Source organism: Schistocerca nitens, chromosome 5, assembly GCF_023898315.1.
Source record: "Schistocerca nitens isolate TAMUIC-IGC-003100 chromosome 5, iqSchNite1.1, whole genome shotgun sequence".
Classification (NCBI taxonomy): Eukaryota; Metazoa; Arthropoda; class Insecta; order Orthoptera; family Acrididae; genus Schistocerca; species Schistocerca nitens.
In genome coordinates this window covers 786,654,014-786,726,102 of record NC_064618.1, presented here as the reverse complement: position 1 = coordinate 786,726,102, position 72,089 = coordinate 786,654,014, and the positions used below count along the sequence as shown (strand labels likewise).

General features: G+C 42.7%; 4 non-coding genes across 4 annotated transcripts; 1 reads left to right on the top strand and 3 right to left on the bottom strand.

Moving 5' to 3' along the window:
- Positions 1–48,226: 48,226 nt before the first annotated feature.
- On the bottom strand, positions 48,227–48,301 carry Trnas-aga (transfer RNA serine (anticodon AGA)). The gene has a single exon. It is a non-coding gene; the product is annotated as a tRNA-Ser (tRNA).
- Positions 48,302–50,634: 2,333 nt separating this feature from the next.
- Positions 50,635–50,709, bottom strand: Trnas-cga (transfer RNA serine (anticodon CGA)). The gene has a single exon. It is a non-coding gene; the product is annotated as a tRNA-Ser (tRNA).
- Positions 50,710–51,838: 1,129 nt separating this feature from the next.
- On the bottom strand, positions 51,839–51,913 carry Trnas-gga (transfer RNA serine (anticodon GGA)). The gene has a single exon. It is a non-coding gene; the product is annotated as a tRNA-Ser (tRNA).
- A 314-nt stretch (positions 51,914–52,227) lies between these two features.
- Positions 52,228–52,302, top strand: Trnas-aga (transfer RNA serine (anticodon AGA)). The gene has a single exon. It is a non-coding gene; the product is annotated as a tRNA-Ser (tRNA).
- Positions 52,303–72,089: the final 19,787 nt, after the last annotated feature.

Genomic DNA, 72,089 nt, shown 5'->3' with positions numbered 1-72,089 from the left:
TAAAGTAGATTCGGGACCACCGGTGCACATTTATTTCCGTTCATTTATATCTAACAACATTTATGTTTGTTAAAATTCTCGATTCAAAATTGCCACGGAGATATTTTTGCTAACATGGCGGCAGACAGACGGCAGTCAATTTGTCTATTGTTATTCTCGGTTCCTTTTATATCGAGTTAATATATTCAGATAAAAGTAATCCTTTTGTTCTCTATTCTTTAGCATTTAAAATTATTCCCAATGCAAAATGTTTCATATTTTTTATACCAGCTACTAGTAAACTCCACTGTAATTTACTAGCGCTAATGGCTGCGCTACTAATTGTAGAGCTCAAAATTAACACTTAAAAACATTAATTAGATTGGATTACAATTGAAACAAATACAAATCCACGTCTAGACAATAGCGACTCTATTTTGTCAAATAATAATTAACAACATAAAATGGTTCAAATGGCTCTGAGCACTATGGGACGTAACATCTATGGTCATCAGTCCCCTAGAACTCAGAACTACTTAAACCTAACTAACCTAAGGACATCACACAACACCCAGTCACCACGAGGCAGAGAAAATCCCTGACCCCGCCGGGTATCGAACCCGGGAACCCGGGCGCGGGAAGCGAGAACACTACCGCACGACCACGAGCTGCGGACCATTAACAATATAGCTACAGGCTTTCTCTTTACAGACCTCACACGTCTCACATCCGAACAGTTCATCGGTTAGCGCAGGAAGAACAACTGAACCAAGAAAGGTTATAATTGTCGTTGTCTACGAATGTACTTCTCTGATAATAGTTTCAATTCACACAAAAATTAAATAATCACAGAAATAATTAAATAATTATTGTCATTTTTACACGATACAGTCTTTTTTATACGTAGTATCGATTATATTTGTTGAAGTTTGTTCACTTAGTTCATTTTAACAACTTGTGGATAGAACGTAGTGTCGTGGATATTACACCCACAACGCCAGCAGGCAACATTCACCCTCGAGGTGATCATGGTCATAATCTCTTGGTTCATCAATATTTGTCTGTGCAACGCTTTTGTAAAACATAACATCGTCACATAAATGTAACTTATTACTTCTGCTTGAAAGAAATGACCGATGCAGTAACTAAAAGTTTGCTTCTCGAGGCGTATTACGCGCGATTTCTTTCAGCCTGAATCCGTGTCCATACTCTGCAAAACTTTTCTTCAAAATCTATCAACACAGTGGCAGAGGACGAGCTGTTCGCTAAATCTGTGAGAAACGGCGAAATTCCAGCTTATTCCCGCCGAAAACTGTATGCAGAAATGTTTTTTATGTTGACTACATTCTGATGCAATAGATGAAAATATTAGCTGTTTATACTTATTGCATTACACTTTGCTGATGATTCGCTTTTGAGAACATGCACCAAACAGCTGCTCATATTTTATCGAGAACAGTTACGCTGTACAGGGTGGTCAGAAACAGTGTAGAAAGGCTGTAAGAGTTTTGTGGAGTATGTAGAGCAGAGAAATAAGTTTAAGGAAAGAATTAGATACATTGCGCCGTTTCCTAGTCAATTAGCTTTGACGTCAGCCAGTCAAGTCGCCACACACGCAAATTCCAGCAGTGTGGCAGAGACGGAACTGCCAAACCTGTTCCTTTTTTGGTTTCCTAAAGCCTAAAAAGAGAGCGATCGAAAAATAGGGCATGGGACGGGAGTAAGGATCGAACCCGAACCAACGTCTGAACAGTCCGGTGCGCTATCATCTACGCTATGAGAACAACTGGCACTAATGGCATCTGGCAGGCTGCTTGAAACTGTGTGCGCAAAGGCCTGATTGACTAACTTCAGTGCTAATTAAATCGGAAGCGGCGTAGCGTTTCGCATTGTTTACTTAACAATTATTTCTTAGCACAACCTATCTTGCAACACCCTTACGCGCTGTTTAGTTTCTGACCGCCTTGTACAATCTAGTAGTGTCTTCAAAGTAAACAAAAGCTATATATTTGAGAGACCAGGAGCCAATTCCTAGCAGAATAATGCTGAATCCGTTGGAATTCGATCACTCGATAAATAGTGCAATTCTCAAGGCTGCCAATTCAACTAAGTACCTGGGTGTTAAAATTACGAACAACTTCAGTTGGAAAGACCACATAGATAATATTGTGGGGAAGGCGAGCCAAAGGTTGCGTTTCATTGGCAGGACACTTAGAAGATGGAAGTCCACTAAAGAGACAGCTTACACTACACTCGTTCGTCCTCTGTTAGAATATTGCTGCGCGATGTGGGATGCTTACCAGGTGGAATTGACGGAGGACATTAAAAGGGTGCAAAAAAGGGCAGCTCGTTTTGTATTATCACGTAGTAGGGGAGAGAGTGTGGCAGATATGATACGCGAATTGGGATGGAAGTCATTACAGCAAAGACGTTTTTCGTCGCGGCGAGATCTACTGTATTTACGAAATTTCAGTCACCAACTTTCTCTTCCGAATGCGAAAATATTTTGTTGAGCCCAACCTACATAGGTAGGAATGATCATCTAAATAAAATAAGAGAAATCAGAGCTCGAACAGAAAGGTTTAGGTGTTCGTTTTTCCCGCGCGCTGTTCGGGAGTGGAATGGTAGAGAGATAGTATGATTGTGGTTCGATGAACCCTCTGTCAAGCACTAAAATGTGAATTGCAGAGTAGTCATGTAGATGTAGATGTAGATGAACGATGAGAGAACAGAAAGCGTAAACTCCTTCAACTTCTTAGATAATACCTTTTCAGCCGGCCGCGGTGGTCTCGCGGTTCTAGGCGCGCAGTCGGGAACCGTGCGACTACTACGGTCGCAGGTTCGAATCCTGCCTCGGGCATGGATGTATGTGATGTCCTTAGGTTAGTAAGGTTTAAGTAGTTCTAAGTTCTATGGGCTAATGACCACAGCAGTTGAGTCCCATAGTGCGCAGAGCCATTTGAACCATTTGAATACCATTTCAGTCAGAACAGAAACAGGCGCCAAAAAGAATAACAGAAAGATTTGATTACAATAATGAACAATGTTTGGAACCAACAGAAATAAATTAAGTATGGAAATTCTTCTTAAATTCTGTTAAGCGGTGTGAGTAACGAGCATCACACATGGAAGTGAATCGTGGACTGCACCAAAAAGAAATAAACAAAAAATACGAGCATCGGAGATGAGATTCCTAAGAGGAAAGGAAATCTGTCAGGAAGTTTCACACCGATGTAATATTCGTGGTCTGTTCCCTCTAACAGTGGAATGCTCAATGCCAATAAACCCAATGTCATCAAATAAGCAGCAAGAAACATGCTCCTGCAACTACAGTCACAGTAATAATAACTCCTCCTTCTTGGCTGACAACTGAGTTAGGTCAAACGATGAACAACAGCGATGTTGGCCACACCGTTTCAAAGTCAGATCAAAAGCTGGAACGCTATGAGAAACACAGAAAGCTGCAAAACATAGGGAAACACTACGTTCGTTACCTTAACCTCGGACATTCTCTTCCCGTACTGTTCGATGATACGACACTCTCGTTCTAAGAAAGAATTTTTGTACGCTGGGTGTTGCAAAGACAAATATCAGGAACCACTTTTAAGGTCTCAGCTGACGAACTCAATGAATTTTCCTCGTCACCAATCAGCCTCCATGCTGTAAATAATTTCTGCTAGACCCCCGGACTACAGAACTTACCACGACACTTTACAGCTAAAACAAGTTAAAATAATTACAACTGGGCAGTGGCGCCATTGAGTTAGTAGACTGTTCTGTCCGGCTCCACTGGCTCAGGTCTTAAATCGAATGCGCCCCATTGCTAATATACAGGGTGAGTCACCTAACATTACCGCTGGATATATTTCGCAAACCACATCAAATACTGACGAATAGATTCCACAGACCGAACGTGAGGAGAGGGGCTAGTGTAATTGATTAATACAAACCATAAAAAAAATGCACGGAAGTATGTTTTTTAACACAAACCTACGTTTTTTAAAATGGAACCCCGTTAGTTTTGTTAGCACATCTGAACATATAAACAAATACGTAGTCAGTGCCGTTTGTTGCATTGTAAAATGTTAATTACATCCGGAGATATTGTAACCTAAAGTTGACGCTTGAGTACCACTCCTCCGCTGTTCGATCGTGTGTATCGGAGAGCACCGAATTACGTAGGGATCCAAAGGGAACGGTGATGGACCTTAGTTACAGAAGAGACTGGAACAGCACATTACGTCCACATGCTAACACCTTTTCATTGGTCTTTTTCACTGACGGACATGTTCATTACCATGAGGGGTGAGGTACACGTACACAACCGTTTTCAATTACGGAGTGGAATAGAGTGTGTCCCGACATGTCAGGCCAATAGATGTTCAATGTGGTGGCCATCATTTGCTGCACACGATTGCAATCACTGGCGTAATGAATGTCGTACACGCCGCAGTACATCTGGTGTAATGTCGCCGCAGGCTGCCACAATACGTTGTTTCATATCCTCTGGGGTTGTAGGCACATCACGGTACACATTATCCTTAAACGTACCCCACAGAAGGCAGTCCAGAGGTGTAAGATCAGGAGAACGGGCTGGTCAATTTATGCGTCCTCCACGTCCTATGAAACGCCCGTCGAACATCCTGTCAAGGGTCAGCCTAGTGTTAATTGCGGAATGTGCAGGTGCACCATCATGCTGATACCACATACGTCGACGCGTTTCCATTGGGACATTTTCGAGCAGCGTTGGCAGATCATTCTGTAGAAACTCGATGTATGTTGCAGCTGTTTGGGCCCCTGAAATGAAGTGAGGACCATTGAGGTGGTCGCCAATGACTCCGCACCATACATTTACAGTCCACGGTCGCTGTCGCTCTACCTGTCTGAGCCAGCGAGGATTGTCGACGGACCAGTAATGAATGTTCTGTAGATTCACTGCCCCGTGGTTTGTGAAACCCGCTTCATCGGTAAACAGGTAGAACTGCAACGCATTCTCTGTTAATGCCCATTGACAGAATTGCACTCGATGATTAAAGTCATCACCATGTAATTGCTGATGTAGTGACACATGAAACGGGTGAAAGCGGTGACGATGCAGTATGCGCATGACACTACTTTGACTCAGTCCACCTGCTCTCGCAATGTACCGTGTACTCATGTGCGGGTTCATGGCAACAGCAGCTAACACACGAACTGCACCCACTACTCCTGTGACGGACCTGTTACGGACCCGTTTGCGTGCTACGACCGTACCTGTTGCATACAGTTGGCGGTAGAAGTTTTGCAATGTGCGGCACGTTGGATGCTCTCTGTACGGGTACCGTTCTGCATACACCCTGCAGGCTTCAGCTGCATTTCGTCGACACTCGCCATAGATGAGTATCATCTCCGCCTTTTCAGAGTTCGAATACACCATGGTCACAGTTCCTACAACACTACACTATCACAGACGTCTGGTAACACGGTGTACTACAGTTGGTCTGCTTGCGGAGACGAATGCAGAATAACAATAGCAGCAAGCGCTACATGCGGGCACTGCGACAGCTAGACCAAACCACAACAGTGCACTACAGCCACACTCGTAAACACGGTCGTCATCGTAAACATGTCCCTGCAGATGCTGCTCGCCGACCGTGGTCCGTGTTTGTTACAACACGCAATTGAACGTCGGAGATTTCAAGCGTCAACTTTAGGTTACAATATCTCCGGATGTAATTAACATTTTACAATGCAACAATCGGCACTGATTACGTATTTGTTTATATGTTCAGATGTGCTATCAAAACTAACGTGGTTCCATTTAAAAAAACGTAGGTTTGTGTTAAAAAACATACTTCCGTGCATTTTTGTATGGTTTGTATTAAACAATTACACTAGCCCCTCTCCTCACGTTTGGTCTGTGGAATCGGTTCGTCAGTATTTGATGTGGTTTACGAAATATATCCAGCGGTAACGTTAGGTGACTCACCCTGTATATGAGGAAGAGTTGGTATCTGTGGGTTGTGCCCTTATAAGGTCTTTGCTTGCCGATATACATATGGGGTTCGCTGGCATAGAGCGAAGATACCAGAGTACTTCACCGGGATCAGCGTCGACTACAAGCAGCAGGCCGACATCCCGTCGGTTGGTTGGCAACATTCGTGTCGGACGACAACTCGTGGTCTGGCTGCCCTCTTCTACTTGGCTTTCATCGGCACCACTCAGCAACCGCTGCGACGCACCGCGGATCCATGGAACTGCTTGTTGATGAATGGGAGTAACATCCTGTAATCATCGTGGTGATTTGTTTCATTGTCTACCTGCCCTCCTCATTATTTTCTGGTTTGTTCCCGACCCTTAGAGTTTTACTCGGTTGGCTCTTTGGTCGTAAATATGGGCCGTAGTGTTGCACTAAGACACTAGTTGTCGTTTGAAAATTTGCCCCACTATTATATTGCCTTTACTTTCTGGATTGTACCCGATCATTAATGTTCTAATTAATCAGCTCCTGGTCGTAAATACAGCCGGAATAATTGTACTAAGCCGGCCGAAGTGGCCGTGCGGTTAAAGGCGCTGCAGTCTGGAACCGCAAGACCGCTACGGTCGCAGGTTCGAATCCTGCCTCGGGCATGGATGTTTGTGATGTCCTTAGGTTAGTTAGGTTTAACTAGTTCTAAGTTCTAGGGGACTAATGACCTCAGCAGTTGAGTCCCATAGTGCTCAGAGCCATTTGAACCATTTAATTGTACTAAGGTACAGGTTGCCTTTAGACAAAGAGGGACCTTTTGGTTAGATATAGACGTTAACCGGTTCAGTTCTTTGATTGTAATTGCATTTCTTATTCATTAGTTATAATCTGAACAACCTGCTGTTCTAAGCTGTTCTTTGCTGTCTTTGAAAGACGGGGGTCATTATTGGTGAATTTTAGCTGTATCTTGTCGTTCCGCCGAGTGAGTTCTCTTGTAATAAGTGTTCACAAGGAATGTTTTAAGACGTTCCTTCAGAGCGGTCTTTATAACTAACAATCAGTTTAACTTTGAAAATATTAACAGTCAACTGTCACCAGGGCCTTAGTCAAGATAAAATTGCCAGAAGGGACGGGTTTGGATCCAGTCGCACCTTCGATGCCGATTGAAATTAGGAGGTTGGTTGCTTTGAAGCAAGTCTTATCACTGTCATATTGTTTCCTTATCTGTTTAACCTTTAACCACAGGTGCGCATCTTAACCCTGAACCTTTAGACATACAGCTTCCAAATTAAAAGTTACGTCATCTGTTTTGAGTAATTGAATCACTCCTGTCACCAGTGGTGCTTATATAGTTTTCATGTCTTGCAGGAGGGCATTTAATAAGACAGGGTGTGTCCAGCGTGGTAGTAAACACTGCTGTTGCACCCGATAATGGGCGGGATGCAGGTCTGGCCGTCTTGTAATCATTGTCATATTGTTTGCTGTTTTGCAATATAGCGCTTGAGATTTCTTTCGTAAAAGCTTATTCAACTTAAGGTTTAAGGTCAAAAGAATTTTGCAATTTTGTTCATTTGTTAAAGGAAATTTTATGGTTATTTACTGTTAAATATAGATGTTGTGTGAAAATAAAGTTATTCCACGTTTTCCTTAATTCCGTAAGTACCACGTCTCAACAACAAGAAAAGTGAGAATGAGAATCTACTCAGAAGCGATAGAAAGAGAAAGTATCAGTATAACCATGATCAAGAATGTTGCAGATAGCCTACTACCTTTCTTAACAGATGTATGTAGTTTCTCTCGTTAATCGAATATGTCCCTTCCGCCATCCTCCCCGCCCTAAGAAATAAAATCCACTGTCGCACTATGATTACAGACCAATCAGTATCTTAACATCTTACGGAATAAATTTAAAGTCATGAAAATCTATTGTCTGTACTCAATTAACGGAATACTTATAAAAACTCAACTCTTCGTCAAATTACAGTCCATTTTTCGTAAACACCGCTGGACTAATTAAGGTAACTGATGACGTGAAATATGCCATGGACACCAGTGACACCAGAATATCGACACCACTAAACTTCAGCAAAGCATTTTATACCACCATCTTTCACACACTGTTGGCAACAAATGCGACAGCTAAAAATTTTCAAATGATCCGCTGAAGTGGATCGAAAGCTGCTAGAAAAGCTTGTTGCCTGCTGAAATGAAAAATCGTCCTGCGGGCATGTTCATTCAGAAGTATCAGAAGGGTCAGTTTTGACCTCCCTATTGTTATCCTTGTTCTTAATGACCGCCGTCTGTTCTGTCGTCCTACCAACACCCTTGCCATGCCAACGACCTCAAGCTTCACTAAAGTGGCAGATACACGACGATTTGTCTTCAGGGTCAGGTAGCCACAAATCCTGAGAATGCACCTTAATGAGAGAAACTTCCAAGTAATTTTAAGAACTCTAACTGAAATTAATTATTTGTATCACGCAAACAAATGCCTTCTATTTCCATCGACTTTATTACTGTCCACGTCAGAGATTAGGTACCTGTAATTTCATCTTAACTGCAAATCAAAGTCTCACCTATCTACACTCCTGGAAATTGAAATAAGAACACCGTGAATTCATTGTCCCAGGAAGGGGAAACTTTATTGACACATTCCTGGGGTCAGATACATCACATGACCACACTGACAGAACCACAGGCACATAGACACAGGCAACAGAGCATGCACAATGTCGGCACTAGTACAGTGTATATCCACCTTTCGCAGCAATGCAGGCTGCTATTCTCCCATGGAGACGATCGTAGAGATGCTGGATGTAGTCCTGTGGAACGGCTTGCCATGCCATTTCCACCTGGCGCCTCAGTTGGACCAGCGTTCGTGCTGGACGTGCAGACCGCGTGAGACGACGCTTCATCCAGTCCCAAACATGCTCAATGGGGGACAGATCCGGAGATCTTGCTGGCCAGGGTAGTTGACTTACACCTTCTTGAGCACGTTGGGTGGCACGGGATACATGCGGACGTGCATTGTCCTGTTGGAACAGCAAGTTCCCTTGCCGGTCTAGGAATGGTAGAACGATGGGTTCGATGACGGTTTGGATGTATCGTGCACTATTCAGTGTCCCCTCGACGATCACCAGTGGTGTACGGCCAGTGTAGGAGATCGCTCCCCACACCATGATGCCGGGTGTTGGCCCTGTGTGCCTCGGTCGTATGCAGTCCTGATTGTGGCGCTCACCTGCACGGCGCCAAACACGCATACGACCATCATTGGCACCAAGGCAGAAGCGACTCTCATCGCTGAAGACGACACGTCTCCATTCGTCCCTCCATTCACGCCCGTCGCGACACCACTGGAGGCGGGCTGCACGATGTTGGGGCGTGAGCGGAAGACGGCCTAACGGTGTGCGGGACCGTAGCCCAGCTTCATGGAGACGGTTGCGAATGGTCCTCGCCGATACCCCAGGAGCAACAGTGTCCCTAATTTGCTGGGAAGTGGCGGTGCGGTCCCCTACGGCACTGCGTAGGATCCTACGGTCTTGGCGTGCATCCGTGCGTCGCTGCGGTCCGGTCCCAGGTCGACGGGCACGTGCACCTTCCGCCGACCACTGGCGACAACATCGATGTACTGTGGAGACCTCACGCCCCACGTGTTGAGCAATTCGGCGGTACGTCCACCCGGCCTCCCGCATGCCCACTATACGCCCTCGCTCAAAGTCCGTCAACTGCACATACGGTTCACGTCCACGCTGTCGCGGCATGCTACCAGTGTTAAAGACTGCGATGGAGCTCCGTATGCCACGGCAAACTGGCTGACACTGACGGCGGCGGTGCACAAATGCTGCGCAGCTAGCGCCATTCGACGGCCAACACCGCGGTTCCTGGTGTGTCCGCTGTGCCGTGCGTGTGATCATTGCTTGTACAGCCCTCTCGCAGTGTCCGGAGCAAGTATGGTGGGTTTGACACACCGGTGTCAATGTGTTCTTTTTTCCATTTCCAGGAGTGTATATGGCGCAAGGCAATTAACCGGTCACTTTTTGGGAACTGCGTAGTCTTCTTCCATGGCGATGCAGAAATTTGAAATTTAGTTCAAGATGCTTACAATCTTCCTCAGTAATAGCGATGCTTCAAACAGTAAGGTGCCAACTTGCGGAGAAAACGCCAGAGCTCAGAAGTTCATATGACGTGATAGGTGTGTTCGTGATGTGATGTTGGCAACAAATTGCACCATAATCCTGCCAAACTCCACCGTAGACGTGTCACACAGTGGAAGGCTCCTCTCACCCCTTCTTACATTGCTCCCCTTCTCTTGTCGCCTGCGCGACGGAGATCACAAACGCGTCACACAGCGTTGAAATCACGCGGTTTTCTTATGGGTGGCGGAGGAAAACATTTCAGACAAACCATCCCTCAGAGCCGATACGAAGAGGCCTCCGGGGGTGGCACATAGGGTGTAATTAAACCACCCCATTCATTGGGGCTTTGATTCCCACACATTTCGAGGTCGAAAATAACAGTTCGCCACACGGCGAGCAGAAGTATGACGTTCTTGACTACCTTTGAAACTGCTGACACTCCCCTTCTCTGAGGACATAGTGAGTTTGCAACCGCAGTGAACGTGATTGCATTCATGTGGGAGTTCGGCACGATCGTAATTTTTGTGCTGCTGTGCAGAGTGGAACCCTAGAAACCGTTCACGACCATTCTACGGAATCTGAACGTGATCTGAAGCAGCAAAAGGTGTTCATGCTTATTTCACTGTTCATATATCCTACTTCCTGTGTCGTGTTCAAGGAGGGGAGCTAAATTGACATGTTCATGAATAAAACAGCAATGAGACTATCCAGTTCAGCAACACCCTCGGTGCCACACGCACACCCTTGTTGACCACATCAAAATGATGTGTCTGTACAGAGAGAGCCATCCACTGATTCCTAGGTGCCGGCATGACAGGCATCCCACTCAACACCCCTTAGATTTCGCATTTAACCAGCAGATGCTAGTTAAGCGCTGTAGTACCACTCAGCAAAGTGTCAAGGCTGTGGTTGTCCATAAAACGAACGAACAAAATTCAAACTCCTCTGCAATTGCTCTGCAGCTCTGTACCAACCTACACTGCATATCACGCACGATTCAGACCCATATCGCATTTAAGAAAACGCTGGATCATTCCGTCAATCTCAAAACTTATTCCTCAAAAAATTAAAGTATATGGACAGTTTTCCTCTGTCAGATTGTAAAGAAAATGCTCCCATCTTCTCGCAGTTACTTTTCTTTCTGTATTCGATTTTTGTCATTTTTCTCTTTCCTTCTTTCCGATTATATCTGTTCATGTCCATTGAGTCCGCAATTCGTGGTTTTGAGATAGCGTTCTTGCTTATCGCGCGCGGGTTCCCGGGTTCGATTCCCGGCGGGCTCAGGAGTTTTTCCTGCCTCGAAATGACTGGTGGGTGTTGTCTCGTTTTCATCATCATCCCCTGCCTTCAGATGAGTGGGCGTTGTGTCGTCTTCACCCATCATCATTCATCCCCACTACGGCCGGAGGAAGCCAATGACAAACCAACTCCGCTAGGACCCTGCCTAGTACGGCGGTGTGGGTTTCCCGCATCGTCCCCTACGCTCCTCGGAGCATGGGACCTAGAGATGGGCAAACTGAAACACGTAACTGTTTCGAAACAAATGAAACAGTACAATGTAATGTTTCGGTACGCTGTTTCGGAACAGTGAAACAGTTTGTGTTTCGTAATCTAATAAACGTACACATTTTATAATCTTGAATGTCTACTGTGTAAGAATGTCCATATAAGCACAAATGAGGTGCGAGAGCGATAATCATATCGCAGAAAGTATGAAACTATCCTTTAGGCGTCTTGGCAGTTTCGTATTTCCTGAAGCAAATGCGCTGCTTTCGTGTCGTGTGACTTTCATACTTTTCAATTGGCTGAGGACAGGCATAGCTGAAGACAGAAGAACCACCACAAACGGAACTGGAGGTGGGAGCAAACTGCAGAAACAACAGATATGCTACTGGGATTCCCACATTCCGTTAGTATGGGTAATATACCCATCCTGCTAATTTCCATGCACGCAAGGGAATCATTGTGGGTAATAGGCACAGTGACTATAGACTCACAAATAACGCTAAATAATTCGAATAAATAACAAAATATAATAGAAAAAATTTTGCCTTTCAAGGTGTTTCAAACCGTTACTATAAATTCACCATGCTTCCCAGCCCTTCCCGTTCACCATTACACTATCAGTGATATGTCAAACAGATTGCTTGCAATGACACCTACATCAAATTTATGTATATGTCTAATAACTGTCTACGCCTTTTTTTATTCAAAATGTTGTAGGCTTACTTGCGTTTCTTAATATGATTACTGCACATGAACAGAGAAGCGTATGTTATAAAAAAGTGCAATTTAACTTAATGATTTTCACATATTCATTATTTTGAATGTGAATAGTATTCGTTGTTTTATTGTTTAGTTAATGTTTGTAAAGGACATATTACTCCATTTCGAAACAGGACAGTCAGCTAGAAACGAAGTTTTATTTTCGGATATCTTAAGCTTCATGCTATTGCTTGTCAAAAAGATTTAGACACTCTTGAAAGTGTTTCATGAAGTGGTATGTTGTGTTTCAGTACCTGTGCCAAGCCCGAATCTCGTCACACACAGAGCGGAATGAAACATCACTGTTTCGATACAATCAGTCCGTTCCAAGTACAGGTGGACTGAAACAGCCTTATTTTGAAACAACGATACACTTTCTGTGTCTGGCTCGAGATCGAATCTGGTCCGGTTATCCGAGACAGGGGCGGAATGAAACACCACTGTTTCGAAACAGTGAACCACAGCCGTTCCGGAACACTGAAACAGTTCCACGTATCGATACACTGTATCGAAACATAGAAACAGTGGCCAAGTCTAATGGGACCTCATCATCATCAAATTTGTCGTTGTAGTTCTTCTTTCCATGAACGACTGTAAACAGTGTTTCCTTTCTACTGGTTCTGCTATTGTTTCCACTATTTATGTAATACGTATTTCTCACTTTGTAGGCTTCCACAGCCAGTGTCATTTTGAATAAAACAATTCTGGCTATTAAGCCACGTCATTGCAGAACGCTAAAGCAACGAAGTTCTTGACTTTTCGACTGACTCACTGCGATCCTCCTCAAGCTGGGTAACTGCTGGATACTGGTGAATGTTTTTCCCCATATACTTTCTTTTTCGGTTATCTGTCGGCTGCCAATATCACATATCTGGGATGTCACTGGAAACCTGGAGAAAGTTTACTATGGAAGAAGATCACTGTATAACGGGTTATTGCCTGTACTATTCTGACGTCCAATTGGAAAGTGACTCTAATAGAGGTTTGTTAGGAAAAGCATATCCTGTAGCAGTCGAAACAGCGTATTCTGTAGTAGATGTAAGACCTGTTACAAGATACACGTCATAATGAATGTAAGGTAAAATTTGTTTAACGCCTTTTTATATGTAGCAGAGGGCATGATGGCCCTAATCATGTCAGGATGAATAAATTATAAAAAGTAATACCGGGACTGCTATTTTATCCACGTTGTATGTTGCTGAACACCATGGTTGTTCCTGGAATAAGGGTTGTTGATGCAGAGCAGCCTCAAATACGTTTCAAAAGCTTTATTTCACTGCCATGGTGATTTCGATTATTATGTCGATCTTTTGCTATACTTGTTAAGTGTTAGATGTATCAGCAGCATGAAGGCTGCTCCTGATGTATAAGAATAATTGAACAGTTAAAGAAACTTCACGTTAGTGTCGATGACTTTAATGACGCAGTAACATAAGGTAATGTTCTATAGTTGATAACTTAAAGAGCGAGTGAGCTATATTCACTTATATTTGCTCTAGTGAATGTCGTTTGGCCTTGTTTTTCTACTTATACATTTCTGGGAGTATTCACGAAATAATAAAGTTTAAACAGGGCACTGTAGCGTTATACTTATGGAGGCGAGTTATTCGGCTGCCTAAAGTTGGTAGGAGACGGTTTTCCTTGTTTGGGTGAGTGCTAGCCGGCGGACCCAGGATCGAGAACGCGCCGCATCTGGTTCAGCTGAAGCGACCGTTGCTGGTCTGCACAGGTACAAAGGCTGTCCGCGTGGCAAGAAATGGGAAAACACCATAGTGTGAACAACAGTCATTCACCTAGCCGAAGAAAGGGTAATGCACCAGAAATGGCAAAGTGCAAGACACAATGAAATATGGCTATTTACAACTATCAGAAATTCAATACTAAATCAGTTAAATAATAAAACAAATGAATCGAGGTTTTTTAAAGGGGCATAACTCATCATTTCACCGATTTGGAGTTTTCTGTTGTTTCAGAAACACGATAGATATGCCTATCCATTAGTTCCAAAAGCGTGTTTCTGATGCCTCACATTGAGCGAGAATCCCAGACCAAAGATCGCCGTTTTTTTAAATGGGCGTTGACTTCCACTTCTTTAAAAAAATCTGTTGCAGCATTGTAAACAGCTGTTTCAGATTGCCGCTTATTTTCTAACCTGTGATATAAAACCTTTGTTGCATTGCTGTTCAGTTGACAATTAGTTCACATTAAACGATAAAATGAGTTACATTGATAGCGTGTGTAGTGGTGATTACGCTGACAAATCATGCAAAAGCAAACGTGGTGCAAATCCGTTATTATATACGGTAAACAAAGTAAAAACAGCTCGACTCAAAGGTGAAGGTTATGTTAACCACAGAGGCAACATTGTTGAGGCTAAAAAACCTGAATTTTTCTGCAGGTAAGCCACTTTGCTTCCATTATTTTGTTCCGTTTTCGTGTTAAATGATTTAGCAATATATTATTGTTTCGAAGCTGTACTTTAGGTATATAATTAAAACAATTAATTACAATATTACTGATAGTTAACCAAAGTTGTTTTAAATGGTGGCCTCCATTTTCTTCAGAATGATCATGTACTAGTTGTCTTTACTGCAACAATTACTCATTTGCTTCTTTCTTTTTCTTTCTACTGTTAGATTTACAAGAAAGTGTTTGGACAATCTGGGGGAGACAATTGTCTGGATGTGTTTTCAAAATTTTACGACATTCTTAGTAAGAATGACCAGGATTTGTATCTACAAGGCTTGACTGATGTAGGTGAAGTAGGGAGTAGGGAGTTTTATTCTGCTCTAAAGCATGAATTATCTGTAGAGGAGCAAAAAGAAAGCCATGTTTTGTCCATCGCAAATGACTACATGCAGAATATAACCCTACCAAAGATTCAAGTTCAGGAGCTTTTCTATTTAAGACAGCTTACTGTTAGTATATTCTGTATCAGTAACATTAAAGAAAAGAAGAGTACATTGTACGTTTACCATGAAGGGAATGGCAGAAAACCCCAGATGAGAACTGTTCTTTTTTATCAGATTTCATAAAAGAGATGTCTCAAAATAAAACAGAGCTCCGTTTATTTTCAGATAACTGCGCAGGCCAAAACAAAAATCAGACACTTTCTCGATATCTTCTCCCACTCACAGGCACGGGTCGATTTAAGAAAATACAACAACTTTTTCCTGCGAGAGGTCACAGTTTTTTACTTGGGACCGTGATTTTGGAATCATCGTAAAACATCTCAAGAAATTAATGGAATGTATTCAGTGCACGAGGTTGCTCGTCATATTATAGAGAGTTCTGTAAAAGGAAAGTTTATGGTGAAAGAAGTGGCAACCACAGAAATTCTGGATTTCAAAAGTTGGTGGCCACTGCACTACAAAAAGTATGCTATCTCTGAAGAAACTAAAAGCAACCCCGGAAATGAATTAAGTTTTCAATTAGTACTCTTTATCACTTTGTCTATTCCCATGAAAGAAAGGGTTAGATGAAGAGGTATTCGACAATAAATGGTCTAGTATGCCACACTTCCTTCGTGGCTCTCAGTTCAATGACACCTGCTCCGCCATTATCACCATCGTACTCTTCTGAGAAAGTTCCCATCAAAAGCGTAAAGATTGAAGACCTGAAGAAAATCGAACTCTACATTTCTCAAGAGCACAAGTATTTCTACACAGAACTATTTTCTTAGCCAACTGAAACTGAAAATGCCACAGAATAAGAATAATTTTATGTAATCTAGTTGATGGCAGTATTGGTGTTATATTTTTTTAGTAATTATTGTGATTTGTATCAAACCATTGCTCTTAACAGTATTTTGTATACCTCTGAAAAATAATTAAACGAAATTTAAAAAAAAAAAACGCAAAGCAAAGTTTGCTTAATTCTGAAATGAGTTTTTTAATTTAGGATGTATTTTTTAAAAGGTCGTAAATCAGTTAAGTTTATAGTTCAATTACACATAGCATAATTACTTAAGGTGAAAATCCTTGTCATATTAACTCAGATATTACTGTACTGATAACATAAAACCACCAAAAAGCATCTATATTTCGTAGTTTGGTGTTGACACAGTTTTTTGTGTCTCTTGAAAAATTTACTCAACATGAGATACGCCTTTTTAAAACAACTCGACTCAAATATTGATACATCTGCGATGTCAGAAAAATGAGGTGCATCCAATGAAACAATAATATGTTCAACAGTTTGAAAACTTCAGAAGATAATATTGTCACAATGTACCTTACAATTAACAGCTTCTAAATACTTCATGTGATTACTACAAACGATATCCCTGATGGTAACATTGCTCTATAGCTATCGTACGTGAAAGCTGTGTGTCCATGCCTATTTTATTTATGGATTTAATATTTTTCATATCTTTTCATTATGACAAAGTTTTTCAGAACATCGTGTCCTCCACAATGACCCGGCAACTGAATGCAGCATGAATACTTTGTATCTTACCATACTTGTGTAGTTATTTAATGAATTGCCGGTAACTTTATTTATATATGATTACAAGTGTTGCCTGACATCACAATTGAAAAGAGGGGCTATAGACATTCCTATCACGTAGATATAAATAACTGTTTAAACAGTATTTAACGATATTTTGTTCTCATTTAATATGGACACACTTGCGCAACAGCGCTGGTTTATTTATGAGCAAACTATTACTTATATTTATTGTATGTGATCTCATTGTATGTATGGTTAAATGATGATGGCGTCCTCTTGGGTAAAATATTCCGGAGGTAAAATATTCCCCCTTTCGGATCTCCGGGTGGGGACTACTCAAGAGGACGTCGATATCAGGAGAAAGGAAACGCGTTCCACGGATCGGAGCGTGGAATGTCAGATCCCTTAATCGGGCAGGTAGGTTAGAAAATTTAAAAAGGGAAATGGATAGGTTAAAGTTGGATATAATGGGAATTAGTGAAGTTCGGTGGCAGGCGGAACAAGACTTTTGATCAGGTGAATACAGGGTTATAAATACAAAATCAAATAGGGGTAATGCAGGAGAAGGTTTAACAATGAATAAAAAAATAGGAGTGCGGGTAAGCTACTACAAACAGCATAGTGAACGCATTATTGTGGCCAAGATAGACACGAAGCCCATGCCTACTACAGTAGTACAAGTTTATATGCCAACTAGCTCTGCAGATGACGAAGAAATTGAAGAAATGTATGATGAGATAAAAGAAATTATTCAGGTAGTGAAGGGAGACGAAAATTTAATAGTCATGGGTGACCGGAATTCTAGAGTAGGAAAAGGGAGAGAAGGAAACATAGTAGGTGAATATGGATTGGGGGAGAGAAATAAAAGAGGAAGCCGTCTGGTAGAATTTTGTGCAGAGCATAACTTAATCATAGCTAACACTTGGTTCAAGAATCATAAAAGAAGGTTGTATACATGGAAGAAACCAGGAGATACTAGAAGGTATCAGATAGATTATATAATGGTAAGACAGAGATTTAGGAACCAGGTTTTAATTGTAAGACATTTCCAGGGGCAGATGTGGACTCTGACCACAATCTATTGGTTATGAACTGTAGATTAAAATTGAAGAACCTGCAAAAAGGTGGGAATTTAAGGAGAAGAGACCTGGATAAATTGACTAAACCATAGGTTGTACAGAGTTTCAGGGAGAGGATAAGGGAACAATTGACAGGAATGGGGGAAATAAATACAGTAGAAGAAGAATGGGTACCTCTGAGGGATGAAGTAGTGAAGGCAGCAGAAGATCAAGTAGGTAAAAAGAGAAGGACTAGTAGAAATCCATGGGTAACAGAAGAAATATTGAATTTAATGGATGAAAGGGGAAAATATAAAAACGCAGTAAATGAAGCAGGCAAAAAGGAATACAAACCTCTAAAAAATGAGATCGACAGGAAGTGCAAAATGACTAAGCAGGGATGGCTAGAGGACAAATGTAAGGATGTAGAGGCTTATCTCACTAGAGGTAAGATAGATACTGCCTACAGGAAAATTACAGAGACCTTTGGAGAGAAGAGAGGCACTTGTATGAAAATCAAGAGCTCAGATGGAAACCCAGTTCTAAGCAAAGAAGGGAAAGCAGAAAGGTGGAAGGAGTATATCTATACAAGGGTGATGTACTTGAGGACAATATTATGGAAATTGAAGGGAATGTAGATGAATATGAAATGGGAGACACAATACTGCGTGAAGAGTTTGACAGAGCACTGAAAGACCTGAGTCGAAACAAGGCCCTGGGAGTAGACAACATTCCATTAGAACTACTGACGGCCTTGGGAGAGCCAGTCCTGGCAAAACTCTACCATCTGGTGAGCAAGATGTATGAGACAGGTGAATATAATAATTCCAATCCCAAAGAAAGCAGGTGTTGAAAGATGTGAAAATTACCGAACAATCAGTTTAATAAGCCACAGCTGCAAAATACTAACACGAATTCTTTACAGACGAATGGAAAAACTGGTAGAAGCCGACCTTGGGGAAGATCAGTTTGGATTCCGCAGAAATGTTGGAACACGTGAGGCAATACTGACCCTACGACTTATCTTAGAAAATAGATTAAGGAAAGGCAAACCTATGTTTCTAGCATTTTGTAGACTTAGAGGAAGCTTTTGACAATGTTGACTGGAATACTCTCTTTCAAATTCTAAAGGTGGCAGGGGGTAAATAACAGGGAGCGAAAGGCTATTTACAATTTGTACAAAAACCAGATGGCAGTTATAAGAGTCGAGGGACATGAAAGGGAAGCAGTTGTTGGGAAGGGAGTAAGACAGGGTTGTAGCCTCTCCCCGATGTTATTCAATCTGTATATTGAGCAAGCAGTAAAGGAAACAAAAGAAAAATTCGGAGTAGGTATTAAAATCCATGGAGAAGAAGTAAAAACTTTGAGGTTCGCCGATGACATTGTAATTCTGTCAGAGACAGCAAAGGACTTGGAAGAGCAGTTGAACGGAATGGATAGCGTCTTGAAAGGAGGATATAAGATGAACATCAACAAAAGCAAAACGAGGATAATGGAATGTAGTCGAATTAAGTCGGGTGATGCTGAGAGAATTAGATTAGGAAATGAGACACTTAGAGTAGTAAAAGAGTTTTGCTGTTTGGGGAGCAAAATAACTGATGATGGTCGAAGTAGAGAGGATATAAAATGTAGACTGGCAATGGCAAGGAAAGCGTTTCTGAAGAAGAGAAATTTGTTAACATCGAGTATAGATTTAAATGTCAGGAAGTCATTTCTGAAAGTATTTGTATGGAATGTAGCCATGTATGGAAGTGAAAAATGGACGATAAATAGTTTGGACAAGAAGAGAATAGAAGCTTTCGAAATGTGGTACTACAGAAGAATGCTGAAGATTAGATGGGTAGATCACATAACTAATGAGGAAGTATTGAATAGGATTGGGGAGAAGAGAAGTTTGTGGCACAGCTTGACCAGAAGAAGGGATCGGTTGGTAGGACGTGTTCTGAGGCATCAAGGGATCATTACTTAGTATTGGAGGGCAGCGTGGAGGGTAAAAATCGTAGAGGGAGACCAAGAGAGGAATACACTAAGCAAATTCGGAAGGATGTAGGTTGCAGTAGGTACTGGGAGATGAAGAAGCTTGCACAGAATAGAGTAGCATGGAGAGCTGCATCAAACCAGTCTCAGGACTGAAGACCACAACAACAACAACAGTTCTTCGACAGCATTACAGAATCTAAAAGGGAGGGGAAACATAATTGCTCACTGTGAGAGTTGAGTTTTAATAACTGAAGACTGATATGTTAAACATCAGTTGTAACATATTAGAGGAAGCTGGAAAGATAAAAATAATTTTTATTGGTCAACTCTGCGGCTAGCGAGTTGATTTTGGTTTGTTTGTTTCCTTCTACACGCTGCCCTTAGAGTTCTAGACTACTCTAATAACAAATACTTTTACCTCTCAACCTCCCCGTGATATAAATAATCCACCCTTGGTCTCCACTACAATCTGAAACTCTTCCCATTTCCCTACTTTACCATATTAATTATTCCTCGATGCGTGAGGATTCCTTTGCAAATACCCATTCTTACAGTTACTTTTTGCAGCAAAGATATCTTGTAGCTAACTCGGTTCATTATCTACTCATTGGTCATCCTCTCATCCCGCCCAATCTTCACTATTCGTCTGTAACACATTTCGAAGGTTTCTGTTCTTTCCTTGGCTGTATACTTTTCGTGTCCATATAAGGCTTTACTTTCAGAAAAGCCTAATGAACACTTAAATCTATACAGCATATTTTATGCAAGAGGACACTCCATCTGGAAGATATTTCAAAAAAGTCGTATTTCAGAATTGCCAAGAACTGCCGATAAAACAAATCATTATTAATTATCGATTTAGATCATCTTATCACCTTCAGGTATCATAAAACTGTTTATTGCACCCTGTAAAGCAACGTTCTTACAGAGGCGTCAAATGAAATAAAAACCATCCCGCATCACTTACGCCAGCAGTAAAATGCAGTAGACTAATCGTCAACGGTAGAAATAACTGCAGTAATGCATTTTAGCGTTGACTACGTATTTTGCCTTATTGGTGTCGAGTACCCAGGTTGGTTCTTATTTTCTTTTTTTTGACGCCACAGGAAGAACATTTCCACACATCCTGTTGCAAATAATTTTATGACACGTGAACGTAATGAGTTGATAGAAACAGTTAGTTAATGAAGATTTATTTACGAATATAAAAACACACGACGGTGGTGTAATATTCTACAATACTGATTACTTTACAAAGCGGTATTCGGTAGTTACGCTATCGTCAGATGCAAAGATAAATATGTGTGGCTGTGAAATTTTTGTAGAATCAAAGGTCTAAAAGTAACGCATATACTCAGTATAGTAAAATGTTTCTTATTCCAGTCTTTGATCACAATATAAAGTCCTTCGTCGATGACCGATTTCAGTTAGTAATGACCATCTTCAGATGACAATATAAAAAATATGCTACTAGTGTGCTGTCTATCTATCAAAACAATACAGTATTTCTTATTACAGTAACGCCAGTTGCAAATTGACTGTGAGGACGATGTGACTGTGGATGATGTGACCTATTTTACACCATATTTAAGTTCTACGTGACGATGCTTTGCTAAGTGTATTTATATGTTTTGACGATCCAATTACGACTTTATCACATTAAGACATGCTGTAGAACAGGTACGCTTTATCTTATTTTATCTGCTCGCTCCCAGTTTGTATTAGTATGAAATACTGTATTGTTTTGATAGACAGACTGCCCACTAGCTGCATATTTTTTATATTGTAGATCTGAAGATGGTCATTACTGACTGAAACCGGTCCTCGTCGAAGGACTTTATGTTGTGAACAAAGACTGCAATAAAAAACATTTGACAGTACCTGGATCACCGTTTGTATTCGCGATTATGTCGCAGCTTGTGAAACTCAGTACCTTAGCTGATTTCCGAAGATGACAATCGTGGATGTTAGACTTACGACTGAAACGAGTGGAATTATGTCAGTAAAAATGTTTAGATAAAACATGTGACACCTTAAATACTGAACTAAATGACAAATTGCAATTGTTCCCAGAAGTAAAATAAGTAGAAAAATATGCAGTTTACTTTGCTAACATAATCCAAGAAGTTGACCGAACAAGATACGTAATCTTATCCTTAACAAGACCAATATCACAAATAGGTAAAATATTTCAAGCTGTACTGAAAAGATAAGTGAAATAACTGAACCTAACAAAGTAAATTTTTATCACGGCAAGTGAGATAAGTGAAATAATGGAAAAATGTGGCATGTGAGTAGGAGGGGTAATTTAAAAAGTGGTCTGGATATTATTGGCAGTACAGGCAGTTAGGAGTAAGGAATATGGGACTGCAAGGGCTTGGCGAAGGGACACGTGTTCATTAATTTCTAACTTCAAGGTAGTTCTGCTTCCTCCCTTTGTGGGTGCTGTGTAAGATTTCACGTTGCACCTTGTAAATGTGGCTCTCTTTAAGCAGGTGGTCTGCAAAACTAGCCTCCTTTTCTAAGTCCTCGACTTTTATGATGCTCCTTCAAGCGGGTGGAACTGCCCTGCCAGACTGGCCTGTATATAATTTGCCGCAATTAAAAGTGATTTTGTGTTTTCCACTCTTTTCTATAACTGAAGTTCTGTCTTTGCCAATGGGGGAAATGAAGTTTTAAAATTCCTTGCCATAACTTTCTGGCGACATTCACAGATGCTTTTTCTCAATATGGAACCTGTTCCATTGTATTGAGGAGGTGGGCCGATCACAGGGCAAAGAAGAGAGCCGAACTGCTGTTTTTATTTGTTATGTTTCGGAGGCCACCATGATGGAAATGTAGCCATTGCTCGATGCTGTTTGTTTGACTGTATTGGTAGCTTTCTATTATGTGTACAAAACAATCAGAAACACTCCAACTTTCTGGCTGCCTGTTCTTGGCCATTTAGCTCCCGTATTTTTGCGACGAGAATCCGCTCTCAGGCTGGAGTTTACACAAACAGCTGGTGATCCTGATCTCCCTGTACATGTTGACATTCCTGTGCCCAATACAAACAGGCTTGGCTCCAGTCAGCCACCTCTGCAAGATGAAAAATTTTTGTTGGACAATGGAGCAAGAACAAAAGACTAATGATGAGAAATACGGCAGAACAACGCTATCCTAGAACAGTTGAGGATGCTCTTCATTTCGACCAGGCGACCATGATTTGAAAATTATCTCACTATTCGGTCTCCACTCAACCAACAAAGGACAAATAGTGGAAGACCTAACTCAAACTAAAAATGGGGATTAACAATGTCGTTCAGCTGTTATTGTGGTGCAGAACGACAAATTGTTCAGCCTGCCATACGCGTGCCCTCACAACGATCCTTTCCTGGAGATCCAGACCGTTCCTGTTGGCAACAAAGACATCAACTGTATATGTTCAGCAGCAGATACATGTTGTGACTTTCCGTGCGTTGTAAATATACACTCCTGGAAATTGAAATAAGAACACCGTGAATTCATTGTCCCAGGATGAGGAAACTTTATTGACACATTCCTGGGGCCAGATACATCACATGATCACACTGACAGAACCACAGGCACATAGACACAGGCAACAGAGCATGCACAATGTCGGCACTAGTACAGTGTATATCCACCTTTCGCAGCAATGCAGGCTGCTATTCTCCCATGGAGACGATCGTAGAGATGCTGGATGTAGTCCTGTGGAACGGCTTGCCATGCCATTTCCACCTGGCGCCTCAGTTGGACCAGCGTTCGTGCTGGACGTGCAGACCGCGTGAGACGATGCTTCATCCAGTCCCAAACATGCTCAATGGGGGACAGATCCGGAGATGTTGCTGGCCAGGGTAGTTGACTTACACCTTCTAGAGCACGTTGGGTGGCACGGGATACATGCGGACGAGCATTGTACTGTTGGAACAGCAAGTTCCCTTGCCGGTCTAGGAATGGTAGAACGATGGGTTCGATGACGGTTTGGATGTACCGTGCACTATTCAGTGTCCCCTCGACGATCACCAGTGGTGTACGGCCAGTGTAGGAGATCGCTCCCCACACCATGATGCCGGGTGTTGGCCCTGTGTGCCTCGGTCGTATGCAGTCCTGATTGTGGCGCTCACCTGCACGGCGCCAAACACGCATACGACCATCATTGGCACCAAGGCAGAAGCGACTCTCATCGCTGAAGACGACACGTCTCCATTCGTCCCTCCATTCACGCCTGTCGCGACACCACTGGAGGCGGGCTGCACGATGTTGGGGCGTGAGCGGAAGACGGCCTAACGTTGTGCGGAACCGTAGCCCAGCTTCATGGAGACGGTTGCGGATGGTCCTCGCCGATACCCCAGGAGCAACAGTGTCCCTAATTTGCTGGGAAGTGGCGGTGCGGTCCCCTACGGCACTGCGTAGGATCCTACGGTCTAGGCGTGCATCCGTGCGTCGCTGCGGTCCGGTCCCAGGTCGACGGGCACGTGCACCTTCCGCCGACCACTGGCGACAACATCGATGTACTGTGGAGACCTCACGCCCCACGTGTTGAGCAATTCGGCGGTACGTCCACCCGGCCTCCCGCATGCCCACTATACGCCCTCGCTTAAAGTCCGTCAACTGCACATACGGTTCACGTCCACGCTGTCGCGGCATGCTACCAGTGTTAAAGACTGCGATGGAGCTCCGTATGCCACGGCAAACTGGCTGACACTGACGGCGGCGGTGCACAAATTCTGCGCAGCTAGCGCCATTCGACGGCCAACACCGCTGGTCCTGGTGTGTCCGCTGTGCCGTGCGTGTGATCATTGCTTGTACAGCCCTCTCGCAGTGTCCGGAGCAAGTATGGTGGGGCTGACACACCGGTGTCAATGTGTTCTTTTTTCCATTTCCAGGAGTGTACTTATGAATATAACTCTGAATTTCTATGTTTTAAATACATGTATATGTACTGTTAAAGAAAAAAAAGTTATATTGCACACATTTTTAGCCAACCGCAAAGACAGCACTTAACTTCGGAATAGAGTTGATATACAAAATCAACCGTATTTCTGACAAATTCCTTGTAGGCCAGTCAGGCGGAAACGTTATAGGAGTCGGAGACTTAGAAAAGGCGGTTCTATATTTGCAGACCAATTGCTTAAAGAACACCACAGTTACAAGATGCAACGTGAAGGCTTACATAACATTCACAAAAAGAGATAGTTGAACTACCTTGAAATATTGAAATCAATAATCACATATCCACCTCTGAATGAGCAAAGTTCTCTTATTCGTCACTTCAGTCACTCTAGATTTAGCTGCCGTGTAAAAAAAAAAAAAAAAAAAAAAAAAAAAAAAAAAAAAAAAAAAACTACTTTGTGCAATTAATGTTGCTTCATATACGTTTTTAGTTTCTCTTGTAATAGTGTACCTGTTTGTAACATCGGTAACGTTAAGTAAATGATTAGCTTGTTCATTACATCTTGGAAAATGTCACTAAAGTTTCTTACATATTGTTCAACTTATTTTTCTTCTCAAATCAGTTGCTGGAATTCGTCAAGTTGTTCAGCATTTAATGTGATATGCATTTTATTTGTGCTACATATTTTGATAACGCATCTTTGTACTTGAGGGTGACGTACCACTCGAAAACCGATCAATAAAACAATGGATTTTGTACAATATTACACTTGTGTCGGTACTTTTTCATTCATATGTATAACGAGAAAATATATTTCATCAATCCCTCTTGTCGTTTCTGCAGTATACTGTTTTCAAATTTAAATTTTGATCAACGTTAAAATTGTTACCTTTCTTGTAAAAGTTTATGTTGCTGCTTACAGTCCTGTTTTATTTCTTCCTCACTTTGGCTGCCCAAATGGATAAATCTATACTTTCAGCGTCTCATTTCTCAGTCTAACTCCCTGAGCATCAAGACGTAATTCGCGACTGGATGTACTTTTATTAACTTTCAATTTTTAACCTCTTTTTACGGCCCTATCCTTTCACTTCAAATGATCTTTCAAGTACTTTTCTGCCTCTGGCAAACAAAACTTGAAGATTTTATTAATTTTCCTGAACACTGCGTTCCCTTTTAAAACTTTCTCACTAGTTTTCTTAACTGTCTGCTCTTTGAATAACACGGGCGCACAGTACTGTTCCTCTCATTACTGTGGTACTGTCTCCTCTTTCAAATATTTTGATTCATGTGACTACAACCTCATTCCTGTACAAGTTGTAGATATTTCAGAGATTACGTACTAGTGTATACTGTCAACACCTTTTTTTCTATATCTTTGACCTGTTTTCTCTATTCCCGCCAAGAATGAAATGGCCATTCCTTCAGGTCCTATAAAACGTTTTTCTCTTCTGTCTATAATTACACTATTTGACACAAGAAGTACACAAATACATGGTATAAGGAAAGGGGCATCAAATGTAACTGAAGGATGTATTTACAGTGCTAATCTCAGTGCAAACGCTACTCTACTGCTACCACCATAACCAGTATATTAAGTATGTGATGTTTGCTCCAAATCGAGGGGAGACAGAGAAACCTGTATGTATCATCAAAATAGATCAACATCAGGTAACAGAATATCTATGATGCACCGACTGTGCTATGAAATTCTGAAAGTCGGTTAAACGAATTCTTCCTTCAATAATGAATGTACTTAATCGAAGTGCTTAAGAGAAAAAGAACATTAACAGACAAACCTATGAATTATGCTCGTAGGAAAATAAAAGCAAATGTTAAAGTTGACACCGTGCTGCTTTCAGACGCGACGAAGACGTAAGGAAAACGTTATGCAGAATAATACATGGTGCAACGCGCTATTGTGTTCACAGGCGCCTCATAAATTTTTATGGCATGTCGACATGAGTGTCACTGACTCAAATGAGGATAAAAATAAGCGTGAGTGCCGATATACAAGAATGCCGCGGAACGTTCCTTCAGGAGAAGCGCAAACAGGTAATTCAGATGAATTAGGGAGAGACGGAAGATGAGATCGTGTAATAGCCTACTCGTCTGCAAGTCATCTCCATCACCAGTAAAAATAGAAGCATCTGCGTCTATTACAGTCGGTCGTGTACGACAGCACTCAGGCGTGCTAGATATGTTGATAACAAAAGCCGCAGAATGAGTTTTGTTTTGAACAGTTAGTGCTCATAGAGTTCCATGATTTGGAAAGAAGCTTAACAAGAATATACACGAACCGAAAGTAAATCTCACAGGATGCGGTACAAAAATTTAGATATCCATGGATATTGGAAACAGAGTTTGATACAATACTTACAGTTTTATAAGACAATTCTTTTGTCTCTTAGTACTTTTATTGCTTCTTCGGAGTACAAGCTGAAAACAGTGGTTGCAAGCTATAACCTTCTTAACACAAACTGTTCTTTCACGATTTTCCATTGTTTTGCTGTCTTTTGACTTTTGTTTATGTCTGGCTCTGTACCTGAACAACATCTTTTAATTTTTTCTTTTCTTGCGTTTTTGTTTTTTAATCGCTTTGTCAGGTATTCTTCTTTGATAATTTTCCCCTTTCTGAAACCAAAGAAGATCTTATTTCAGTTTTTCTGTCTGTCTTACAATAAATTAATATCGTGAGGAGTTTAGAAGCATTGCTTGTCAGACTAATCGTCCTATAGTTTCCACTTTTACTCACACTTGCCTTCTTTGATAGTGTGATTGTAATACTTTCCAGAAATCTGAAAGTGACTCAACAGATTCAAAGATCTTTGATACCACCTACAACAGCACAGTTCCTAAACCCGTCGCAGATATCAATATCTACGCTGACTGATTTGAGTTTAGATCATTCAGTGCTCTGGCAAATTCTGACCACACTTCTGAATCACTTGTTTCTTCCATATTAAGTTCCTCATTTCAAACTTTGGAACAGCCCCTCTCATTCATATCGAACTTTGATCCATTTGTACCCATGTCTGAATTTTCTTCTGTATTTAATTGAGGTTTCCCATTTACATCTTGTAGGTTAAACCTTTACATAATACGTCTTCAAAATAATGTTAAATCTTCCTGTAGGCCGGGTATACGTGTATAATATATTTCTCAATCGCTCTACAGGTTTCTTTCATTCATTTCGCTTTAACCTATTTCACTTGCTATTAATTTTATTCCTAGGCGATCTGTACTGTCTCTTTCCTAACTAATTCGTGAGGATTCTTATATTTTCTTGTTTCACCCAGAAGTTCAAGTATTTTTTGAGTTATCCGTGGCTTATTTGTCTCTATCATCACTATACCTACGAGTCTTGTTTCAGTTATTTCCTTTCCTGTTACACTCTTCTCACTTTCTACTGAAGTACTCTAGACGCTCTTTCTTAAGCAACTGTTCATTACCTCGGAGAATTTTCAGTTTGTTTCACTCTAATTCATCAGTATTCCATGTTTTAGTATATACCACTTCATTATCCTCTTCAATTTTAGCCTGCTGCTTATCAATATTAAGTTACGATCCGACTCTATGCACGCATCTGCACAATCGAGAATGTTATTTAACTATGTTGTAGCCAAATTAGTATCTTCTAATGTCTCTGGTCTTATCCTAGTACATCTTCTTCGTAGTTTTCGAAGAAGGTTCCTGCTGCAACAAGTTGAAGCCTCTCATTTCTTTCTCCAAACCACATTCTCCAGTTCCTTCCTATATAACGGTCTTAAATTGAGCTCTAAATATTGAATTTTTATTCACCGTTACGCATTTTCCCATCCCTCTATTGCATCATACAGTATATTGTCTCTTCTTCCCATAACTTGCAACGTGTACACCTAAATCTGTGCAAAGGTTACTAGTGCTGGCTTAATTTCAGTGTTCAAAAGAATAATTCGACCACTGCATTGCCCTCTCTCTACCTTTATTAAGCCCTGGCCACTCGTGTGGGAGAGTACCTTTGGGAAGCACATGGTACCTTTCTTTTATTTTTCGTTAGAAGAAACTCTAAGCCATCCAGTAGGAAAAGGTAACGCTATTTTAAGCACCTATTTGAGTAAAACCGATAGCGAATCCGGAAAGTGAGGATCTTAAATTACTAGTTGTTAACTGTTACAGTATTCGCAACAGAGGCACACCTCTCGTAGAAAGAAATTGCCCCCACATAATTGTAGGAACTGAGAGTTGGTTGAAAGGCGAACTAGAGAGTAGGCAAATATTCGACAACTCAGGGAACGTATATTTTAATAAATCCATTACACTCTGCAGAAGCAGAAGGAGAATTTATAGCGGCAACCAGAAGTATTATGTCTAGCGAGGTTCAAAATGAACTGGATCGCGAAGTAATGTGGACAAGAGTAATGAGAATCGGTGGACATAGATTAATAATCGGATGTTATTACTGAACACCCGAATCAAGCACATCGATAGTAGAGTAAATTAATAAAAGCCTAAACATGATAGCAACAGAGTACTGAGTGAACTACGCATACGTAATCAGCGGACTAACACCGAATAAAAAGCGGTCTACTAGCTTGTATTTCAAGAGAACTGGGAAGTGTCGGTAAGTACTTTCCTGGTAGCGTATATTTTTCCTTGAATTTGGATTGTGCAACAGAGGGGTGCTATGTGTATGTTATGAACACGTGGAGACGAAATACACATTACGCGAATTGTTTTACTCGTGATGAGAAATATCTGATGATCTGTTACTTTATCACTTGAAAAAGCATAAGCTATTGGTCAGTTGGAGGATTTCGTAAGAATTGGGAACGTCTAATAGGCTTGAAAATTTGCAGATGCGTTACGATCAAAATAGGAGTTTATTTTAACAATATACAGTCTTGTACTCAGCACATAACACATTAGTGAATCAATACTGAAAGAAATATGGCCGCTTAACATACAAAATAATTACACTCTGCCAAGACGCAACTAGAGCGCTGGCATACATGACTTGCAAGGGTGTGGCTGTCAAAAGTAGGGAATTTCATAAAATGGAGACTAATTTTTGGTTGCGTACAAAATCAAGCACACCACAGAGGATCTAAGAACTTGAGAGCATAATTTAAATATCGCGAAACCATACAGAGAAATTCAAAAGGAGAATGAAGTACAGCAGGACATAATTCGACATCAGCAAATTCAGTAACTTCATTTATTCGTAAATTGGAATCATGCTACCCGAACAGGGCTTCGATCTTCGTAAAATACTGTGATCTATTCATTGGTGTTGCTTGTGACCACGAAGTCGTTACTTTCATCAGACGTGGTGATCGTACGACACGAAGAATAAAACACCGATACACGGGAAACAACTACAAAACCCGTGATAAAATAATGAAACCACACACGAGAACCTTTGGTAGATCGCAGAAGTCGCTTACACAACTATACATTTATAAACCTTACACAACGCGAAGATGATTTGCTTACTCACAGCCTGAAAATTTACTCAAAAATTCTTGAGGCAATGAAATATAATACCACACGACTGTGTCCGATCAGAACAAAGAGCATTGTTAAGTTCGTTCATTTCACAGTAGATGCTGAGCAATTACACAGTGAATAAAACCCAAACCATGTCAGGAAATGAAATTACTGAATGATTCTTTGACAGAAAATAACCGTTACACCTACCTAACTCAAATGAAATCATTCCATGCCATGTTATGGAGAAAAAACTAATACCCACAGCTCGGTGGTGGATCCCAGACTAAAAAAAATGCCAGCTAAAGACAGTTGCTGCAAGGACCCGCTTCTTTTTTCTTCAACAAAATGCGGGGCGGTCCTCTAGAGAATTGTATGCACGAAACGAGCGGGAAAGCTTAGGGACGGGATGTGTCTTTGAAGGAGCTCTAAAAATTGAAACTGCTCTATACGAGGGAAAAGAAACTCTTTGCTCCACACCAGCATACTTGTAGTTCACTGACTCGCACATTCGCACTTACGTATACCATTCAGGCACAATGTAAGGGTGGAAGCACACTACTGTTTATCATAACGAGTTGAACAAGGCAGCTCCCTACGTATTCCCTGTACTACGACTCTATCAAATAGAACAGAAAACATCCGTGTAGCTCATAACTACAATAACAAAGAAAGATATATGTAGAGAAATGTAGAAGTGCTAAGGTAGACATCTTTCAACATTGTTTGACACAGCCTCAACAACTAGGCTGACAATCCATTTCCTAAAGAAAGATTTCCGACTTCCTAGTTACACAGAGACGCAATCATTACATAAGTGTCATGAAGGTATTGACGACTACTGTCTTAAATTTTGAAATAAAAACATAAATTTTATTTCTGATATGCAAAAGCAGAGCAGTTGTACTTAAAACTCTAAGACGCTATAAGCCCCGGTCTAGACAAATATCTGCCAAAGATTACAGCACAGCTGGCTGAAAAAGTGTGCTGATTCACTTAGATCATTGGTTTGCCCTCGAGATGACATTGTCTTCGGGTGTTGCCCAAGGAACCCCAGCTACCGTCTAACTCAATTATTCACGCAAGAATGTACGTTGACAGTAAATAAATGAACAAGTGTGTGAGCATTAGTTGTCATTAGTTTAGATTCCGAACAGGCTTCAGCATCTTAAGGACTTCAGCTAGTTTCGAATTTGTTTCATACGCTTGAAGAACCGGTCTTTTATGTAATGAAGAATCACAATCTTTGCAGTAGCCCGCGTTTGAAAATATAATTGTTGTGATCTACATTGTTTGGACATTCATAAAGTATGCCCCTCATGAACAGTCGAGAGGGGCGTTTAACCGCCACACCATTGCCCACTTGCATTAGTACAACAAGACGTCGTTCGATGCATACGTAAGCATTCTTATCCATGTACAGCCATAATATCTAATAGAAGTAAGCAGCTGACGTGACGTGTCAGATGAATTCCTACTTAAAATGTATCATTTCTTAAGCCATTTTGTAACTATCGTTGGTCGATGAATCACGTAAACATGCTAGATAATAAGCTAAACATTCGTTTGTTACGTCGCTCTCAACAATGCTAGGAATCTGATTGAGCTTATGAGGGATATACGGAATACACAGTATCTGTTTAACCGTAATTTCCAATCCTCGAGACAACAAGGGCTGATAAGTACGACATATATCGTATAATCAACTTACCAGTTCCTGCATCCAAGTTGCTGACAAGCATAATACAGAACTTCGAAAAACAAAATTAAGGATCAGTTAAATGACGATCAGTTTGTTGTTGTTGTTGTGGTCTTCAGTCCTGAGACTGGTTTGATGCAGCTCTCCATGCTACTCTACCCTGTGCAAGCTTCTTCATCTCCCAGTACCTACTGCAACCTACATCCTTCTCAATCTCCTTAGTGTATTCATCTCTTGGTCTCCCTCTACGATTTTTACCCTCCACGCTGCCCTCCAATACTAAATTGGTGATCCCTTGATGCCTCAGAACATGTCCTACGAACCGATCCCTTCTTCTAGTCAAGTTGTGCCACAAGCTCCTCCTCTCCCCAATTCTATTCAATACCTCCTCATTAGTTATGTGATCAACCCATCTAATCTTCAGCATTCTTCTGTAGCACCACATTTCGAAAGCTATTTATCGTCCACGTTTTACTTCCATACATGGCTACACTCCACACAAATACTTTGAGAAATGACTTCCTGACGCTTAAATCTATACTCGATGTTAAAAAATTTCTCTTCTTAAGAAGCGCTTTCCTTGCCATTGCCAGTCTACATTTTATATTCTCTCTACTTCGACCATCATCAGTTATTTTGCTCCCCAAATAGCAAAACTCCTTTACTACTTTACGTGTCTCATTTCCTAATCTAATTCTCTCAGCATCACCCGACTTAATTCGACTACCTTCCATTATCCTCGTTTTGCTTTTGTTGATGTTCATCTTATATCCTCCTTTCAAGACACCATCCATTCCGTTCAACTGCTCTTCCAAGTCCTTTGCTCTGACAGAATTACAATGTCATCGGCGAGCCTCAAAGTTTTTATTTCTTCTCCATGGATTTTAATACCTACTCCACATTTTTCTTTTGTTTCCTTCACTGCTTGCTCAATATACAGATTGAATAACATCGGGGAGAGGCTACAACCGTGTCTCACTCCCTTCCCAACCACTGCTTCCCTTTCGTACCCCTCTACTCTTATAACTGCCATCTGCTTTCTGTACAAATTGTAAATAGCCTTTCGATCTCTGTATTTTACCCCTGCCACATTCAGAATTTGAAAGAGAGTAATCCAATCAACATCGTCAAAAGCTTTCTCTAAGTCTACAAATGCTAGAAACGTAGGTTTGCCTTTCCTTAATCTTTCTTCTAAGATAAGTCGTAGGGTCAGTATTGTCTCACGTGTTCCAACATTTCTGCGGAATCCAAACTGATCTTCCCCCAGGTCGGCTTCTATGAGTTTTTCCATTCATCTGTAAAGAATTCACGTTAGTATTTTGCAGCTGTGGCTTATTAAACTGATATTTCGGTAATTTTCACATCTGTCAAAACCTGTTTTCTTTGGGATTGGGATTATTTTATTCTTTTTGAAGTCTGTGGGTATTTCGCCTGTCCCAAACATCTTGCTCACCAGATGGTAACAGTTTTGTCAGGACTGGCTCTCCCAAGGTTGTCAGTAGTTCTGATGGAATGTTGTCTACTCCGGGGGCCTTGTTTCGACTCAGGTCTTTCAGTGCTGTGTCAAACTCTTCACGCAATATCATATCTCCGATTTCATCTTCATCTAAATCCGCTTCCATTTCCGTAATATTGTCCTCAAGTACATCGCCCTTGCATAGGCCCTCTGTATACTCCTTCCACCTTTCTGCTTTCCCTTCTTTGCTTAGAACTGGGTTTCCATATGAGCTCTTGATATTCATGCAAGTGGTTCTCCTTTCTCCAAAGGTCTCTTTAATTTTCCTGTAGGTAGTATCAAACTTACCCCTAGTGAGATAAGCCTCTACATCCTTACATTTGTCCTCTAGCCATCCCTGTCGATATCATTTTTGAGACGTTTGTATTCCTTTTTGCCTGCTTCATGTACTGCGTTTTTATATTTTCTCCTTTCATCAATTAAATTCAATATTTCTTCTGTTACTCAAGGGTTTCTACTAGCTCTCGTCTTTTTACCTACTTGATCCTCTGCTGCCTTCACTGTTTCATCCCTCAAAGCTACCCATTCTTCTTCTACTGTATTTCTTTCCCCCATTCCTGTCAATTGTTCCCTTTTGTTCTCCCTGAAACTGTGTACAATCTCTGGTTCTTTCAGTTTATCCAGGTCCCATCTCCTTAAATTCCCACCTTTTTGCAGTTTCTTCAGTTTTAATCTACAGCTGATAACTAATAGATTGTGGTCAGAGTCCACATCTTCCCCTGGAAATGTCTCACAATTTAAAACCTGGTTCCTAAATCTCTGTCTTACCATTATATAATGTATCTGATACCTTCTAGTATCTCCAGGATTCTTCCATCTATACAACCTTCTTTCATGATTCTTGAACCAAGTGTTAGCTATGATTAAGTTATGCTCTGCGCAAAATTCTACCAGACGGCTTCCTCTTTTATTTCTTCCCCCCAATCCATATTCACCTACTATGTTTCCTTCTCTCCCTTTTCCTACTGACGAATTCCAGTCACCCATGACTATTAAATTTTCGTCTCCCTTCACTACCTGAATAATTTCTTTTATCTCATCATACATTTCATCAATTTCTTCATCATCTGCAGAGCTAGTTGGCATATAAACTTGTACTACTGTAGTAGGTGTGGGCTTCGTGTCTATCTTGGCCACAATAATGCTTTCACTATGCTGTTTGTAGTAGCTTACCCGTACACCTACTTTTTTATTCATTATTAAACCTACTCCTGCATTACCCCTATTTGATTTTGTATTTATAACCCTGTATTCACCTGACCAGAAGTCTTTTTCGTCCTGCCACCGAACTTCACTAATTCCCACTATATCTAACTTTAACCTATCCATTTCCCTTTTTAAATTTTCTAACCTACCTGCCCGATTAAGGGATCTGACATTCCACGCTCCGATCCGTAGAACGCCAGTTTTCCTACTCCTGATAACGACGTCCTCCTGAGTAGTCCCCGGCCGGAGATCCGAATGGGGGACTATTTTATCTCCGGAATATTTTATCCAAGAGGACGCCATCATCATTTAATCATACAGTGAAGCTGCATGCCCTCGGGAAAAATTACTGCTGTAGTTTCCCCTTGCTTTCAGCCGTTCGCAGTACCACAACAGCAAGGCCATTTTGGTTAGTGTTACAAGGCCAGATCAGTCAATCATCCAGACCGTTGCCCCTGCGACTACTGAATAGGCTGCTGCCCCTCTTCAGGAACCACACGTTTGTCTGGCCTTTCAACAGATACCCGTCCGTTGTGGTTGCACCTACGGTACGGCTATCTGTATCGTTGAGGCACGCAAGCCTCCCCACCAACGGCAAGGTCCATGGTTCATGGGGGGGACGATCAGTTTGGCTTTGCGAAATGTAAAGGCATCAGAGACGCAGTTCTGATGTTGTGCTTGATAGTGGTAGCGACATTTAAGACAAATCAAAACACATTCTTAAGATTCATGAGCCTAGAAAAATGGAGCAACAGGTTTAAAATTCTGAGGCAAGTAGGTCTGACTTACAGTAAGTACAAAAAGACAAGAGCGAAGAGTGATGGAATGGTGAACCAAGAACGAAACGCTCGGATTAAAAACGGTGTAAGATAGGGATGCAGTCTTTCGAAACTACAATTTAATCTATACATCGAAGAAGTACTGACTGAAACAACAGAATGGTTGAGAAGAGGATTTAAAAAAATCTAAAATGTTCAAATGTGTGTGAAATCTTATGGGACTTAAATGCTGTCATCAGTCCCTAAGCTTACACACTAGTTAACCTAAATCATCATAAGGACAAACACACACACTCACGCCCGAGGGAAGACTCGAACCTCCGCAGGGACCAGCCGACAGGATTTAAAAATCGGGATGTTATGGATATCAATGGTAACATCTAGATTTCTTCAGTGACAGTCAAGGAGAATTACCGGACCTGTTGAATTAATAATCTAATGAGTACAGAACATGAATGGCGGTACACCGAAGGAAGACGAAAGTAATGAGGAGCTGTAGAAATGGAATTAGCGAAAATTTTAACATCTCAATATTGACCAAGAAGTAGATGAAGAAATTCTGATACCTGAAAGGCCAGCTAAGGCGTGACGGAAGAAGCAAAGACATAAAGAGCACACTAGCACAGGCAAGGACAGCATGCTTGGCAAAAGAATCATGATACCTTAACTAATCGCAATTTTGGAAGCTCGTCTTTATATTCTTTATGGTACCAGAGGAAATAATATTATTCTATCAGATTCCAAATGAACTCTTGCTTTGCTAAGATAAACAACGGGGGAAAAATAAATCACTCCATAGGACACTAAAAGGCGTATTGGGAGATTCACAATTTTCAACATGGTGGCGGATTAAAACAGTGATCCAGGAAGTGTAGAATGAATTTCTTTTATTTCCGCCAATAATCACAAAGCTTTCGGTCTTTAAACCACCGGTTTCGGTCAGTAATGATCATCTTTATTTGTTTTATGACTTGTCCTAAATAACATGGCCGTAAAGGCATCGTCACAAAATATACACAACATCAGCATAGCATCGTCGCATTTACATTGATCAGCCAAACCATTATGAGCACTGCGCACCGCGACGTTGGATGCCTCCTGGCGGCTCAACGGTCACGTGACGTGGTAACAAAAGTATGTTAGTGGAGCAGACACGGACGGTGGATTACCTTAACCAAGATCTGGGCTGCAAATGGGGAAATCCAGCGCGATTTTCACAAAGGGCAGATTATTGTTACGCAGAACCTGCGAAAGAATATCATGAAACGCTGAAAATGGCCGAATGTTCAGGTGCTGTTGCTGTGAGCACATACGGAAAGAGGTAGAGAGGCAGTGAGGCTGCCGCTGGACTCTAAATGGTTGGACGTCCACGACTATTCACGGAATGTTGGGTTCGGAGGCTCGTCTGCTCGGTAAAGTAGGCTAGATGGTGATCTGTGGCGTCTCTGACCAAAGAGCACAACGATGGTGCATTCACAAGTGTTTCGGAGCACGCCGTTCATCGTACATTGTTGAACACGGAGCTCCGCAGCAGACCACCCCTACATGTTCGCATTTTCACCCAACGACATCGTCAATTACGACTGCAGTGGGCACGAGACAATCGGGATCCGACAGTCGATCAATGGAAACGTGTCGGTTCCTCTTCACGTTTTTGCTGCACTGGGTCGATGGTCGAGACGAACGGCGGCTCGAAACGTGCAGCGCGCTACAGACGCAGGCTGGTGGGAACAGCATCATGCTATGGGAGACTTTCTCCTACGCTTGCTTGGGACCTGTGATAGTAATCGAAAACACGATGACAGCTACGAACCACCTGCATTCCTTCATGCTTGATGTCTCCCCGGGCCGGCCGTTGTGGCCGAGTGGTTCTAGGCGCTTCAGTCTGGAACAATGCTACCGCTGCGGTCGTAGATTCGAACCCTGCCTCGGGCATGGATTTGTGTGATGTCCTTAGGTTAGTTAGGTTTAAGTAGCTCTAAGTTCTAGGGGACTGATGACCTCAGATGTTCAGTCCCATAGCGCTCAGAGCCATGTGAATCATTTTGTCTCCCCCGTACGGTGCTGTCAGCTTTTAGAAGTATTACTGTCCGTGTCTTGGAGACAGAACCGTGCTACAGTGGTTCTGATGATCATTATAGTGTACTCACGTTGGTGTCTTGGCTATCAGATTTGCCTGACGTAAATACAATGAAACCCATCTGGGTCCCGACCGCTACGGTCGCAGGTTCGAATCCTGCTTCGGGCATGGACGTGTGTGATGTCCTTAGGTTAGTTAGGTTTAAGTAGTTCTAAGTTCTAGGGGACTGATGACCAAAGTAGTTACGTCCCATAGCGCTCAGAGCCATTTGAACCATTTTTTGAACCCATCTGTGTCGCTATGGATTGCCATCACTGCGTACGCAAATCAACGCCCCGTTATTAAAGCAAATTACATGTCCTGTTCGTAGGCATCTAATGCTAATACCTACAGCATCCCTGATACGCAGAATCAGTGATGCATTTCGTTCTACATACGAACAAACAAGCTGTTAAGTAAATGGTCATAACGTTTTGGCTCATCAACCTGTTTGAAATATGATGTAAACTAGGCCACTATTCTGGCAGAGACGTACTGTCTCTATCGCTACTATTCATAATATACTGCAACACAGTAGCTATAACAATTGTTTGTGCCTTAATCTCGTTAAATATCGCTACTGCAAGTCTCCAAAAATAGTGAGCGTGCAACTGTACGGTGTGGCTAACGAAGCGAAAGATTATACAGTTAGTGTTTGTTGCCCTTGAACATTCACGAGCGACTGCACGAACGCAGAATACTGAAAGCTTGTTTTGTCCCTGTTGGTTCTAGAAAGCATCGTTGCTTTTTTGTGTTTAGCTACGCTAACGTATAGGGAGCAAAGGAGTCCATTTGTGGCATTCCCCCTTCATAGTTAGTCACTCAATAAACAATAACAAAAATGAGGAGGCAGTAATTCTACATGCAGTGAATAAAAATTAAATAATGTTCACAAGACAGAGTAGACATTCGGTGCAAATACATAAAGAAAAGCTCCATCATGCTGGAGCAATTGCAGAGGAGTAACTTGTGTATGTACCAGATAGTCAATGTGGCATTTCCCAAAATATAAGAACCATGTCAAGATAACAAACATATACTTGTAAAAAGGTGCAAATGAGCGGTTACCGAGCAAACAGTGTTAGACTACTCCCCGACAGCTGTAAGGAAACAAGGGATACAGGAAATATCTTTTTATTTATCACAATGTACTAATATCATCAAAAATACAACACTTAATACAATAAGAATACAAGTAAACAATAATATTAACACTTATAAGGGTTTTACCAAGAACAGTAAAATATGTAACACCACCGAACAGTTATACACAGCACCACCACATGCATGACATATGACGAAACTATATGCCTTGATGGTACTTAAAAATCGTTAAATGTGAACCATAGCATCAGTAGTAAAATACAACAAATAACAGTACATCAAAAAATGTTAATCACTTCCAAAGCTTTACAAGTGTAAAAACTTTACCTTAACAAACCTTACGCAATTATGTGAAGCTTAAACAATTTTTCACATTTCCCAGGTAAAAACAGACACTAAACAGAAAATTTGTCTTTCATAAAGCACCAAAAATTAGGACCCCAAACGGCACTAAAATCACACGTATCCGTTTCATCAAACAACGAGAAAGGGGTATCTTATACTGAATGGTAAGAAGGGTTGTAGCCAAATGGTACCAGACAACCTGGGGAAGACGTAGCATAACCACACCCGCGGGAACATGGGAGTGGGGTGGGATGGAGGAGACAGAGGAACGGAGAGGAAGAGAGACAGTGGTGGAGGATGGAGAGGTTGGGAAAGGCGGGACGGAGACATAAAGATGCAGGTGCCCAAATAGGTGTCAAGTGGGAAAATATGGCAAGGATGTAATTAATTTTTAATCAATAGTAATAAAACAAACGAATTAGAAATGGACCAAGAAACAACAGTCTGGCATTTTTACAGTCAGATAAGTAAGAACCACGATAGACTAAAGGATTAAATGAGAAACCACACACATATGTTACTGATATATACATGCTAACAAAAAATAGCCCAATTAATTTTTGAAACAACCAGTAAAATGATCTTCATAATCTGCAATAAACATCCTACAACAAATATGGCATAAAGGCACAACAAACACAGCAAAGTTATTATACAACCAGCAGCAACCAATATGCACCATCGACAATAGTGTGTCATGAAATCAAAAGTTGCACTCTTCAGTTTGTTAGTAATGGAACACAGTCATGAGGCGAAACACATGACAAACCAATAGTAATTGCAAGAAGCGAACTCCAGACGATAAAATATATTTCATAACAGGGGGGAAGGTAACATGGAAGGAGCGAATGGAGGGGAGAGGGCATAATACGAAGTTAGGCAGGGGATGATGTACGAGTTGCAGGTGGTATGCAGATGTACGAAAAAGCCGAAAACTGAACTCCATACCGCCGGCCGGAGTGGCCGAGCGGTTCTAGGCGCTTCAGTCTGGAACAATGCTACCGCTGCGGTCGTAGGTTCGAACCCTGCTTCGGGCATGGATGTGTGTGATGTCCTTAGGTTAGTTAGGTTTAAGTAGTTCTAAGTTCTAGGGGACTGATGACCTCAGAAGTTGAGTCCCATAGTGCTCAGTGCCATTTTTGAACTCCATACCTGGAAATCAAGCCAGGGAAGAAAATGTTACTTGGAACATGTTAGGAAAGGATATGTGAGGTATTGGGGTGGACGAGAGAAAATGAGGTTGGGGGGGGGGGGGGGGGAGGGGGAGAGAGAAATCCGTATATATAGGAGCTTGTGGTCGAAGAGCTGACGGAAAGTACAAAGCGGTTGGTGGAAGGGTAGGTAGTTTGAATTATACATCATTTTGGAACATGACAAAGAACCGACTAAACCTTAAAGCTGACTATCCAGCTCCTTTATTTTGCTCTTAAAAATCTGAAGGACCTCCAAAATATCCAACTGCATACGTCTTGATGTGTAATGCAAAACATTCAGTGTGTTACCTATATTACCAACCAAAATTACCTTCATTCCTCAAATGTTGTCCAATGCGATCTTATTACAAGTGACCAAGTGTTCATTAAAGCGGACAGGACAATTTCTTCCCGTTCTTCCGATATAAAACATTTCAAAGGATCCGCATTGCAACATAGGCTTGTCAGTAGCGGAGAGGCCAGCGGGGTGGTAAATGTAATTCATCAAGCTTACAATGCCGCATTGTAGATCTCGTGAATTATTTTATATTGGCCAAACGTGAGGACGTTTTTTTTTACCGGTATTAAAGAACACGTGGTTACTTGTAATAAGATGGCTTTTGGACAGAATTTGAGAAACGAGGGTCATTCGGTTGGTAATGTAGGTAACACATTGAAGGTTTTGCATTAATATCCAAAGGTATGCAGCTGGATATTTTGGATGTACTTGAGATTTTTAAGAGCAAAATAAAAGGTGCCGGATAAACTATTGATCGAACAAGTGAACTTTAGGTTTACTCGGCTCTTTGTCCTGTTCTAAAATGATGTAGAATTCATACTATCTTCCCTTCCACCAACCCCTTTGTACTTTCCGTCAATTCTTCGACCACAAGCTCCTACTGTAAATACCCGGATTCCTCCCCCCCCCCCCCCCCACCTTTTTTTCTCTCTTCCACCCCAGTACCTCACATATATTTTCCTAACATGTTCGCAGTAACATTTTCTTCCCTGGCTTGATTTCCAGGTATGGAGTTCAGTTTTCGGCTTTTTCGTACATCTGCATACCACCTGCAACTCATGCATCATCCCCTCTCTAACTTCGTGCTATCCCCTCGCCCCTCCATTCGCTCCTTCCATTTCCCTTCCCCCTGTTATAAAATATATTTTATCGTCTGGAGTTCGCGTCTTGCAATTACTATTGCTTTGCCATTGTGCTCCGCCTCATGACTGTGTTCTATTGCTGACATACTGAGGAGAAGTACAACTTTTGATTTCAGGATACACTATTGCCGGTGATGCGTATTGGTTGCTCCTCGTTGGACAATAAGGTGTCTGCGTTTGTTGCTCCTTTATGCGGCATATGTTGTGGGACGTATATTGCAGATTATGAAGATCGTTTCACCAGCTGATTGGCTTAAAAATTGTTTGGGTCATTTTTCGTTAGCATGTGTAACGTGTAGGATTACTCTTGAGTAACATAGATGTGTGGTTCCTCTGTTCAATCCGTTAGTCTATGGTAATTCTTATTATTTATGTGATTATTAAAATGTCACATGATTGTTTCTTGGTCAAATTGTAATAAGTTCGATTTATTGGTATTGTTTACATATTACTTATAGTCTTGCCATGTTTTCCCGCTCGATCCTTTTGTGGGCGGCTTAATGTTCATGCTTCCCTCTCCCCCATTTTCGCAGCCCTCCATCCTCCCCCCCCCCCCCCCCACTATCTCTGTCTCTTCCCTCCTCAAACAAACAGTGTGATTTTAGTGCCGTGAGGGGCTCTAATTTTTGATGCTTTATGAACGACAGCTTTGCGGTTTAATTTCTGCTTTCACCTGGGAAATGTGAAAAATTGTTTAAGTTTCATGTAACTCTGTAAGGTTTGTTACGCTAAAATTTTTGCGCTTTTACAAGGCTGGAAGTGATGAACATTTTTGTGATCTATTATCTGGTTGTTTTAATACTAACGCAGTGGTTCACATGTATTTATTTTTACATACCACTATGGCATATATCTTTGTCATACGCGCCGTATGTAGTTATGCTTTGCATTACTGTTCGGTGAAGTCGTGTATTTTACTGTTTTTGGTAAAACCCTTAAAAGTGTTAATTTTATTGTTGATCTGTACTGTCATTGTATTAACGGTTGATTGGAGAATATTGTATGAAACAAGAAAATATTTCCTATATCTCTGGTTTCCTGACGGCGCGGAAGGAGTACGTTGCAGTTATCTCCAGTGCTCTGTAACTGTTCAGTCCCACCTTGTTGTTGTTGTTGTTGTTGTAGTCTTCAGTCCTGAGACTGGTTTGATGCAGCTCTCCATGCTACTCTATTCTGTGCAAGCTTCTTCATCGCCCAGTACTTACTGCAACCTACATCCTTCTGAATCTGCTTAGTGTATTCATCTCTTGGTCTCCCTCTACGATTTTTACCCTCCAAGCTGCTCCAATGCTAAATTTGTGATCCCTTGATGCCTCAAAACATGTCCTACCAACCGATCCCTTCTTCTAGTCAAGTTGTGCCACAAACTTCTCTTCTCCCCAATGCTATTCAATACCTCCTCATTAGTTACGTGATCTACCCACCTTACCTTCAGCATTCTTCTGTAGTACCACATTTCGAAAGCTTCTATTCTCTTCTTGTCCAAACTAGTTATCGTCCATGTTTCACTTCCATACATGGCTACACTCCATACAAATACTTTCAGAAACGACTTCCTGACACTTAAATCTATACTCGACGTTAACAAATTTCTCTTCTTCAGAAACGATTTCCTTGCCATTGCCAGTCTACATTTTATATCCTCTCTACTTCGACCATCATCAGTTATTTTGCTCCCTAAATAGCAAAACTCCTTTACTACTTTAAGTGTCTCATTTCCTAATCTAATTCCCTCAGCATCACCCGATTTAATTTGACTGCATTCCATTATCCTCGTTTTGATTTTGTTGATGTTCATCTTATATCCTCCTTTAAAGACACTGTCCATCCATTCAACTGCTCTTCCAAGTCCTTTGCTGTCTCTGACAGAATTACAATGTCATCGGCGAACCTCAAAGTTTTTACTTCTTCTCCATGAATTTTAATACCTACTCCAAATTTTTCGTTTCCTTTACTGCTTGCTCAATATACAGATTGAATAACATCGGGGAGAGGCTAAAACCCTGTCTCACTCGTTTCCCAACCACTGCTTCCCTTTCATGCCCCTCGACTCTTATAACTGCCATCTGGTTTCTGTACTAATTGTAAATAGCCTTTCGCTCCCTGTATTTTACCCCTGCCACCTTCAGAATTTGAAAGAGAGTATTCCAGTTAACACTGTCAAAAGCTTTCTCTAAGTCTACAAATGCTAGAAACGTAGGTTTGCCTTTCCTTAATCTTTCTTCTAAGATAAGTCGTAAGGTCAGAATTGCCTCACGTGTTCCAACATTTCTACGGAATCCAAACTGATCTTCCCCGAGGTCGGCTTCTACCAGTTTTTCCATTCGTCTGTAAAGAATTCGCGTTAGTATTTTGCAGCCATGACTTATTAAACTGATAGTTCGGTAATTTTCACATCTGTCCACACCTGCTTTCTTTGGGATTGGAATTATTATATTCTTCTTGAAGTCTGAGGGTATTTCGCCTGTCTCATACATCTGGCTTACCAGATGGGAGAGTTTTGTCAGGACTGGCCCTCCCAAGGCCGTCTGTAGTTCTAATGGAATGTTGTCTACTCCCGGGGCCTTGTTTCGACTCAGGTCTTTCAGTGCTCTGTCAAACTCTTCACGCAGTATCTTATACCCCATTTCATCTTCATCTACATCCTCTTCCATTTCCATAATATTGTCCTCAAGTATATCGCCCTGGTATAGACCCTCTATATACTCCTTCCACCTTTCTGCCTTCCCTTCTGTGCTTAGAACTGGGTTGCCATCTGATAGTTTTTCCTTGTTACAAGTATATATTTGTTATCTTAATATGGTTCTCATACTTTTGGAAATACCATTTTGACTATATGGTTCGTAAATCTTGAAGCGATACTTTATGCATTTTTCACATGAGCTCAAAATTTGCTACGAGCCGTATTGTACACTATAGTAATTTTTGTTTTGTGCTCTGTAGGCTGGTTTGAAAATGGATCCCAACCCCAAACTAGTCGTCAAGTAAATAAAAGGGAAATTAGCAACTTTGGCTGTTTTTCCCTTGTGTTAAACAAGAGTTTACTGCTGTATATTCTATACCAAAGTAACATTACAGCAGTGCGAAAGCTTTGAAACAAAATTAGAGCAGCGTACTGCGTTAACTCACGCGTAAAAAACCGTTAAAACGTCGGAGATAGTTCAAAGATCATCAGCGTATGTTCTAAAATTAAAGTTCGACATTGACTAACCAGTGAAAACCTGAAGTTCAAATAGCTCACCAAAGAATGGGCACAATTCTCGAAATCAAGAGACCAACATTACGTCAGTATATCACCAATAAAACCAACCAAACCTTGGTACACGAAGATCTGTTACAGCAGAAAGTTTGTACCCAGTGTAGCATGACTGAGCTTCAATCGTGCTGGCTTCCAACAGCGTGTGCACCACGTTCGTGCTGTTGAGTCAGCGCTTTGTGTATGTGGGATCATGGAGGATGTGAACCACTTGTTTGAATGAATCTAACGCAACAGCCTGGAACAATGATTAGGTGTCCGGTGGTGTCGAAGTGTCCACATCCTTGCTGATTCTCCTGGAAGCAAGAGGCTACAGGCTATACAAGGAACGCTCCTTCTCTTCCTGTGTACAGAAAAATTAAATACGTAATGTAGATATATGGAGTCAGATGAACCACTGTTAAAGTGAGATAGTAATATCGGTAAATTTGAATTTACCTATACAAAAGTTAATAGTCTTCTAGGATGTGTGCAGCAAAAACATTGGTAGTGCTTCTGTTAGTAATATTAATCTATTAATTACCCAGTTATAGAATGCGTACCTTCCATTGCGGTTTTAACTCTGTCTGCTTTACTCTCTGTTTTGTTTTAGTTGACCTATCGCAATACCTCATTCAGTTTATTTCTGAACCTCCGTTTCTAACTGATGTCTCCCCTTGAAATAAAGTAAATCCGACCTACTCACAGTTAGAAAAACATATTAAATTGAAAGAATTAGGTACTAAACGGCTGTATGGGAAGATACCTAAACATGAAAGAGTAAAACAAAAGTCTACTAGTATCAGACACCGGCCTTAATTTCGGGAAAAGGTTTCTGAGAATTTGTATTGGAGCACATCATTCTGTAGAAGCGAAGAATGGGCTCTTCCAAAACCGGAAAAGAAGAGAATCGAAGCATTTGAGATGCGGTGTACAGAATTATGTTGGGAATTACGTTGACTGCTAAGATAGAAAATCAGGAGGTTCCACAGAATCGGTGATGAAAGCAGCACATGGAGAACACTGATAAGAAGATGGGATAGTATGGTAAGCTATTTGTTAAAACAACGAGGTATAACTTCCATGCCTTTAAAGGGATTTGTAGAGGGAAAAACTGCAGGTAAAGACTGATATTGGAATATATTCAAGACATGACTGAAAATTTGGGTGCAACTGCTACTTAGAAATGAAGAGATTGACGCAAGAGAAGAAGTCACGGTGGGCTTCGTCAAAGTAGTCAGAAGATTGATAAAAAAACGCTGCCCCTTCCAGAATTCAGTCTCGGTTGTATTGCTCCAAATTTCTGGCATTTTGTTTATATATGACGTCAATGAACATTCACGTTTATTTTACACTTTCTGTCAAACGATAATGACAGATGTACAGGAATGAAAACACATTGTTACACGTTTCATCTGAGGAGGGTTATTACTGACTGATGGTCAATGAACCCAGAGACCCTACGGAGTCGGTAAAACGTCCAAGTGAATTCTCATTAAATTTTGGTGTCAGGACCTAGCTGAATCCGTTATGCCAACAGTATACAGATTTTTAACATTGAAACTTCCTGGCAGATTAAAACTGTGTGCCCGACCGAGACTCGAACTCGGGACCTTTGCCTTTCGCGGGCAAGTTCTCTACCAGCTGAGCTACCGAAGCACGACTCACGCCCGGTACTCACAGCTTTACTTCTGCCAGTACCTCGTCTCCTACCTTCCAAACTTTACAGAAGCTCTCCTGCGAACCTTGCAGAACTAGCACTCCTGAAAGAAAGGATATAGCGGAGACATGGCTTAGCCACAGCCTGGGGGATGTTTCCAGAATGAGATTTTCACTCTGCAGCGGAGTGTGCGCTGATATGAAACTTCCTGGCAGATTAAAACTGTGTGCCCGACCGAGACTCGAACTCGGGACCTTTGCCTTTCGCGGGCAAGTGCTCTACTAACTGAGCTACCGAAGCACGACTCACGCCCGGTACTCACAGCTTTACTTCTGCCAGTACCTCGTCTCCTACCTTCCAAACTTTACAGAAGCTCTCCTGCGAACCTTGCAGAACTAGCACTCCTGAAAGAAAGGATATAGCGGAGACATGGCTTAGCCACAGCCTGGGGGATGTTTCCAGAATGAGATTTTCACTCTGCAGCGGAGTGTGCGCTGATATGAAACTTCCTGGCAGATTAAAACTGTGTGCCCGACCGAGACTCGAACTCGGGACCTTTGCCTTTCGCGGGCAAGTGCTCTACCAACTGAGCTACCGAAGCACGACTCACGCCCGGTACTCACAGCTTTACTTCTGCCAGTACCTCGTCTCCTACCTTCCAAACTTTACAGAAGCTCTCCTGCGAACCTTGCAGAACTAGCACTCCTGAAAGAAAGGATATAGCGGAGACATGGCTTAGCCACAGCCTGGGGGATGTTTCCAGAATGAGATTTTCACTCTGCAGCGGAGTGTGCGCTGATATGAAACTTCCTGGCGGATTAAAACTGTGTGCCCGACCGAGACTCGAACTCGGGACCTTTGCCTTTCGCGGGCAAGTGCTCTACCAACTGAGCTACCGAAGCACGACTCACGCCCGGTACTCACAGCTTTACTTCTGCCAGTACCTCGTCTCCTACCTTCCAAACTTTACAGAAGCTCTCCTGCGAACCTTGCAGAACTAGCACTCCTGAAAGAAAGGATATAGCGGAGACATGGCTTAGCCACAGCCTGGGGGATGTTTCCAGAATGAGATTTTCACTCTGCAGCGGAGTGTGCGCTGATATGAAACTTCCTGGCAGATTAAAACTGTGTGCCCGACCGAGACTCGAACTCGGGACCTTTGCCTTTCGCGGGCTAGTGCTCTACCAACTGAGCTACCGAAGCACGACTCACGCCCGGTACTCACAGCTTTACTTCTGCCAGTACCTCGTCTCCTACCTTCCAAACTTTACAGAAGCTCTCCTGCGAACCTTGCAGAACTAGCACTCCTGAAAGAAAGGATATAGCGGAGACATGGCTTAGCCACAGCCTGGGGGATGTTTCCAGAATGAGATTTTCACTCTGCAGCGGAGTGTGCGCTGATATGAAACTTCCTGGCAGATTAAAACTGTGTGCCCGACCGAACCTCGAACTCGGGACCTTTGCCTTTCGCGGGCAAGTGCTCTACCAACTGAGCTACCGAAGCACGACTCACGCCCGGTACTCACAGCTTTACTTCTGCCAGTACCTCGTCTCCTACCTTCCAAACTTTACAGAAGCTCTCCTGCGAACCTTGCAGAACTAGCACTCCTGAAAGAAAGGATATAGCGGAGACATGGCTTAGCCACAGCCTGGGGGATGTTTCCAGAATGAGATTTTCACTCTGCAGCGGAGTGTGCGCTGATATGAAACTTCCTGGCAGATTAAAACTGTGTGCCCGACCGAGACTCGAACTCGGGACCTTTGCCTTTCGCGGGCAAGTGCTCTACCAACTGAGCTACCGAAGCACGACTCACGCCCGGTACTCACAGCTTTACTTCTGCCAGTACCTCGTCTCCTACCTTCCAAACTTTACAGAAGCTCTCCTGCGAACCTTGCAGAACTAGCACTCCTGAAAGAAAGGATATAGCGGAGACATGGCTTAGCCACAGCCTGGGGGATGTTTCCAGAATGAGATTTTCACTCTGCAGCGGAGTGTGCGCTGATATGAAACTTCCTGGCAGATTAAAACTGTGTGCCCGACCGAGACTCGAACTCGGGACCTTTGCCTTTCTCGGGCAAGTGCTCTACCAACTGAGCTACCGAAGCACGACTCACGCCCGGTACTCACAGCTTTACTTCTGCCAGTACCTCGTCTCCTACCTTCCAAACTTTACAGAAGCTCTCCTGCGAACCTTGCAGAACTAGCACTCCTGAAAGAAAGGATATAGCGGAGACATGGCTTAGCCACAGCCTGGGGGATGTTTCCAGAATGAGATTTTCACTCTGCAGCGGAGTGTGCGCTGATATGAAACTTCCTGGCAGATTAAAACTGTGTGCCCGACCGAGACTCGAACTCGGGACCTTTGCCTTTCGCGGGCAAGTGCTCTACCAACTGAGCTACCGAAGCACGACTCACGCCCGGTACTCACAGCTTTACTTCTGCCAGTACCTCGTCTCCTACCTTCCAAACTTTACAGAAGCTCTCCTGCGAACCTTGCAGAACTAGCACTCCTGAAAGAAAGGATATAGCGGAGACATGGCTTAGCCACAGCCTGGGGGATGTTTCCAGAATGAGATTTTCACTCTGCAGCGGAGTGTGCGCTGATATGAAACTTCCTGGCAGATTAAAACTGTGTGCCCGACCGAACCTCGAACTCGGGACCTTTGCCTTTCGCGGGCAAGTGCTCTACCAACTGAGCTACCGAAGCACGACTCACGCCCGGTACTCACAGCTTTACTTCTGCCAGTACCTCGTCTCCTACCTTCCAAACTTTACAGAAGCTCTCCTGCGAACCTTGCAGAACTAGCACTCCTGAAAGAAAGGATATAGCGGAGACATGGCTTAGCCACAGCCTGGGGGATGTTTCCAGAATGAGATTTTCACTCTGCAGCGGAGTGTGCGCTGATATGAAACTTCCTGGCAGATTAAACCTGTGTGCCCGACCGAGACTCGAACTCGGAAACTTTGCCTTTCGCGGGCAAGTGCTCTACCAACGGAGCTACCGAAGCACGACTCACGCCCGGTACTTACAGCTTTACTTCTGCCAGTACCTCGTCTCCTACCTTCCAAACTTTACAGAAGCTCTCCTGCGAACCTTGCAGAACTAGCACTCCTGAAAGAAAGGATATAGCGGAGACATGGCTTAGCCACAGCCTGGGGGGTGTTTCCAGAATGAGATTTTCACTCTGCAGCGGAGTGTGCTCTGATATGAAACTTCCTGGCAGATTAAAACTGTGTGCCCGACCGGGACTCGAACTCGGGACCTTTGCCTTTCGCGGGCTAGTGCTCTACCAACTGAGCTACCGAAGCACGACTCACGCCCGGTACTCACAGTTTTTCTTCTGCCAGTACCTCGTCTCCTACCTTCCAAACTTTACAGAAGCTCTCCTGCGAACCTTGCAGAACTAGCACTCCTGAAAGAAAGGATATAGCGGAGACATGGCTTAGCCACAGCCTGGGGGATGTTTCCAGAATGAGATTTTCACTCTGCAGCGGAGTGTGCGCTGATATGAAACTTCCTGGCAGATTAAAACTGTGTGCCCGACCGAGACTCGAACTCGGGACCTTTGCCTTTCGCGGGCAAGTGCTCTACCAACTGAGCTACCGAAGCACGACTCACGCCCGGTACTCACAGCTTTACTTCTGCCAGTACCTCGTCTCCTACCTTCCAAACTTTACAGAAGCTCTCCTGCGAACCTTGCAGAACTAGCACTCCTGAAAGAAAGGATATAGCGGAGACATGGCTTAGCCACAGCCTGGGGGATGTTTCCAGAATGAGATTTTCACTCTGCAGCGGAGTGTGCGCTGATATGAAACTTCCTGGCAGATTAAAACTGTGTGCCCGACCGAGACTCGAACTCGGGACCTTTGCCTTTCGCGGGCAAGTGCTCTACCAACTGAGCTACCGAAGCACGACTCACGCCCGGTACTCACAGCTTTACTTCTGCCAGTACCTCGTCTCCTACCTTCCAAACTTTACAGAAGCTCTCCTGCGAACCTTGCAGAACTAGCACTCCTGAAAGAAAGGATATAGCGGAGACATGGCTTAGCCACAGCCTGGGGGATGTTTCCAGAATGAGATTTTCACTCTGCAGCGGAGTGTGCGCTGATATGAAACTTCCTGGCAGATTTAAACTGTGTGCCCGACCGAGACTCGAACTCGGGACCTTTGCCTTTCGCGGGCAAGTGCTCTACCAACTGAGCTACCGAAGCACGACTCACGCCCGGTACTCACAGCTTTACTTCTGCCAGTACCTCGTCTCCTACCTTCCAAACTTTACAGAAGCTCTCCTGCGAACCTTGCAGAACTAGCACTCCTGAAAGAAAGGATATAGCGGAGACATGGCTTAGCCACAGCCTGGGGGATGTTTCCAGAATGAGATTTTCACTCTGCAGCGGAGTGTGCGCTGATATGTAACTTCCTGGCAGATTAAACCTGTTTGCCCGACCGAGACTCGAACTCGGGACCTTTGCCTTTCGCGGGCAAGTGCTCTACCAACTGAGCTACCGAAGCACGACTCACGCCCGGTACTCACAGCTTTACTTCTGCCAGTACCTCGTCTCCTACCTTCCAAACTTTACAGAAGCTCTCCTGCGAACCTTGCAGAACTAGCACTCCTGAAAGAAAGGATATAGCGGAGACATGGCTTAGCCACAGCCTGGGGGATGTTTCCAGAATGAGATTTTCACTCTGCAGCGGAGTGTGCGCTGATATGAAACTTCCTGGCAGATTAAAACTGTGTGCCCGACCGAGACTCGAACTCGGGACCTTTGCCTTTCGCGGGCAAGTGCTCTACCAACTGAGCTACCGAAGCACGACTCACGCCCGGTACTCACAGCTTTACTTCTGCCAGTACCTCGTCTCCTACCTTCCAAACTTTACAGAAGCTCTCCTGCGAACCTTGCAGAACTAGCACTCCTGAAAGAAAGGATATAGCGGAGACATGGCTTAGCCACAGCCTGGGGGATGTTTCCAGAATGAGATTTTCACTCTGCAGCGGAGTGTGCGCTGATATGAAACTTCCTGGCAGATTAAAACTGTGTGCCCGACCGAGACTCGAACTCGGGACCTTTGCCTTTCGCGGGCAAGTGCTCTACCAACTGAGCTACCGAAGCACGACTCACGCCCGGTACTCACAGCTTTACTTCTGCCAGTACCTCGTCTCCTACCTTCCAAACTTTACAGAAGCTCTCCTGCGAACCTTGCAGAACTAGCACTCCTGAAAGAAAGGATATAGCGGAGACATGGCTTAGCCACAGCCTGGGGGATGTTTCCAGAATGAGATTTTCACTCTGCAGCGGAGTGTGCGCTGATATGAAACTTCCTGGCAGATTAAACCTGTGTGCCCGACCGAGACTCGAACTCGGGACCTTTGCCTTTCGCGGGCAAGTGCTCTACCAACTGAGCTACCGAAGCACGACTCACGCCCGGTACTCACAGCTTTACTTCTGCCAGTACCTCTTCTCCTACCTTCCAAACTTTACAGAAGCTCTCCTGCGAACCTTGCAGAACTAGCACTCCTGAAAGAAAGGATATAGCGGAGACATGGCTTAGCCACAGCCCGGGGGATGTTTCCAGAATGAGATTTTCACTCTGCAGCGGAGTGTGCTCTGATATGAAACTTCCTGGCAGATTAAAACTGTGTGCCCGACCGAGACTCGAACTCGGGACCTTTGCCTTTCCCGGGCAAGTGCTCTACCAACTGAGCTACCGAAGCACGACTCACGCCCGGTACTCACAGCTTTACTTCTGCCAGCACTTGCCCGCGAAAGGCAAAGGTCCCGAGTTCGAGTCTCGGTCGGGCACACAGTTTTAATATGCCAGGAAGTTTCATATCAGCGCACACTCCGCTGCAGAGTGAAAATCTCATTCTGGAAACATCCCCCAGGCTGTGGCTAAGCCATGTCTCCGCTATATCCTTTCTTTCAGGAGTGCTAGTTCTGCAAGGTTCGCAGGAGAGCTTCTGTAAAGTTTGGAAGGTAGGAGACGAGGTACTGGCAGAAGTAAAGCTGTGAGTACCGGGCGTGAGTCGTGCTTCGGTAGCTCAGTTGGTAGAGCACTTGCCCGAGAAAGGCAAAGGTCCCGAGTTCGAGTCTCGGTCGGGCACACAGTTTTAATCTGCCAGGAAGTTTCATATCAGCGCACACTCCGCTGCAGAGTGAAAATCTCATTCTGGAAACATCCCCCAGGCTGTGGCTAAGCCATGTCTCCGCTATATCCTTTCTTTCAGGAGTGCTAGTTCTGCAAGGTTCGCAGGAGAGCTTCTGTAAAGTTTGGAAGGTAGGAGACGAGGTACTGGCAGAAGTAAAGCTGTGAGTACCGGGCGTGAGTCGTGCTTCGGTAGCTCAGTTGGTAGAGCACTTGCCCGCGAAAGGCAAAGGTCCCGAGTTCGAGTCTCGGTCGGGCACACAGTTTTAATCTGCCAGGAAGTTTCATATCAGCGCACACTCCGCTGCAGAGTGAAAATCTCATTCTGGAAACATCCCCCAGGCTGTGGCTAAGCCATGTCTCCGCTATATCCTTTCTTTCAGGAGTGCTAGTTCTGCAAGGTTCGCAGGAGAGCTTCTGTAAAGTTTGGAAGGTAGGAGACGAGGTACTGGCAGAAGTAAAGCTGTGAGTACCGGGCGTGAGTCGTGCTTCGGTAGCTCAGTTGGTAGAGCACTTGCCCGCGAAAGGCAAAGGTCCCGAGTTCGAGTCTCGGTCGGGCACACAGTTTTAATCTGCCAGGAAGTTTCATATCAGCGCACACTCCGCTGCAGAGTGAAAATCTCATTCTGGAAACATCCCCCAGGCTGTGGCTAAGCCATGTCTCCGCTATATCCTTTCTTTCAGGAGTGCTAGTTCTGCAAGGTTCGCAGGAGAGCTTCTGTAAAGTTTGGAAGGTAGGAGACGAGGTACTGGCAGAAGTAAAGCTGTGAGTACCGGGCGTGAGTCGTGCTTTGGTAGCTCAGTTGGTAGAGCACTTGCCCGCGAAAGGCAAAGGTCCCGAGTTCGAGTCTCGGTCGGGCACACAGTTTTAATCTGCCAGGAAGTTTCATATCAGCGCACACTCCGCTGCAGAGTGAAAATCTCATTCTGGAAACATCCCCCAGGCTGTGGCTAAGCCATGTCTCCGCTATATCCTTTCTTTCAGGAGTGCTAGTTCTGCAAGGTTCGCAGGAGAGCTTCTGTAAAGTTTGGAAGGTAGGAGACGAGGTACTGGCAGAAGTAAAGCTGTGAGTACCGGGCGTGAGTCGTGCTTCGGTAGCTCAGTTGGTAGAGCACTTGCCCGCGAAAGGCAAAGGTCCCGAGTTCGAGTCTCGGTCGGGCACACAGTTTTAATCTGCCAGGAAGTTTCATATCAGCGCACACTCCGCTGCAGAGTGAAAATCTCATTCTGGAAACATCCCCCAGGCTGTGGCTAAGCCATGTCTCCGCTATATCCTTTCTTTCAGGAGTGCTAGTTCTGCAAGGTTCGCAGGAGAGCTTCTGTAAAGTTTGGAAGGTAGGAGACGAGGTACTGGCAGAAGTAAAGCTGTGAGTACCGGGCGTGAGTCGTGCTTCGGTAGCTCAGTTGGTAGAGCACTTGCCCGCGAAAGGCAAAGGTCCCGAGTTCGAGTCTCGGTCGGGCACACAGTTTAAATCTGCCAGGAAGTTTCATATCAGCGCACACTCCGCTGCAGAGTGAAAATCTCATTCTGGATTTTTAACATTACTTGGAGTGCTCTTTCGGAAGCAAATGTGTTACATTCATCGGAGAATTTATTGTTCCATTCATTGAGCGTTTCGTGAGGCTCTGAGTTGTTACGGAGAGCGCCATTAGGGATACAATAGTTAAGTGTATGTACTGACTTGTTTATATCCATTTGGCTATTGCTGTTGACTCACTACATACGAATTATACTTAAGCACATTGCTTGAAATGACATCAGTTCCACGTGAATGGAGGTTAAATTGAGGCAAATTTTCAATCCCCTGAATTACGAGGTTCAAAAATGGCCCTGAGCACTATGGGACTCAACTGCTGTGGTCATAAGTCCCCTAGAACTTAGAACTACTTAAACCTAACTAACCTAAGGACATCACACACATCCATGCCCGAGGCAGGATTCGAACCTGCGACCGTAGCGGTCGTGCGGTTCCAGACTGTAGCGCCTTTAACCGCTCGGCCACTCCGGCCGGCTGAATTCCGAGGAATTAATAGGTTGACAAAATCGTATAGAAAAATTTGAATGGACCAATTCATCTTTAAAAAAGTATACCACTGTGTGACATTACGAGCGGTGTGTCTGCTATTCAGTTAATTCAGTCAACAGAGTGCTTGGTTGAGCGACATGTGCTGGCTGGGCCAGGTAGATGAGAAGACACTGCGTAGTGTTCCGAGGGATTGCAGCGAACCGTGAAAGGAGCTGGGATAGCTGTTTGGCTGGCCGTCGTGGGCTCGATACTTGGAATCCTCAATATGATCACCATGAAAAATGATAAATAACCAGTTGTTACAATCTACTAGAATCATGTAGCACAACCTCTGCGTCCACAGTTGCTTTGTACACTTGGTGACCGCTACAATGCACTAACTTCATAGAAGTACCTCATTTTACCACAAGATGTCTCTGTCTTGCAATAGCATCGGTGGTTTCATGCAGAAGTCAATGATACTTCAAAACAATTAATGAAATGGCGGTTTCAGGCAGAAACTACCGGTACTGAAAGGGTTAAGAACTACTCTACTACTCTCCTCCCTAACAGGCCAGGAAGGCCCAACGGAATCGACCGGCCGCCGTGTCATCCTCAGCCCGTAGGCGTCACTGGATGCGGATATGGAGGGGCATGTGGTCAGCACGCCGCTCTCCCGGCCGTATGTCAGTTTCCGAGACCGGAGGTGCTACTTCTCAATCAAGTATCTCTTCAGCTTGTCTCACAAGGGCTGAGTGCACCCCACTTGCCAACAGCACTCGGCAGACCGGATGGTCACCCACCCAAGTGCCAGCCCAGCCCGACAGCGCTTAACCTCGGTGATCTGACGGGAATCGGTGTTACGACTGCGGCAAGGCCGTTGGCTGAAAGGGTTAAGAAGCCGAAGAAAAACTGCCTGGTTCCGACTGCGCTAAAACTGGCTTCCAACATTCACTGGAGATACAAAAGAAGCCACTTCCAGATATGCTACAGAAAATATAAAGACAGCGTTGAAATTTCAATAAAGAGAAGAAGCAACTAATATTATTGCTGTTGTAAGGATTACAGGCTTGGACGCAGCCGTCTCATGCGAGGTCCATGAGCGCGAGCTGGTGCTGTCTTGGAATGCTGGCCACTAAGGTGCCAGTACACGACTGCGGCAGAGCGCCTCTACACACACACACACACACACACTCAGTGGCAGTAGACTCATGTCACTGAATGCCTGCGCAGGCAGAACTGTTTTCAAGGGGCTTGGTTTCGATGTTGAATATATGTCTATTTCGGCTCAAAATGAAGTCTTAATAAGTCCGTATTTATCCGTGATAAGACTCCAGACACAGTTCTGACGCGTCAGATGTTCTTATGGAAATGAAGTGGTGAAGGTTTATAACTCAGTGTTCGATTGTTTCTGAACCTCATGGGCCCAGTGCCTGCATAAGCCTGATAAATAGTACGAAAGGGCCCCAGCCAAATATACAAACCCATAGCCCCCTACACTACGTACATAACACGATCATTAATCGAGCGATTGTAAATTATACTATTGTTTATAAAATTAATAACATATGGTATAGACACTCGAACTATGCTTACAGTGAACAGTTGGATAGGGCTTGTCGTCATCTAAAGAGTGATCATTATTTTGATACTGTTGAACTATTACAGTTAAAGACTTCATTTTTTCTAAAAATAAGTAAAAAAATAATTAATTACGTGGTATTCGTGGCTGTTATCTGTAATTACGTTTGATATGTTAAAATCGTAAGTTAAATATTGACTTAGCGGTTTCTGCACCCGATTTATGCAGTTAGCGGGTTTTGCAAATGTATCGATCCAATTACAAAACAAATGCAAAATTAGCTATTCGGTGATACATTAGGAATGACAGAAAGGTGAAATTTTATTATTGTGAATATAAACAGAATACGTCTTATTTCAGAGTGCGGCCTGAAAATTCGACAAAACCGGCGTGTAAAAATACGTATGTGATGTTGTTTTACCAGATAAAACTGACTTACTTTATTTTAAAAAATCAGACATGAATGTCCAACATAAGTTTTTTTTTAGATAAACCATCGAGTTTTTGACATCGCAAGATATTGTGGAAAATAGAAGGAGCTCCAGATGGCATCTTAGTGAAACATAAACAAAATTGTAGAAAATAATAAAATTGTCGGATAGTTCAAACTGTGGCAAAAATGATAGAAAGTGAAATCAGCTGAAAATTGCTTTTAAGTGACATCGACCTCAACACCGCCTGCCAACTCAAAATCGCGGTTGGCATCTTCAGATGGTTAGCAGCGGAAGGAGCGACTTTAAAAGTGCCTTCCTGTTCGTGTAACACCTCGGTGTAGAATTTAAGTTTGTCGTTGGTCTCCCAGTCGTCACCAAAGTGGAGCTCCAAAAGTTTTTTAAGGTCTTCAAGTTTGGCTTCTGAAAGTTTTACACCATCTGTGATTGGTGTTGGGTGTTTCCTTTGCTGAAATTTGTTCCCCTCTTCAAGATGCTCTTCCCGTCTCCAGCTTCAAAGCTGTAGAAGGGCTCTCCACGAACTAGACAAACCTTCTTGGTTTTGCTTTTCGTGAACACGATTTTTTTGGCTTTCTGAATCTGAAATGTCAATTACCAGTAACTTTCACTAATCCTTCCACTTATGTCCTGACACTTAGTGTCAACACAGTACTTATTGCACAACAATGCGTTGACAATACTTACCATGTTATTACCTTACTGTTTGGAAACATTTCTTTTCAACTGATCAGATCGCCTCTTTCTTTTCCGGGACGGACCTTCCTCCTGGGTCTCGTTCTGATCATTTGCAACTACAACGATGGATTCGACTTCTTGCAGAATGCCTACTGTTTCAATTACTTCCACCTTGTTTGTATCATCTTCTGATTTTAAACCGTAAGCAAAATCACTTATTTTCTTCAAAACACTCACGCAAATACCTACTGATAAGCTGAACTGTCTATTTCGATAAAGCATCGACAGCGATAGCTTCATTGTTGCGTACGCGTTCGCTACAGTGGCACCCAACCTAAGTCAGACAATATGAATATCCCTTAGAATCGTAAAAAACTGAAAGGTGGCTTGAATATGTAGGAGGTGCGACAATAAAGTAATGAGACTGATGTGAAATAAATGTTGCTTACCTTTTTAGTCAAGTTTAGTGTTGTCTCCTCCTGATTGCACACACTTTTTCCAGCGCTTCCGCCATTGATGGTAACATTTCTGGAACTCATGTTCTGTAATATCCGCAAACACCCTCGTCACAGCTTTTTGGACATCTTGTGTTGTTTGAAAATGGTATCCCTTCACCATTGTTTTGACTCTTGGAAATAGAAAAAAGTCGCATGGAGCGATATCTGGTGAATAAGTTGGCTGTGGTAGTACTGAAATTTATTTTGAGGTTAAAAATTGCTGTACTGACAGAGCAGTATGGGATGGCGCATAATCGTGATGCAGAATCCAGTTATCAGCAATGTTGGCACGGACTCGAAGAACTCTTTTACGAAGTATTTTTAAAATTTCTTTGTAGTAATATTGGTTAACTGTTTGTCCAGGAGGTACCCACTCTTTATGAATAATTCCCTTGGAATCAAAGAAGCACGCAAGCATGCATTTCACTTTTGACTTTGACATGAGAGCTTTTTTTGAGCGCCATTGCGAACTCTGGCGTTTTATCTTTGGATCGTACTGAAAAAACTAGCTTTCATCACCAGTGATAACACGGCTCAACATTTCTGGATTGATTTCCGTTTGCTCTAACAGATCGGCTGCCACATTTTTCCGTGTTTGTCGCTGTTGTGGTGCGAGATTTTTGGGAACCATTTTTGCACAAATCTTTCTCATACCAAGATCTTCAGTTATTGTTAGACGAAACGTTTCTCGATTGATGTTCAGTTCTTCTGCAATCATTTTCATTGATAATCTTCGATCAGATCGTACGAGTTCCCGCACCCTTCCAAGTTGACATCCGTCCGTAAGGTTGTTGGTCGTCCACTGCGGTCTTCATCTTCAACATCCGTTCTGCGTTCATTAAATTTTTTATGCCAACAAAAAACTTGAGCTCTTGACATAATCTCCTCTTCAAAAGCCTTCTGAAGTTTACAGTGATTGGTCGTCGCGTTTTCACCCAATTTAACGCAAAAAGAAATGGCATACCGTTGCGCAATATTATGCGGTTCCATTTCCGTGACGAGAGACACAAACACGTTTTAACTTATTACAGCACAACTCACGATTTAGCAGTTGCATCGACGTGCCACTTGGACTAGAAGCAGCTTATGGACCAAGGTCAAAGATATTGTGCCTACACAAGCCTGCAGGGTTTCCCCACCTTGCAAAGAAAATCAGTCTCATTACTTTATTGTCGCACCTCGTAGACTGGTAAGTCTGATTTCCTTGCCCACCATGCATATTGAACTCGGTGGGTTTTACAAACGTTGGACATTCAGTGGGCTTTGCACATGAATACAATGCAGTTAGCAGCTTTTGCAATCAAAGACGATTTTCTACAGCTAATTTCAACGGTTTACAACGGATTTCGCACCCTGAAACCCATTCCATCGTGTTGGCGCTGAAAAAATCTGTACGGTATTGTGCTCAACTCAAAATCGACAAAAAATGCATTGAGCGGCTTTTGCACCTGGGCTACTCAAGTATACAAATTGTTGTTGTGCTCAACTCAAAATCGACAAAAAATGTTTTAGCAGCTTTTGGACCTGGGCTACTCAAGTATACAAATTGTTGTAAATAATTTACTGATTAATTCTTGAAATAGTGTCGAAGCCAAGATTTCTCCAAGATTAGTGTAAGCATAACTCATTTGTCTCATTACCCCACTCTTTTATGTTTAGTTACTGAGAAATTAGTACATTAATTGTTTTAAGATGACCACTTGAGTAACGTAGTTCTGGAGCGGCAGTCACATGTGATCTGGATTAGTTTTTCACCTTTACACCTCTGATATATAAAGTGTAAGTAAACGTTCATCACCAAGCAAATGTTTAATATTTAATACTCTAATAACAGACTGCAAAGTAACTAAAAGTATGTCTAACATATATTAGAAATATGTAAATGTTTTAGTATGTACAATAGTAAGAATCATGGTCTAGTTGAAAGTTGCTCCATTGAAAATAGTAGTGACCCACATGAGAAACTTTTTAAATAAGAGGGCAGAGGAAAATTCGGAGTCTTTTGATGTTCATGACTTCGTTGGTACGGTTGTTTGGCAAGGTTTGCATGGCTGATGAGACGAATGGGCGGAAGGGTTGGTTGGCATTTACAATTTCATGTGCTCGTATCGGAGACTTCACACCCCTCCCGCCCTTCTCAGATTTAGTGGTAAATTGGGATAGTGGATAACCCGTCAAAAACTGAACATAGATCAAGCATGAAACCAGGAAGAAGGTGCATTGAATTGTGAAAAAGAAGTAAAATAGAAAGAGTAAACGGTTCAAGTTCAAGATATGCAATACGGCACGCACTGCAAGAATCGAGGCGTCGTGGTTGTTGGGTCACAGTGTTGGGCGGCAAATCAGGAGATTTGTGTTCAGATCTCTCTCCTGCTCCTTTTTTCACAAAATTCTCTACTTTCCGTCAGGTCATTGACGTGTATGTTCTCCGTCTGTACCTTTAGCAATTGTCGTTTTATACACTGCTTACAAAATGGTTCAAATGGCTCTGAGCACTATGGAACTTAACTTCTGAGGTCATCAGTCCCCTAGAACTACTTAAACCTACCTAACCTAAGGACATCACATACATCTATGCCCGAGGCAGGATTCGAACCTGCGACCGTGGCGATCGCTCGGTTCCACACTGAAGCGCCTAGAACCACTCGGCCACACCGGCCGGCAAACAAAGGAATTCAAGAATCAAAATTTCCAAAAGGGAACGCAAGAGTCATAACACGTGGCATTTGAGTACAACAAATAGGAGGTACGTGCATCTGGAGTCCCTTCCTCACACCTCGCTGTTGGAAACGGACGATAGACTAAGACACAGACACAAATTTGAATACAACGAACAGACACGTGAATGACCGGACAGAAAGCTACTGATTTTGTGAAAAAAAGGGGTACGAGGGAGATTTGAGCACAGATCTTCCCTTTCGCAGTCCAACAGCGTGACCTCAAAACCATGAGGCCGCGGCTATTCAAGCTCGCACGATGCTGCACGTCTTGAGCTAGGACCGGTCACTGTTTCTGTTTTGCTTCTTTTCTCAGAGTTCAGTATACCTTCTTCCTGTTTTCATGTTCGATCTGTGTTCAGTTTTTGACGGACAATCCACTGAGCTAACGTACCACTAAATCTGAGCCAGGTGTTACGGGGAGTCTTCATTGTCAGAAACATTTCAGTGAGTTCCGGTTCGGGACTGTGAACCGTGTGTGCTAGTGCAGCTATCAGTCACAATCTTATTGCCATGCATGACCTTCTAGTGGTTAGGCAGCAACAAACTAATCCCAACTGGCGATGAATTTTTCATAATTTAATGCTACACAGTATTGTAGTTGTATCACGAAAATTATTTCCTGCATATTTCATCACATAAATGGCGTATTATTCTGGTTTCGTCATCTGGATTAGGTACATAGACAGTAACGTGAACCGGTATAAAACTAATTGCGAGATGTTTCCAGAACTGGACTGACTGACGTTGGAAGTGAATACAATAATTCTTGTTACGGGTTGCTCTAACTGAATAACACTGTGTATCAAGGTCTGCGAGACAAAGTCGCCAGGAGTTGCGATGTGACTTGCATATGCAGATACAGGTTGGATGCAATTATGCATCATAGGAACAAGTACAAACAAAAGAGCATGATTCATAAATTTACTCATACAAGCAACTAGTGTACAGGTGAAAAATCTCAACGGTTTCCAGCTGGGTGGAAGTGTTAAATTACTGCGACGTTTCGAAAAATGTTATACTCATCATCTTCTCGTGAAATATCGAGCTACTGCGTGTTTCTTAACGTTCATACTAGCGGTCCGCCACCTGCACCCGGCGGCGGGTGTCTGGATACTGCCCGGCTGTCTAGCTTATAAGAGAGGGGTGGGGGGAAGAGGTTGCAGTGCGGGCGTAGCGGTTGCGCCGAAGGCTGTGCTCGAATCTCTGTCTGGGCAGTCCGGATGCGTCTTGCACGCTGTACGGTGCTGGTTGCTCTTTCGTCGTACAGCCGCTAGCTAGGGATTCCATGCCGAACTAAGTTGATATCCTACGTCCATATTGGCCAGATTCTCTTCAGTCATTGTTACGGATTCCTTTATACCGCTGCCCCAAAAGCCGAATGCTCAGCAGAAAAAGTAGTAACTTGGTGTCCTGAAAGTCATAAGTGTGCTCTCCCTTTATGCAACGCCCCGCCCCAATCTCACACGCCTGATGTGCTCTCAGCAGCATTTCGAGATACAGCTTTGCGTTTGCCCAATTTATTGATGGTCACATTCACAAGAGATTTTGTGTATACGAGGAATGTACAGTTATATTAGGTCCTTCGTAGAGCCAAAGTACTCCTTCGCCGTAAACAGTGCTCGAAGGACGGACTTTATGTTGGAGTTTTCAACCAGCCTCGCAATTTTAGCTAAGAGCGGTCCCAAGTAAGAAACGAAAGCGAGGATCTTGTCTTATTTCTCCTCTTCCTGATTTCCTGCATCTTTTGTAATCTTGAATGTCCTAATAATCTGTCCATCACTATATCCATGTCTGTGGTTTAGAGACTTTCCTTATCGCGAGATGACTCGCGCCATGTGTACCAAGATGGTTAACGCTGTCCTCGCTCGATGGTGGCAGCTCGCTGGATGAAGGTTCATTTCTGTTTGGGTCTTCTTCCTAGATACTGCGTGGCCTAGTGTTCCATTTGTCTTCTTCCAGGAAACTATTTTCCTCTATTTCCATAATGAATTCTATGTTTTGATGAATGCCCCAGAAACTCATCCTGGTGCCACACTGCGATCGTCGACATAGCGGAAGAAGTACTTGGGTTTTTGGCAAGTGGTTTCAAGCGCCAGCCTCATGTAAGTGTTTCATGTAGATACGAGGCGTGTTTTTTAAGTAAGTACCGTTTTGAAATTAAAAAAAGACGTGCCAAGATATCTCAATAATTTTAGTTTTACATGAAAGGCTGTACCTTAATCTACGCACTGACGCCATTACAGTCTGATTCTTCCTTGTTTAGGTTGTGTACTGAGTGTTTAAGATGCCTCCGATAGTCATGAGTCCCGCCGACTGTGAAGTACGGGCTGTTATAAGATTTCTTAGCGCTAAAGACCTAAAAGCGATCGATATTCATCGTGAGATCTGTGCAGTTTACGGAGAAAACATTGTGAGTGATCGAATGGTAAGAAAGTGGGTGAGAGCAGTTAAAGATGGCCGCAGAAATGTGCATGATGAACAACGGAGTGGGCGTACTTCGGTCGTTAATGAAAGTTTGGTGCAGGAAGTGGACACTAAGGTGAGAGAAAACAGACGCTTTACGATTTCCTCCATGCGGGATGACTTTCCTAATGTTTCTCGTAGTGTTTTGTATGGCATTGTGACCGGGCACTTGAATTACCGAAAATTGTGCGCACGTTGGGTACCGAAAATGTTGACGGATGTGAACAAAACCAAACGTTTAGACAGTGCATTGACTTTCCTTGAGCGGTACCACAATGACGGTGATGATTTCTTAAGTCAAATTGTTACGGGCGATGAAACATGGGTGGCCTACGTCACACCACAATCAAAGCAAGAGTCCATGGATGTTGAGCTTTGCTGCAAGACAATGCACGTCCTCATGTGGCGAATTAGACCAAAGATCTCATCACATCTTTTCGATGGGAAACTCTAGATCATCATCCGTACAGCCCCGATATTGCGCCCAATGACTACCATCTGTTCCTGCACTTGAAGAAACACTTGGGCGGCCAGCGACTTCAAGACGATGACGAAGTAATATCAAAACAGAGCTGATGCAGTGGTTAACAAGTCAGGCTGCAGACTTCTATAAGAAGGGTATTCAAAAACTGGTACAACGTTGTGACAAGTGCCTCAATATTGACGGAAATTACGTAGAAAATTAGATTAAGCTACAGGCTTTCATGTAAAAATAAAGTTATTGAGAGATCTTAGCACTTACTTAAAAAACACGCCTCGTAGTTGCATTCCCAGGAGCCAGTAGGGATTCCATGGCCACTCCACAGACCTGTTCATAAAACTTTCCGGCTCAGCTGAAGTAGGTGGTGGTTAGTGCATGTTCAAGAAGTTTTAGTATTTGCGGCTCGAAATATTAAGAAGCGCCAAGAAGTCGTGAAGAGGTACTTTCGTGAAGAGCGACTTAAACTCCAAGTTCACTAGCAGCTCAACCCTTCTTTGTACTTTCATGAAATCGGCTGAGTTCTTCATGTGGTGACTGGAATGTTTTTAGAAGCGTTGCCAGGTATTTGGCAAGACGCAGTTGTATGAGTTAATGGTCTCAAGTAGTGGCAACCGAGGCACCCTGAAACACATCACCACCGTGCCCATTAATTTTTCGCTTAATTAATTCTGTAACCATATTTGACTATGATGTAATTCTGTCGTATATACATTTGCATTATTTTACTAACGTTGTCATATAGTTAAATGTTAAAGTATTAATTCAAACGAATTAAATAAAAATAACATTGTAATTACGATACAGCGAAAACACTGGCCTAGCCAGGGAAGTTTGGTATTCGATAGTGCCAAAGAATACGTTTGAAATAAGGAGTATTGTCGCTGGGCGCGTATGCGCCTAGTCGAACAGAAGTAATCGGCGGAGAGAGCTGCTACCGATGAGTGTTCAAGTGCAGACGCGACGCGCGGGAATGTAAGGAATAAACTGCAGGATTTTTATATGTGGCCAGGCATGTTATGTGCTTGTAAATGGGCACAGTACGTCAAGAGGAATAAATATTCAAGAAGAGTACTGTGGGTACAAATTCGTTATATGAAATGATGATAAATAAGAGCCGGTTGCCGTAGCAACCTATCAAAGTAGGACCCGACAAGTTTCATCTTTAGATTGTACAAGGCTACCCAGTGTAGTAGTTTTTCTTGACTGAATAACAACGTGTTTAGAATGGCAACCACCATAGAATAAAGCAACTATACCTCACTCATTTACCTGACGGGATCCTATTCTATCACTAATAATGACTCCGAGAATACCACCAGTGAACGAACAGTAAAATATTGAAAATAATGAGCGTATTTAATTTTGGTAAATAAGATAAGGAAGTGCAACTTGCAAAATTGACAACTATCGAATCTGTCATATGAGAATGTAGGCTTTCTCGGCGAATCTCGATGATAAAATCTTCTCGAGTTGACAGCTGAGTCAATGTGTTGTTTTCCAGCAACGTTTCAGCAAGTTTCTTACTTGCCATTTTCAGGCGAAGACGGCAAGTAAGAAACTTGCTGAAACGTTGCTGGAAAACAACACATTGACTCCGCTGTCAATCCGAGAAGATTTTATCATAACAAATCTGTTATTTAACAGCGGTGAACTCCTTTGTTTGGTGGACCAATTAGTCAAAGAATTATGACTAAGAGTAAAAGAGTAGAAGCATAATTTAAATGAATGTTGACAAAATATTACTTCAGAATAGCACATTTCATGTTTCTTGTGTACATTGCAAATCCTGCTCACAGTTGCAAAATAATATAACAGCGTTGTGTAAAATTACTTTTTCTTCTCTAAATGAAGCATTATGAACTCCATAAATAACTTATTATGACTGAAAACAAGTATTTATGAACATTTGCATGTATGAAATCAATAGCAGTTAGCATTACAGTGTGTAACGCACAGTTATTCGTCACGCGAACTGTTCTGCAAACAGTTAACTTTTACGTGCATGTATTCAGTACAAATCATTTTGCTGGTTTTCTGATTAACTTTAATTCATGATATTAACTGTGTTTTTACATCTGATCCCGAGTCAGCGCTTTTGGTTCCGTTCTCGTCTTATTACAAATCAATGATTAGTTCGTAATGACAATTCATGAACAATTTATAATCATAAAGCAATTTTTGTTCACACAGTGGTATGGGAAACGTTCTTAAGTAATTTGTAATCTAAAATTAAAACAGATTCAGTTTATTTATTCCCAATTTCACTATTTCTTGTTTTCACCTTTTTTTGTCAAAATTACTTTCGATCGTGATCGTGCAAAAGTGGTCGCGCGTTAACGATTCGGCTATATTTGTATCTTCACTTACATGGGTTTCCATTATTCTCCGTTATACAAGCCTTCCCCCCACCCCCACCCCCAAAAAAAAAGACAGGAGGCAGATGCACAAGTCATTTAGAAAACTAAATTAACGGGAATTGTGAGAGGTCTGTCATAACACCTTCCTCGTGGAATTTGGGAAGCCCATACGGGCATGGTCCGCAGCTCGTGGTCGTGCGGTAGCGTTCTCGCTTCCCACGCCCGGGTTCCCGGGTTCGATTCCCGGCGGGGTCAGGGATTTTCTCTGCCTCGTGATGACTGGGTGTTGTGTGTTGTCCTTAGGTTAGTTAGGTTTAAGTCGTTCTAAGTCCTAGGGGATTGATGACCATAGATGTTAAGTCCCATAGTGCTCAGCGCCAGAGCCATACCGGCATAGTGTTGCTGGCGTCCTGAGATACATCTACTTCTGCCGAGCGAGGTGGCACAGTGATTAGCACACTGGATTCGCATTCAGGAGGCCAACGGTTCAAATCCGTTTCGGGCCATCCTGATTTAGGTTTTTAGTGATTTCCCTAAATCGCTTCAGGAAAATGCCGAGATGGTTCCTTTGAAAGTGCATGGCCGATTTCCTTCCCTATTCTCACCTAATCCGATGGGATCGATAACCTCGCTGTTTGGTCCCCTTCCCCAAATCAACCAACCAACCAACATCCACTTCCTCAGCTCTTCAACAGAGCCACATTATCGTCGTAGTTCGATCCATTTTCAGCTTTCCGTAGGCGGGGTCCTGTATCAGCGAGACAATTTTATGGTGATAGTCGTCGGTGCGCATCAGCATCGTTGCATTCCGTTTCTGCACTGGAAGGTCCGCAGTCATGTTCTCTTTCGGACGTCTGGACTGGACAATGACCCGGCAGGTTTCCCATCTGATCTCTGCTGCTTTCCTGGTCAGCTCTCGAATTTCTTCCTGCACGCCACTAATAATGCCTCGTTTCGGTCTTCGGGACGGGTGCGAACTTGAGCCCTCTTGCGAGGGCTGAGGGTATAACTGAATTCAATGTTTTCTCCGTCAAATTTACAAGCGCTCTCTTGTTATCGCCTCCTTGTTAATCAACTTATCTTCCGACAGTCTGTCAAATTTGCTGGGCTGATTTGCTGCAAACACATTGCCGCGAAACATCGTTTTACGAAAATATACATTATATCACAGCTCACGCAAGAATTTTGATGCTGTCAACACGAAAAGCAACTTTAAATGTTTCTTAAGTTTTTTGAAACTAAGTTTTACTCAAACGCAAAGGAAATGCTGGGAGTCGGATTATCTACGTAGTAAGTAAATAAAAGTGCGAATTTGCACGGATTTTGCACTTGGTTGGTTTCATGACACCTTCTACGCTAGTCTGGCAAAGAGGAACAACATAATGTCAGTATGTCTCACAAAGAGAGCGTAAAATGTGGTGCAATACAAAGCACGTTTTCCACTCGGTGCAACCAACAATGCCAAAACTGTTCCATAATCTGGAATTTTCAACATGATACTAGTGTTCTTGTATTTTGTTTCGTCATTATACTCGAGGCACTGCTTAGCAACAGCTGATTGGCTTCTTTGCTTTAGTCGCTGATGTTTCTCGTGCCTATCCTCCCCCTTTATAATAGATGACGTCACATAAGGCATGCCACATTCACAAGGAATGAGATACACACCAGGCTTCCAGAGATATACAGGGTGGTCCATCTGAAGTTTCGGATGAGATTATGTCGAAAAATATTCATCGGGTAAAAATAGTGGGTAAGACATGTTGTAAGCTCAATGGGGGAAATCAAATGATACTACAGGTGACCTCCAGCCCCCGCCCCCTTGGATGGGGCGGGGGCAACTTTTAAATCTTAAATGGAAACACCCATTTTTTATTTCAGATTCGGATTCTTCATTAAAAAAATGATCAAGTTTTGTCTGAATCATTTTTAAACCATTGACAGATGGCACTGAAATCGAGAAAAAAGTAAAATTGGGGAAGAACTCTGATTTATCTAGAATTGTCAGAGAAAGACGCATCAAATCGATAAAAAATGTGCACCAATTCTTTCGTTATGCCAAATTAACCTATTTTTGTACAAAACGTACTGTATCCTACTTTTAGCGTTACCCAGGAACAACAACAAGGACGTAGTGGAATGATGTTCCCATGGAGTGCTTCATTAGTGTGAGTCCCCTTGCCTCTCACATGTTGGGATGCTTCATTAGTGTGGGTCCTTACCTCTCACAGTTTGGGGTGCTTAATTAATGAAATTAGCCACGAAGAAACTGTTCAAAATTATCCCCATTTGCTTCAATGCCTAAAGTCAATTGTCTGCAAAAGTAGTCCACAGTTTTGAGCAGCACATTCTGTGGTATGGCTGCACATGCTCTTCGAATGCGTTGCTCCATATCATTTCGGGTTGTGGGCTGTTTTTCATAAGCAACATTTTTTAAATAACCCCACAAGAAAAAAATGAGGAGATGTTAGGTCTGGTGAACGTGGAGGCCACTGAATTGGTGCGCCTCGTCCTATCCACCGACCATTTCTGGTATAATGGGGATGTGCTCCGTCCTGTTGGAACCACATTCGTTGCCTAGTTTCTAAATCGACATCTTCCATTAGCTCCAACAAATCAACGCGGAGAAGTTATAAATAAGATTCGCCAGTAACATTTCGCCCAAAAAAATACGGTCCAATCAAGTAACCATTTAAAATTCCACACCAGACCATTAACGACCATTTGTGTTGATTGTCAACGGGTCAGTGTGTATTGACAGGGGAACAATAATGACAATCATGACGATTAAATTCGCCATTGTTTTTGAATGTGGCTTCATCGGTGAACATAACGTATCTAAAAAAAATCATTGTCACCTCTTATCATATCCAAGGCCCATTGGCAGAAATGCCTGTGTCAGTGTGATATTATACGGATGATGTTTACGTGCCTTCTAAAACCTCAAAACAGTAGACTTCGGTATTCCAGTTTGTCTCTGAATCGAACGACTACTAATTTCGGGATCCAGTTGAACACAGGCGAGAACGGTATGGGTAACAGCGTCATTTTCATTGTATTCTCGATGACGAGATGGACGTTGCACGTATCCATTTCGATCTCGTTGAGTGCAATTTCGAATAATGTTTTCGCTTGGATGTCGTCTGTTTGGGAAACGATCGGCATACAATTGCGCAGCTGCAGCCTAATTGTTATGGTAATCACCTAAAATTAACACCATATCAGCAATCTCTGTAGGTGGACAGTGAGCCATGTTTCGCTAAAGAATAATTTACTTTCGTCAGTTGGTGTTTACGGTTCACAATCTGAAAGTGAAGTGACGTCTGATCGCACTGCACCGACCTTTATACTGAGCCATAGTTTGCAGTTTGGCCACGGTAGCACCACAGTCGGGTGAGTAATGTTATTGTGAAGAGTTCCCTAACGAAATTTTAATACCATTCCTCCTCCCTCCTTCAAATACTATGGCTGGTAGGATACATTTCGGAAAAAAAGTAGCTTAATTTGGCGTAATGAAAGAATCGGGGCACATTTTGTATCGATTTGATGCGTCTTTCTCGGATCATACTAAATAAATCGGAGTTCTTCCCCAATTTTAATGTTTCTCGATTTCAGCGCCATCTGTCAGTGGTTTAAAAAATGTTTCAGACAAAACTTGATTACTTTTTTATTAAGAATACGAATCTGCAATAAAAAATAGGGGTTTCTATTGCCGGCCGCGGTGGTCTAGCGGTTCTGGGCGCGCACTCCGGAACCGCGCGACTGCTACGGTCGCAGGTTCGAATCCTGCCTCGGGCATGGATGTGTGTGATGTCCTTAGGTTAGTTAGGTTTAAGTAGTTCTAAGTTCTAGGGGACTGATGACCACAGATGTTAAGTCCCATAGTGCTCATAGCCATTTGAACCATTTTTTTTTTTTTTTTTTGGGTTTCTGCCCACCAGCCCACGCATTGGGGTGGCCCTCGACGTGACTTGTAGTATCATTTGATGTCCCCCTTTCAGCTTATGAACTTGTCTTACCCACTATTTTTACCCGATGTAGAGTTTTCGAGATAATCTAATCTGAAACTTCAGCTAGACCACTCGCTGGAGAGATTCTGTAAAGTTTGGAATGTAGGAGACGAGGTACTGGCAGAAGTAAAGCTGTGAGTACCGAGCGTGAGTCGTGCTTCGGTAGATCAGTTGGTAGAGCACTTGCCCGCGAAAGGCAAAGGTCCCGAGTTCGAGTCTCGGTCGGGCACACAGTTTTAATCTGCCAGAAAGTTTCATATCAGCGCACACTCCGCTGCAGAGTGAAAATCTCTTTCTGCACTCTGTATATCGTTTGTAATGTTATATAGAAGGCAAATACGTTGGATCGTCAGTCAAATGTCGTGCAGAAAAAGGAATTTATCAGGTCTACTTAACACACGAAAGTAACACATTTACTCACACCGAGAAGAGGTGAGAGATCACATTGATGTCGGTCACTTTAGGTGTGCCGCTCTCCTGACAGATTCCCTTACACCTGGGCCTGTCTTGCAGTGCCGACCTAGCAACAATGGAGCTGTGCTAATGACTGCGACGCGGCCGGGCTAATTTAAAGTCCGAGCAGGCCCGCCGTCACTGGCATGGAGATGAGGCTGACTTCACTGTCGCACACTTAATCGTGCAACGCTAATGGCGGCGCCGTGCCGAAAGGCGGACGTGGAGGCGGAGGCGGCGGCGGCGGCGGCGGAGGCGGCGGGGGCGGAGGCGAAGGCGGAAGAGGACCAGCTGACCAGCCGTTCTCACCGATCAGGCGTTCCGGCACCGCCAGGCCGTCCTCACACTCTCTCCTTTAAGAACACCCCGCTTGCCGTTATTCCTCATTTGTCCAGAGCTAAATAAAACGAGGGTGACGTCCAGAATGACAGAATGGAATTAACGGCATGAGGACCAATTCCATAAGTCATTTTTACTGAAACATTATGAGGGAAGTAGGCCTTCTGACTAGATACCCAAAGAATTAGGGACGAAAATCAAGCTGCTGGCCTCGAAACGGATAGAACTTGGCAGAAACTGAATTAAGGGGCTCCGGAAAGGCTCAAAATCATGAAAAGTTCAATTTTTACTTTTTTGCGTTTTCTGAATCTGCAGACTATTACCTTTTAATAGATATATAATTTATTCAATTCCGAAGACTACAACTATTTTTAAATTTTTTTTGAAATGTGTTCTACATGGGCGTGACCCACTGTGGCGCTGTTAAACTGCTGTCAAATGGTGTTACTATGCAATACTATGCAATATTATGCAATAATGGAGGTGATAAAACCTATTTTCAGAGACTTAGCAGCACCTGAACTGTTGAAAAAGTGTATTCACGGAAAAACTCAAAACCCCAATGAAAGTGTAAATAGTGTTATATGGTCGAGAACCCCAAGACTGTATTTGTTGGAATAGAAACACTTCACTTTGGTGTGTATGATGCTGTTGCGACTTTCAATGATGGCAACATTGTAAGGTGCAAGGTATTTAGAAATATGGGAATGAAGATAGGTTCTAACATGCTACGAGCGATGCTTGCTTTAGACAAGGAACGCCTTAGGGCTGCAGACAGGGCTGTAAAGAGTCTAGAAATACAAGCAAGAGTAAACAGGAGGAGGAACAAGAGGAAGCTGGAGGAGGAGTTTGCAGAGGATGAAGATAATCCATCCTATGGATCTGGAATGCACTAAAAAGTTAATCCAATCTTTGTCGCTCGATTCCCAAAACTTTTATTTTCTCATACTAATTACATGTTTTCTAAGGATCTTCCAAACATATTTGTTTCAAACTTTCAGTAAATGTTACACAGTACCTTCTGCATAATTTAACACAGCCTTTTTCCAAAAAACTGTATATTTTTTAATATATAAATAAAAAATTGCAAAAAAATGTTGTGAATTTTCATTACAATTGAAAAAAAATCATCTTTAATAACTGAACTAAAATTTTGTAAAATCCCTGTGTTAAGTTGTAGCCCATATTCCAATAAATAATCTGTAAAAAGTTCAACTTCCTACCTCAAATACTTTGTGAGGAAAGATGTAATTCATAAGCGTTATTATAATATTGCAAGTATAGGGCGTTCCGGAGCCCCTTAAACTGCACAAAATTCAACTGCATTCCGCCGCAACAATTGAAAGGATGCAGTGACCCTGAGAAGAATGTGTCCAATACCAGTGCCCTATCATTAACAACGTACGGTCTACAGACATTTGTGCCGATAAAGGCGAGTGCTCCTAAAATGCAAGATATAGCGGATCATGGACGCCAGCCTCAGCAACAGGATTAGAACAGTGGCGATCAGAAGAAACATCATTGAGGTTTGTCATACTGACACGATACTGAAGTGGTCTGACAGTGTGGCCAGAATCCGCAAATTGGATAATAAGGCTGTTCACTGGAAACCGTTGAGATACAAACTAGTTTCTGGAACATTTCAGACGATTGGATTAATGACATCAAGGAGACTGTTGGAACAGGTGGATCTCTAATGCAACAGGAGCGACT